The sequence below is a fragment of the Pinus tabuliformis genome, chromosome 1_2 (genome assembly GCF_031772625.1).
Source record: "Pinus tabuliformis cultivar Carrire ecotype Pingquan chromosome 1_2, CPIR1, whole genome shotgun sequence".
Lineage (NCBI taxonomy): Eukaryota > Viridiplantae > Streptophyta > Pinopsida > Pinales > Pinaceae > Pinus > Pinus tabuliformis.
Genome location: NC_142298.1, coordinates 603,981,728 through 604,053,816, shown reverse-complemented (window position 1 = coordinate 604,053,816; position 72,089 = coordinate 603,981,728).

The window sequence follows — 72,089 nt, the reverse complement described above, 5'->3', positions numbered from 1 at the left end:
TTTGGAAATTTACAGGTTTTGGCTCCTCAACGGGTCTCACCCCCGATGAGACCCTTTGTCATCGTAGCTTCGTTTTGCAAAAACTCAAAATTTCTAGATTTTTCATGCAAAGTTACACATGCCTATGGATTGACTTGAGTTTTTATGGGGTTTTGGGCCTCCAGAAGGTCAAAATACAGGCAAAATTTGACTTTCTGCCCCTTTTTTGAGTTGCAGACGCAGTCTTGGGAGAATTGACTTTTGACTGGGCAAATGACCTCTAAATCCAAAAATTATAGTTGGGTTGGAAAGTAGACTTAGAGACCTTTCCAACGAGCTATCTTGCACCTCATTCTGACACCGGGAAGGCCTCCAAAAAGAGCTCCAAAGTGCGCGACCCGTTGAAGAAATTTTGCCAGATTTGACCAGTTCAGCCCAGAAAACGCAGTTTGGCTCCAGTTTGACTTTTTGAGGTTGATGGTGATCCTCTTGGATGTAATTGTGACAATTTTTGGATATTTTTACTCTTGTTTAACTCTTCTAGAAGATTCTTGCATGTAAAGGGTAAAAATTGAATGTATGAACTGGTTTCCAAGTTTATAGAGGCAAGTTGTTTTGACTGCCTATTTTCTAGTGCTTAGTTTAGAAGTGGCTCAAACAGCTCCTAGGATAGTGAGCTCGACCCATGGAGACAGGGAAAGAGGTTAGATCATCTATATTATGTACTTTCTTGCTCATTTTCATGGTTGAACTCTTGAGGGAGAAGCTATCATTGTATTATTTCACTGTATCTCTGCAATTTTTGGCTAAGGAAGACCAGGGTTTTGCAGTCATCTTTGGGATTCTTGTGGACTCATGTGTTGATGGTGTGTTTCTCCATGTTATTGTAAGATTTGTTATGTGATTCATTTAATTTCTATACTTCTGCATATTAAACAAATGAAGTGTTAAAGTATGAATTCATGCTAGCCATGCTCTGCTTTTAAATTTGTTTAATTTCAATGTTTTCTACTGTCTAAAGGGAATTCAAAGTCATTGTTTGCTCTCTTTAGCTCCTCATCTTTCATTCCCGATCATCCACCTCAGTTAAAGGCATCAACGTTGTCTCCTACCTCGCCCCAAGGAACCCCCTGCAGAAACTGTGTCATATCCCTGCACCCAAAATTGCAGCTCCTCAATTTGCCACCAAAAACCCCAAATCAACCTTTATAATCAGTTTACTAGCCTAATATCAGTGTTACCTTTGTTGGTAATCTCATCCCATTGAAGATCTACCGAGATTGACCGGAGAGAGCCTTCTCCTGCCCCGTAGGGCTAGCTACGAGGCTGAATGGTTTGATGTAGCCTTGAGGTTTACCTTTCTCAGCCTGAGGTGAAATTTCAAGCGCTAACATACTGGCGACCATACTGGGGAGAACAAATTGTTTGTTTTGATTGATGTATTTATTTCATAAGTCTTAGACGGAGCCTGAAGTTACTCCAGGTAGCCTTCGAAAACGCTCTTGTTTTACATCAGCGCAAGTAGATAAACGCTGCTTCAGTCAATCTCCGTGAGCTCGTGAATATAGCACTTCATTTGCATTTTACCCCAGTACATGTATCAAGTTCAGATCTGATTGTTGATAGTGGACAACGATCAGACACTTGAAAGGCTGAAATCATTCACTTGGCGACTCTAAATCATTTTCGAGATCAGATCCAAAGACTCCACTGGAGGATGATCCCGACCAGCAAAAACATGAAAGGACAACATGGACAGACCAGGTATTCAAGTTTGAATTTCATCCAAGACATTTTGTTCTTTGTCATAAATTATTTCATCTCTTTTCCCAAGAAAGTCAAGAAGGCTTTGCAAAGTATATTGTATTTGAGAAGAGATCCTCGGCCTGCAGTTGATTCTTTCCCTTTAAAGATTGTGAATACCAAAGATTTTCATGCCTTTGAGCTTGATCAAGATCCTTTTTCTGAATTTTGCGATGGCCATCTTCAAATTGATGAACCTCAAAAGACCAAGACTGATTCTATACCTGCTGTACATACCCCTACACCTTGTAAAATTCTAGATCGGTATAAACCTCTTTTTTTACCTTCTCTTCTCCATCCTTTCCCCAAAAACTATGATCTATACTTGCCGAGGTTTGATGGTGAATGTAAGAATGTCAATGCTGAGCAACATGTCCAGAATTTTGAGAATTTTCTAGATCTTTTTGAAGTTGATGAAGAAGATGTTAGTATAAGGCTTTTTGCTCTTTCTTTGCAAGCCAAAGTGAAGAGTTGGTTCAAAGCCCTGCCTGATGCGAGCATCTCAGATTTTCAGCAGTTCGTCAAAGTTTTTCTCGACAGGTGGATGATCGGGCAGAACCTTTTCTTGATTGTAGAAGAGTATAACCAGCTGAAAAGATTGCCAGGGGAGACAGTACAACAATTTTTGGCCAGATTTAATCAAGTTTATTATAAGATGCCAGTTGATATAAGGCCTACTACTAGATCTGCTCTCTTGCACTACCCGAGCGTCTTTGATCCGGAGATGGAGTTTCAGCTGAGAGAAAGGGATATTGCAACACTTCACGAGATGCAGAACAGTGCAGTAAATGTAGAGGCTCATCTGTTGATTCGAAGGGCAAGGTTGAAGGAAGAAGAGATGAAAAACATAGATCCGGCCGAATCAACATCTTTAGAGGTGAAACTTGACATTTTGGTAAGTGCAGTGGAAAAGATGATGGACAAGATCAACGCAAGGAATGATTATGATGTTCAAACTCATGGCTCGCTGATTGAAGAAGAACAAGTTGCTAACCCAAAACATTTTGTTTCTGATCCCAGTTGTCATAGTGATTGTTTTATAGATCATTGTGAAGAAGAAAGAACTGTTGATATGACCTGCATGCTTGATGATGTGTTTTATAGTGATGATTTGCCTCATTTTGATCAGTATGATGATGATTATGTTCTCCAAACAGAAGCTAATCTTGCAATCAAACAAGCAGCTAGTTTGTGGGAGGAAGAATTTCATTTTCAGCAGCTTGAATACAATGTTCAGCCATCACATATTAGCTATGACAGTGACGAGGAAAGTGCAGCAAATTTTGAAGTAAGTGAAGGATCTTTGCCTTTTTGTTTTGATTCATGTCAGTTCATCAGAGACAACTTCCATGTAATCAGAAATCAGCTGCCAATAAGTCTTGATCTAGACCATCTTGAGGGCAATGAAAATTTTGTTCAAGACTTCTCATATTCAGATTTGCAACCCCCGAAAGCCATTGATTGTCAAGTTGCAGCTGAATACTTGGAAGTGGACACACATGACTTAATGATTCAAGGTGACTCTGTACCATTTTGTTTTGAATCAATTCAGTTTTTGAAGGGTAGATTGCATAGTAAATCATTTAATGTTGAGGATGAGACAGATAACAAAATTCTTGAGCAGCCTGTAGCATCAGATTTGCAGCCACCAAATGAAATTGAAGGGCAGATTATAGATGAAGGTGTGGCAGCCGAAATACCTGATTTGATGATGCAGGAAGATTCTATACCCTTTTGTTTCGAAGCATTTCAGTTTATAAGGCAGAATTCTCGTAAAATCTCTCAAGAACAAGATGAGCAGCATGTAGGCAATCATGTAATCATAATGGAACCAATAGAAATGGGATTGCAACAGTCTTTTCAAGTGTTTCATGATCCAATAGCTGATGTTTTGGATGAGGTTTGCAGTCAAAGTCTTTCTCCATTGATTACATGTGAGCTTGAAACATGTGTTGATATGAATTTGATCGGGCAGCCGTTTTCTTTGTCATTTTCAGCAGAGGTCTCGTCACAAGGCTCAGATCAAAGGTTGCATTCATGGTATGATGAGAAGAGAAGTAATCCATTGGATGAGCTAAGTTCCAGTGTGCTTGAATTTCAAGATCCTTATGCAGTGTTTTTGGAGGTGGATAGAGAATTCATATCATTCTACGGATCTGTTTCTAAGTCGTCATGGGAGTTGCATTTTATTAGTTCTCTCTTGTTGGTCATAAGTGAGAACTTGTGGAGAATTCGAACAGAAGATCAGATACTTGCTTGGTTACATTGGTTGTTTCATTTCACTTGACCAGGTGATGAATGAAACTGTTAGAGTAGGTTTTGATGAATAAGCTCCACTTTGAGCATCATTTTCAGTTTGTCGGTTGTGTTTAAGTATTGAGTCAGTTTTTAGTTGAGTCATGAGTCCTTTATGAGTCAATTTTTAGTCTTGTTGTTAAGTTAGTTTGTGTCAGTTTTCAGTCATGCATTTCAGCTTGAGTTTATGACTCCATTGCCCAATGATTGAAAGGCACTGCTCTGCTCTCCCAGAGGACTAAGGTTCTTGGCACCTCCAAGGAGCTACCATCCCCATTGGAGCCAATGTTAGTGTCAGTCTTTCCAGCCTTCCTACAGTGATCAAATATGCTCTTACAAAGTGGTCTCAGAGTGTCAAGGTCAAATTTTGTCATTTCAGTGAGTCTTCAAGCAAAATTTGGTCACTAGGCATTAGGCCTAGGGTTTGCCCAAATGTCAGTCCATGTCATCATTCAGCTGAGCCTATCATCATTCAGAGGGTTTTCATTATCATGTCAGTGTCGAATGAGTCATTTTACACCTTATTCATGCTTCAGTTGTGCCTAGGCAAGCTCATTTCCCTCTCCTAGGGTTTTGGAGGTAATTTCTCTTGGGCGGTCAAATCATTAGCAAAACTTGTTTCCTGATGTTCATACACCTTCCCCTATCCTTAATGTACCTTATCAAGCACTTCCCAACACTCAGATCCCCCAAAATCCTCATTTTTGCACAAACCCTAGTTTCTAGCTACAACCTGGCAATTTTCTAGGTTCGGCCTGTGTTTTGCCCTTTTGGACCCCTTCCCCTCACTAAATCTCTGAGGTTCCACTTTCCCCTACTTCCTAACATCCCTACCTACTTCCAAAAATTTCCCCAAGAATTTAGAAGCCCCCTATCCCCTTCATTTCGCTCCATTCCGACAAAATTCCTTGTTTCACACATCGGGATAAGTTTCACTCAAAAGCTGTTTCTGAGCAATAAAAGATAAATTTTGGAAAACTGAGAGAGGTTATTATCCACAACATGCCAAGGAAGAAAAAGGTCCTTCACTTTTTACACAGGTTTCAAAGTTTGAGAGAAATGTCAAGAATTCCGTTGCCTCAGGAGAATCAAAGACACCTCTGAAGTGACCTTGGGAAAATCAAGTTTTCTCCTAGCTGAGTTAGCCAAATGATTTTCTTGATGGGTAAAATAATAACTAGACACAAAGATATTTCCAATGAGCTATCCTGAGCTCAATTTGGGGTTGAGGAAGGCATTCAAACGTTGACTGCAACAGTACTCTTCTTTCAGGCAGCCTCATTTGGCACTTTTTTACCAGTCTTGGGAGATTTGATTTTTGACAGGTTAAATCAACTCCAAATTGAAAAATTCCACTTGGGTTGGAAAGTAGACTCAAGGACCTTTCCAATGAGATATCCTACACTCAATTCCGACACCGAGAAGGCCTCCAAAAGCCTCCTACAAAAGCGCGACCCGTTGAGAGCTCTTCCACAGTTCAGAAAAGCAACGTGCGCGACCCGTTGGGAGGGGCGCGACCCGTTGGGGATTTCTCCACAAAAATTTGCCAGTAAGCTGCCAAATGACCCAAAATATATTCAAGGTTGCAGGTAGGCCTCTGATCATCAAAGTATTTTTCTTGATAGAGAAAAATGAGCATGGGAAATGTGTTTTAATGCCATCAAGTTGAAATGAGAAGTTCATGTATATTTGCTTTAAAAAATGTCAAAATGCAAGTAGAGATAGGGTTTTGTTTTGCTGCTCTCAAGGTTATCCCCTTCACCCCCTGAGGTTGTTCATGAGGAGGGAAGGCCATCACAGTCGCATGATATTCTTGAGACCAGACATGTCAGCTCCACTCCTTTGGTCACTTATCAGAAAGGCCCAAGGGCCTTATTTGCAGCAGCTAGGCGAGTACTATCTCCACAGCAGGTGGAAGGGGTCTCGCCTTCATCATCAACTCAGCGAGTGTTATCTCCACATCAGGTGGAAGGGGCCTCGCTTTCTTCACCAGCACAGGTACTGCAGAGGGGAAAAGAGCCCATGGTTCATGAGGATCCGGTGATTGATCTTGAGGCCAGTTCTCCTAGCCAAGAGGCGAAGGAGGTCATTCAGCATCTCAGGGCTGAAAATGATGTTTTGCAGAGGAGACTTGAGGGTGCCCAATGGACTATTACTTACCTGGAGCAGCGGAACAAACAGTTAGAGGAGGAGAAAACACTTGATGAGCTATGGGGGATTCGTAGCGACCGAGTCTTGAACCGTAGAAGACCCGGTGATCCATTGCCTGTTGACCGAGAGTCAATGCTCATTCAGGAGAATGCCCACTTGGAAAGGCTGTTGGCTAAGGCCAACCAAGAGAAAAAGCTGCTGAGAAACATGAAGAATCACTATTGGGCAAGAATGCATGTATGCAAGGCCAAAATGAAAATGTTCCAAAGGAGGTTGTCCGAGGCTCTTAGGCGGAGGAAGAAGACCAATCCACTCCGTATCTTGGCTGAGGCATCCCTCAAAGATCATGGCACTCACTAGCATTAGCTACAGCACAAATCCCAAAAATTTTTGAGAATTTTGGGTAATTTTGGCATTTTTTGGAAATTTACAGGTTTTGGCTCCTCAACGGGTCTCACCCCCGGTGAGACCCTTTGTCATCGTAGCTCCGTTTTGCAAAAACTCAACATTTCTAGATTTTTCATGCAAAGTTACACATGCCTATGGATGGACTTGAGTTTTTATGGGGTTTTGGGCCTCTAGAAGGTCAAAATACAGGCAAAAATTGACTTTCTGCCCCTTTTTTGAGTTGCAGAAGCAGTCTTGGGAGAATTGACTTTTGACTGGGCAAATGACCTCCAAATCCAAAAGTTATAGTTGGGTTAGAAGGTAGACTCAGAGACCTTTCCAACGAGCTATCCTGCACCTCATTCTGACACCGGGAATGCCTCCAAAAGAGCTCCAAAGTGCGCGACCCGTTGAGGAAATTTTGCCAGATTTGACCAGTTCAGCCCAGAAAACGCAGTTTGGCTCCAGTTTGACTTTTTGAGGTTGATGGTGATCCTCTTGGATGTAATTGTGACACTTTTTGGATATTTTTACTCTTGTTTAACTCTTCTAGAATATTCTTGCATGTAAAGGGTAAAAATTGAATGTATGAACTGGTTTCCAAGTTTATAGAGGCAAGTTGTTTTGACTGCCTATTTTCTAGTGCTTAGTTTAGAAGTGGTTCAAACAGCTCCTATGATAGTGAGCTCGACCCATGGAGACAGGGAAAGAGGTTAGACCATCTATATTATGTACTTTCTTGCTCATTTTCATGGTTGGACTCTTGAGGGAGAAGCTATCATTGTATTATTTCACCGTATCTCTGCAATTTTTGGCTAAGGAAGACCGGGGTTTTGCAGTCATCTTTGGGATTCTTGTGGACTCATGTGTTGATGGTGTGTTTCTCCATGTTATTGTAAGCTTTGTTATGTGATTCATTTCCTTTCTATACTTCTGCATATTAAACAAATGAAGTGTTAAAGTATGAATTCGTGCTAGCCATGCTCTGCTTTTAAATTTGTTTAATTTCAATGTTTTCTACTGTCTAAAGAGAATTCAAAGTCATTGTTTTCTCTCTTTAGCTCCTCATCTTTCATTCCCGATCATCCACCTCAGTTAAAGGCATCAACGCTGTCTCCTACCTCGCCCCAAGGAACCCCCTGCAGAAACTGTGTCAAATCCCTGCACCCAAAATTGCAGCTCCTCAATTTGCTACCAAAAACCCCAAATCAACCTTTATAATCAGTTTACTAGCCTAATATCAGTGTTACCTTTGTTGGTCATCTCATCCCATTGAAGATCTACCAAGATTGACCGGAGAGAGCCTTCTCCTGCCCCGTAGGGCTAGCTACGAGGCTGAATGGTTTGATGTAGCCTTGAGGTTTACCTTTCTCAGCCTGAGGTGAAATTTCAAGCGCTAACATACTGGCGACCATACTGGGGAGAACAAATTGTTTGTTTTGATTGATGTGTTTATTTCATAAGTCTTAGACGGAGCCTGAAGTTATGCCAGGTAGCCTTCGAAAATGCTCTTGTTTTACATCAGCGCAAGTAGATAAACGCTGCTTCAGTCAATCTCTGTGAGCTTGTGAATACAGCACTTCATTTGCATTTTACCCCAGTACATGTATCAAGTTCAGATCTGATTGTTGATAGTGGACAACGATCTGACACTTGAAACGCTGAAATCATTCACTTGGCGACTCTAAATCATTTTCGAGATCAGATCCAAAGACTCCACTGGAGGATGATCCCGACCAGCGAAAACATGAAAGGACAACATGGACAGACCAGGTATTCAAGTTGGAATTTCATCCAAGACATTTTGTTCTTTGTCATAAATTATTTCTTCTCTTTTCCCAAGAAAGTCAAGAAGGCTTTGCAAAGTATATTGTATTTGAGAAGAGATCCTCGGCCTGCAGTTGATTCTTTCCCTTTGAAGATTGTGAATACCAAAGATTTTCATGCCTTTGAGCTTGATCAAGATCCTTTTTCTGAATTTTGCGATGGCCATCTTCAAATTGATGAACCTCAAAAGACCAAGACTGATTCTATACCTGCTGGACATACCCCCTACACCTTGTAAAATTCCAGATCGGTATAAACCTCTTGTTTCACCTTCTCTTCTCCATCCTTTCCCCAAAAACTATGATCTATACTTGCCGAGGTTTGATGGTGAATGTAAGAATGTCAACGCTGAGCAACATGTCCAGAATTTTGAGAATTTTCTAGATCTTTTTGAAGTTGATGAAGAAGATGTTAGTATAAGGCTTTTTGCTCTTTCTTTGCAAGCCAAAGTGAAGAGTTGGTTCAAAGCCCTGCCTGATGCGAGCATCTCAGATTTTCAGCAGTTCGTCAAAGTTTTTCTCGACAGGTGGATGATCGGGCAGAACCTTTTCTTGATTGTAGAAGAGTATAACCAGCTGAAAAGATTGCCAGGGGAGACAGTACAACAATTTTCGGCCAGATTTAATCAAGTTTATTATTCGATGCCAGTTGATATAAGGCCTACTACTAGATCTGCTCTCTTGCACTACCCGGGCGCCTTTGATCCGGAGATGGAGTTTCAGCTGAGAGAAAGGGATATTGCAACACTTCACGAGATGTAGAACAGTGCAGTAAATGTAGAGGCTCATCTGCTGATCCGAAGGGCAAGGTTGAAGGAAGAAGAGATGAAAAACATAGATCCGGCCGAATCAACATCTTTAGAGGTGAAACTTGACATTTTGGTAAGTGCAGTGGAAAAGATTATGGACAAGATCAACGCAAGGAATGATTATGATGTTCAAACTCATGGCTCGTTGATTGAAGAAGAACAAGTTGCTAACCCAAAACATTTTGTTTCTGATCCCAGTTGTCATAGTGATTGTTTTATAGATCATTGTGAAGAAGAAAGAACTATTGATATGACCTGCATGCTTGATGATGTGTTTTATAGTGATGATTTGCCTCATTTTGATCAGTATGATGATGATTATGTTCTCCAAACAGAAGCTAATCTTGCAATCAAACAAGCAGCTAGTTTGTGGGAGGAAGAATTTCATTTTCAGCAGCTTGAATACAATGTTCAGCCATCACATATCAGCTATGACAGTGACGAGGAAAGTGCAACAAATTTTGAAGTAAGTGAAGGATCTTTGCCTTTTTGTTTTGATTCATGTCAGTTCATCAGAGACAACTTCCATGTAATCAGAAATCAGCTCTCAATAAATCTTGATCTAGACCATCTTAAGGGCAATGAAAATTTTGTTCAAGACTTCTCATATTCAGATTTGCAACCCCCGAAAGCCATTGATTGTCAAGTTGCAGCTGAAGACTTGGAAGTGGACACACATGATTTAATGATTCAAGGTGACTCTGTACCATTTTGTTTTGAATCAATTCAGTTTTTGAAGGGTAGATTGCATAGTAAATCATTTAATGTTGAGGATGAGACAGATAACAAAATTCTTGAGCAACCTGTAGCATCAGATTTGCAGCCACCAAATGAAATTGAAGGGCAGATTATAGATGAAGGTGTGGCAGCCGAAATACCTGATTTGATGATGCAGGAAGATTCTATACCCTTTTGTTTCGAAGCATTTCAGTTTATAAGGCAGAATTCTCGTAAAATCTCTCAAGAACAAGATGAGCAGCATGTAGGCAATCATGTAATCACAATGGAACCAATAGAAATGGGATTGCAACAGTCTTTTCAAGTGTTTCATGATCCAATAGCTGATGTTTTGGATGAGGTTTGCAGTCAAAGTCTTTCTCCATTGATTACATGTGAGCTTGAAACATGTGTTGATATGAATTTGATCCGGCAGCCGGTTTCTTTGTCATTTTCAGCAGAGGTCTCGTCACAAGGCTCAGATCAAAGGTTGCATTCATGGTATGATGAGAAGAGAAGTAATCCATTGGATGAGCTAAGTTCCAGTGTGCTTGAATTTCAAGATCCTTATGCAGTGTTTTTGGAGGTGGATATAGAATTCATATCATTCTACGGATCTGTTTCTAAGTCGTCATGGGAGTTGCATTTTATTAGTTCTCTCTTGTTGGTCATAAGTGAGAACTTGTGGAGAATTCAAACAGCAGATCAGATACTTGCTTGGTTACATTGGTTGTTTCATTTCACTTGACCAGGTGATGAATGAAACTGTTAGAGTAGGTTTTGATGAATAAGCTCCACTTTGAGCATCATTTTCAGTTTGTCGGTTTTGTTTAAGTATTGAGTCAGTTTTTAGTTGAGTCATGAGTCCTTTATGAGTCAATTTTTAGTCTTGTTGTTAAGTTAGTTTGTGTCGGTTTTCAGTCATGCATTTCAGCTTGAGTTTATGACTCCATTGCCCAATGATTGAAAGGCACTGGTCTACTCTCCCAGAGGTCTAAGGTTCTTGGCACCTCCAAGGAGCTACCATCCCCATTGGAGCCAATGTTAGTGTCAGTCTTTCCAGCCTTCCTACAGTGATCAAATATGCTCTTACAAAGTGGTCTCAGAGTGTCAAGGTCAAATTTTGTCATTTCAGTGAGTCTTCAAGCAAAATTTGGTCACTAGGCATTAGGCCTAGGGTTTGCCCAAATGTCAGTCCATGTCATCATTCAGCTGAGCCTATCATCATTCAGAGGGTTTTCATTATCATGTCAGTGTCGAATGAGTCATTTTACACCTTATTCATGCTTCAGTTGTGCCTAGGCAAGCTCATTTCCCTCTCCTAGGGTTTTGGAGGTAATTTCTCTTGGGCGGTCAAATCATTAGAAAAACTTGTTTCCTGATGTTCATACACCTTCCCCTATCCTTAATGTACCTTATCAAGCATTTCCCAACACTCAGATCCCCCAAAATCCTCATTTTTGCACAAACCCTAGTTTCTAGCTACAACCTGGCAATTTTCTAGGTTTGGCCTGTGTTTTGCCCTTTTGGACCCCTTCCCCTCACTCAATCTCTAAGATTCCACTTTCCCCTACTTCCTAACATCCCTCTCTACTTCCAAAAATTTTCCCAAGAATTTAGAAGCTCCCTATCCCCTTCATTTCGCTCCATTTCAACAAAATTCCTTGTTTCACACATCGGGATAAGTTTCACTCAAAAGCTGTTTCTGAGCAATAAAAGATAAATTTTGGAAAACTGAAAGAGGTTATTATCCAAAACATGCCAAGGAAGAAAAACCTCCTTCACTTTTTACACAGGTTTCAAGGTTTGAGATAAATGTCAAGAATTCCGTTGCCTCGGGAGAATCAAAGACACCTCTGAAGTGACCTTGGGAAAATCAAGTTTTCTCCTAGCTGAGTTGGCCAAATGATTTTCTTGATGGGTAAAATGATAACTAGACACAAAGATATTTCCAATTAGCTATCCTGAGCTCAATTTGGGGTTGAGGAAGGCATTCAAAAGTTGACTACAATAGTACTCTTCTTTCAGGCAACCTCATTTGGAACTTTTTTACCAGTCTTTGCAGATTTGATTTTTGACAGGTCAAATCAACTCCAAATTGAAACATTCCACTTCGGTTGGAAAGTAGACTCAAGGAAATTTCCAACGAGCTATCCTGCGCTCAATTCCGACACTGGGAAGGCCTCTAAAATCCTCCTACAAAAGCGCGACCCGTTGAGAGCTCTTCCACAGTTCAGAAAAGCAATGTGCGCGACCCGTTGGGAGGGGCGCGACCCATTGGGGATTTCTCCACAGAAATTTGCCAGTAAGCTGCCAAATGACCCCAAATATCTTCAAGGTTGCAGGTAGGCCTCTGATCATCAAATTATTTTGCTTGATAGAGAAAAATGAGCATGGGAAATGTGTTTTAATGCCATCAAGTTGAAATGAGAAGTTCATGTATATTTGCTTTAAAAAATGTCAAAATGCAAGTAGAGATAGGGTTTTGTTTTGCTACTCTCAAGGTTATCCCCTTCGCCCCCTGAGGTTGTTCATGAGGAGGGAAGGCCATCACAGTAGCATGATATTCTTGAGACCAGACATGTCAGCTCCACTCCTTTGGTCACTTATCAGAAAGGCCCAAGGGCCTTATTTGCAGCAGCTAGGCGAGTACTATCTCCACAGCAGGTGGAAGGGGTCTCGCCTTCATCATCAGCTCAGCGAGTGTTATCTCCACATCAGGTGGAAGGGGCCTCGCTTTCTTCACCAGCACAGGTATTGCAGAGGGGCAAAGAGCCCATGGTTCATGAGGATCCGGTGATTGATCTTGAGGCCAGTTCTCCTAGCCAAGAGGCGAAGGAGGTCATTCAGCATCTCAGGGCTGAAAATGATGTTTTGCAGAGGAGACTTGAGGGTGCCCAATGGACTATTACTTACCTGGAGCAGCGGAACAAATAGTTAGAGGAGGAGAAAGCACTTGATGAGCTATGGGGGATTCGTAGCGACCGAGTCTTGAACCGTAGAAGACCCGGTGATCCATTGCCTGTTGACCGAGAGTTAATGCTCATTCAGGAGAATGCCCACTTGGAAAGGCTGTTGGCTAAGGCCAACCAAGAGAAAAAGCTGCTGAGAAACATGAAGAATCACTATTGGGCAAGAATGCATGTATGCAAGGCCAAAATGAAAATGTTCCAAAGGAGGTTGTCCGAGGCTCTTAGGCGGAGGAAGAAGACCAATCCACTCCGTATCTTGGCTGAGGCATCCCTCAAAGATCATGGCACTCACTACCATCAGCTACAACACAAATCCCAAAAATTTTTGAGAATTTTGGGTAATTTTGGCATTTTTTGGAAATTTACAGGTTTTGGCTCCTCAACGGGTCTCACCCTCGGTGAGACCCTTTGTCATCGTAGCTCTGTTTTGCAAAAACTCAACATTTCTAGATTTTTCATGCAAAGTTACACATGCCTATGGACGAACTTGAGTTTTTATGGGGTTTTGGGCCTCCAGAAGGTCAAAATACAGGCAAAATTTGACTTTCTGCCCCTTTTTTGAGTTGCAGAAGCAGTCTTGGGAGAATTGACTTTTTACTAGGCAAATGACCTCCAAATCCAAAAATTCTAGTTGTTTTGGAAATTAGACTCAGGGACCTTTCCAACGAGCTATCCTGCACTTCATTCTGACACCGGGAAGGCCTCCATACAGAGCTCCAAAGTGCGCGACCTGTTGAGGAAATGTGCGCGACCCGTTGAGGAAATTTTGCCAGATTTGACCAGTTCAGCCCAGAAAACGCAGTTTGGCTCCAGTTTGACTTTTTGAGGTTGATGGTGATCCTCTTGGATGTAATTGTGACACTTTTTGGATATTTTTACTCTTGTTTAACTCTTCTAGAAGATTCTTGCATGTAAAGGGTAAAAATTGAATGTATGAACTGGTTTCCAAGTTTATAGAGGCAAGTTGATTTGACTGCCTATTTTCTAGTGCTTAGTTTAGAAGTGGTTCAAACAGCTCCTAGGATAGTGAGCTCGACCCATGGAGATAGGGAAAGAGGTTAGATCATCTATATTATGTACTTTCTTGCTCATTTTCATGGTTGGACTCTTGAGGGAGAAGCTATCATTGTATTATTTCACTGTATCTCTGCAATTTTTGGCTAAGGAAGACCAGGGTTTTGCAGTCATCTTTGGGATTCTTGTGGACTCATGTGTTGATGGTGTGTTTCTCCATGTTATTGTAAGCTTTGTTATGTGATTCATTTCCTTTCTATACTTCTGCATATTAAACAAATGAAGTGTTAAAGTATGAATTCATGCTAGCCATGCTCTGCTTTTAAATTTGTTTAATTTCAATGTTTTCTACAGTCTAAAGGGAATTAAAAGTCATTGTTTGCTCTCTTTAGCTCCTCATCTTTCATTCCCGATCATCCACCTCAGTTAAAGGCATCAACGATGTCTCCTACCTCGCCCCAGGGAACCCCCTGCAGAAACTGTGTGAAATCCCTGCACCCAAAATTGCAGCTCCTCAATTTGCCACCAAAAACCCCAAATCAACCTTTATAATCAGTTTACTAGCCTAATATCAGTGTTACCTTTGTTGGTCATCTCATCCCATTGAAGATCTACCGAGATTGATCGGAGAGAGGCTTCTCCTGCCCCGTAGGGCTAGCTACGAGGCTGAATGGTTTGATGTAGCCTTGAGGTTTACCTTTCTCAGCCTGAGGTGAAATTTCAAGCACTAACAGACCTAATGCTTGGAAAATTTGGGATATATTCCACAGTTTCTATAAAATCTGAAAATGATTTTTATACCCAAAATATACTTTGCCACTTGTTAATTAGAATCCATATTCTTCAGTTCAAATCTTTGACTTCTAGGTTCCCTTTGAACATTTCAATTCTTTTCTTGATGGTTGTATATGCTATCTCCACTCAACACCATAAAAAAAAATTACTACTAGCATACCCTATCTTAAACTTGTAACTATCACTATCACTTTTCATGAACAAATAAGGAGGGTGCGTGAAACACTGAAGTCCAAAATGAGATTCAACAAGAGAACAATGCTTTTTATAGCATACTTCATGAAAATATTCGCAACCATGTCCTTTTATTTTGTATTACCATACTTCTCTTGACTGATCTTGTATGTGATCTCGTCATTTTTTCTAGTAATATCTTCACTGAAAACTATAATCTTGAAGAGCAATAACTCTCTAGTGGAAAGATACTAATTATTTCTTTAGGATAATATGCAGGCTCATATGGTAGCTTGGAAACAATCAATTTCCTTACAGCCTCTATATCATCCACATAATCTCTCACAACTAATAACTTGTCAAGTGTATTATTAATTTTGACAAAGTAGGTTTCTAAAAGCATCTCTAGTTCCTCCCCATAAAGAACCCTCTTCACTACCAAATACTTATCTTTAGGATACATAAAAACATTTGTGTGCTAAATCTAATCATGGTTACATTATATGTTTCAATATGATAGATAACCTCATCAATTGCATCTATACCTTCCTGTACAATGAAGTCAAATTCACAGTGAAAATTACCTAGGTAGTTTTATACGTCTTTTATGGCCTTCAAATATGGAGAACCTTACTGATTGATGCAAAAGGTATCGAGACTGGGTCCCCATTTTCTAGCAACTTCAATGCCTGCCAAATAGCAGGAAGCCACAATAGAAAAGAATGAAGAGTCTATACCACCTAACAATAGTACGCCAAAAGGAACATTTGTTGTAAGTCTTTTTAGAACTCCTACTCAAATTCATTTCACAAGACAAAGGGATAATATGGATTTCATAAAATATCCTCTAAGTACTGAGGTGGGTTGTATTCCCTTCCTTAACTTTTTGCAGATGCAAGAAAAAAATATAGTAAGTTCAGTTTCTGTGCATACTCCTCAAGTAGATTTTTATAAAGTCTTGATTGTCAAAATGCTCGATTTTCTCCCTTATTATGTAAGGGTGAATCCTTCATCATGACAACTTGAGATACCTTTAAAAAATAATGAAGTGCAATGATAGAGAAGTAGACATGAATGCTCAATGAAAAAAACAATGTCATAATTTTTTTTAGGGATATCAACAACATAATAGGAAAATGCACAAATATATCGAACAAAGTAAAAATACCATTGAAGTCACTGGAAGGTGGATTAGTAAAATAAGCTTGGAACTCCAACATTAAGCCTCTACCATTAGAATGATGACCATTCCTATAAATATTTGTGAGTGTTTTGACAATCAAAATCAACATCTGATACAAATCTACATTTTGACCTCCACTACCATACGTAGACCTTGCAACATAAACATAAATCAATAGCCATGATGGAGACCCTTGGTTTAATTTCTACATGAGTTCAACCAATGTCTATGCACAACATGTGGAAAATCACATGTGTAGCCACATATATCACAACTAAAATAGGTGCAACCCCCATTCTTGAAAGGTTTGAGAACTAACTTGTGCTCCTATTGAGATTTATCTCAATGAATAAGCATTGTAGGAAACCCATTTGACGATAGCCACTATCCCAATGCTTTAGCTCCCCTCTTCACTTATATATTCTTTAAAAATATGAAGCCTTGAAGATCAATGGTAATAGAAAAGTTCATTGTAACATTGATTGGTGAAAACCACAAGTGTAATTGAAGTGGCGGGGGGGTTGGTCCGTGGTGGTTTTAGAAATCACTTGGGGGGGGTTGCTTTTTATCCCTTTCCACCACATATGTAAAGAATTTTATGAAAAGACAATGAATAGTGGACCACCCTACCTTAATAAAATTTGAATGAGTGAGGCTAGATTTGTGTTTGAATCTAAATTGTGATAATTTGGATGGCACCAATAATGAAAAGAAACCTACATGTTCTTATAGTTACATGCTTCTAATTTATGGAGTTGCATCCATTTCCAATTTATGGAGTCGTATCCATAAGTATTGATGCAACCATCATTTTCTTTTTCATTCGTTATAGCTATAATTCCTGGAGAGATTCTTTAGTAGCTTCGTATCTATAAGTATTGATGAAACAATCATTTTCCTTTTCCTTCACTGTAGCTACAAATCCTAGAGACATTCTTTAGCATCTTCGATAGTTCAAGCTTAAACGCTTTTAATGGGAAGAGGTACACCCATACACGTGCACCATTTTATAGACATTGGAATAGTTTATTTTCTCACTTGTTCACTAAAGAAATTTTCAGATATTGATTTCAGAAGAGCCTTTATACAACGTTCCACGATATTGGTAGTAGAATAGGAAGGGAACCCACCATATTCTTGATAGAATGTAGAGATTTGGATCATTTTAACATGTTTCCATTGTAGTGTTGGTATTGATGTCAACAGGATAAAGATGTTGTTGGTCATATGCATGTTTGATGAGTGCTTCGTGATCGATGATTGGTGATGGTCTTGTTAATTGGAAATGATGTCAACATACCTATGACTAGACCTAGTGGAGATGATGTTGTGGTTGTTGAGAAGATGTTGTTGTTGTAGGAGGATTGGATTGCTACTATGGGTGTTTATATTGTTTTGTAGCTTGGAGATGTTGCTGATGTAGGTGGATGTGGTGTTGCTCTAGATGTTTCATATGTATCTACATGTCTTAGAGACATTTCATATGCTGCTACATGTGTGGTATGGGGTTTCTTGTGTTGGAGGTGCTTCTACCACTGATGGAGAAAGGTGTATGCTTTGGTTCTACTACTGTAGGTGATGTAGATGATACTATAGGTGATGGAGATGCTACTACAAGTATTGGAGGTGTCGGAGATGTTGAGGTTCCTACTTGAGGAGTTGGAGGTATTGGTCTTAGTGCTAAAGTTGGCATAATAGGTCTAGCATGTCACTAACTTGTTATTGGCATAATTCATCAGTTGCAGACCTATTGTAGAGGATTGGAGGATTTTTTTAGAGCTGAGGATGATAGTCCAATAGGTGGCAGAGGTTATGGACTAAAAGATGGACGATTTCATTGAGCCTAAGCCCAAATCACATGCTTGCTGAGTCAAGTGAGTGGTTGGAAATATCCAGTGGTATCGAGGTAGGCCCAAGGGAGTGGTTATAGATCCAGTTGCTTTAAGGAGAGTGCTAAGTGAGTGACTAAGGTGTTTTCACTAAAATTGCTCTGCATTCCTCACGTTGTTGAGTTATTTTTTGATTTATGGCGACATCCTTGATCAAAACGTTTTGGTTTATGGTCAGAAAAATTCATGGGACCTCCAGAAGTTGATTAAAGTTGAAAATATAAAACATTCTAATGGATTTAGTGGTTGATTGAGTTAATGAGATGAATCTAGATCTAATCAAGCACATGAGCATGATTTTTGAGCTCAATAGCTCTGAGTAATTATTGAGTTGAGAACTTGAGTTTATATTCATATTGGAGAAATATCAATGCTAGTATGGTTGATTGTTGATAGGTTTGAGTGAGAGTGGTCTTGGTGAAGAGATTGCAAACTATGTGAGCCTCAGTATGTAGATTTTCTGAATTAGTTTGCAATGGTAGCAACAATGAGCTGAAGTTTGTTTCAGCCATATGTTTATGCAGTGTGGGAGGTGTTGATGTGTGTATTGAAGAAGTGATTGAGGAGTTTATTGCTACATGTGTAGTATTTGGAGTTTGGTGATTGATTTGATTATGTAATTCGATGATATGTTGCTGCAATTCTCATGTTGAGAAAGTTTTGGGAGTTCAGTTTAAAAATAGATGAAACGAGGCTCACGTGGAGGAAGTGAAGGCATGGAGGTTTTGAGTAGATAGTGACTTGGAGGATTCAGTAGAAGGAAGAGATTTTTCAATCCAATGGTGGTTGGGTGAGGATTGAATGATCATGGGAGCCTTCAATAGATGGTAATCCGTAAATCCAAGAGAGAAACAATTTCTTGTCTGATAGTGCCAACATACTATGAAAGAAGTCAAGTCTTCCGACTCATGGGAGTGAGTTGATCCATATAATTTGTTTGAGAAATTAATAAAGAGCAGCATAGCAGTAGCTAGGTGATTTTTTCCCGGGGAAGGGTTTTCCACCAGACATCTTATTTCCATTGTGTGATTTATTTTTATGGTTGCATGTTTATTTGTGCTGCTCTAATCTCTGATTATGTGTTTCATTTTATGCATGTTTGAAGATTAAATAATTGGAGAAAAAAGTATAAAAGTGCCACAAAACTGATTCACCCCCGTTTCTTAGTAGTGATATAGTTTTCATATATTGGTAGGAGAGAGGGGATCTCATGTGCAACTTGATCGATGGAGAGTGGCTCTTGGATATTTTCACAAAAAAATAAACATTTTTTTTTCAAAATGAGTTTTCCAAAGAAATTGGTTCTTACTACTGCAAATTTCAAAGCATGGAAAGAAAATGTGAAAATAAATTATTGCTTTGTGGTTCTAACATTTGGAGTTTGGTTTGTGAAGGAAATGATGGAGATTTTCCTGCATCTAAAATATGGAAGAAAAATGCTCAAGCAAGGAAAATTATTTTCGAAAATCTCCATAGTGCAGATTTAGAGAAAATTGGAGATTTAAAATATGCAAAGGAAATTTGGGATAGATTGCATATCCGATAATCCGGTGGCAGCAGTAATAGTGATGGAGAAATTGAGAAGAGCAACAAAAAGAAGAAGGAAGCTCCACATGAACCAACTATGAATAAGAACAACAAATTTGAAGGTATAAGCTGTAATGATATTCTTTTGAGTTATATTTCGGATAACTATCGTTGGGTAGCGGAATTCCCACGCAACGGTCATGGGGCACGAAGCCCACAATTTTGGGTAAAAACAAGGTAAAGACTTCGTGGGATGCACGGAGTGCGATTTGTAATAAGTTGAAGTCAAAGGGTAGTCTGCCCGGAAATAATGTAATGAAATGTAAATTGAGTTGGACCGCCCATGGATCGCAGTCAACGGGAAGGTATAAATAGAGCGAGGCTCTATGGGTAGAGGAGAAGAGTTCCGTGAGATGATCTTGGATCTGATATGTGATGGGTTTTTGAGAGAAGCAGTTTGAAAGCATCTGTGAGTCCGAGTCGAGGGTTTGGGTAGAGGATAGAGGCTCTGCAGCTATGTGCGCAGAGGCCTGGAAGAGTCCGCAGCTGTGTGCACGGACCCCTGCAACTGAGTGCACAGGGCGGATCTGGATGTACTGGTGTGAAGTGGAAATAAAGATAAGTTTGTTCTGAAATGTATTTGTGATCTCTGAATTATCGTGAATCTGGCAATTTGTATGGTAAATAAAGCTGGTTTGGGTCTATGTGCATTGATTATTGAATACTTGTGAATCTAGTTTTAATCTTAATACGTGAATTGAATAAAAGTGATAAATTTTTTCTTAAAGAACATTTTAAAAGTAGATTTGAGTTTCAATACTTCATCCTCTAGAGTAAATCTGTAGAACTGCGCGAGGTATTCAACATCCGCGCGAATACAATACAGCACGAAGCTACAGAGCGGAGCGCGAAACCTCCAAACCACATCTAGACATCCCAAGGGTGTGGAAACCTAGTTCCAGCACCCTCCACTACTACCTTGGGTGAGACCTCAGGCTGCGCTTCTCGGGCTATTGCCGAAACAGCCGGTAGCTGCTGGATTTTCTTGGCTAAATAATTCTTCCGAACCTCGGTCAAGCCCATATAAGCCAACAAATGGTTCCGTTGCTAGGACCGGGATCTACCTAAGGGGTGTCTGACGTTGGGACATTCGAACCCTACAAAGAAAGAGATTGAAGAGTGGTGGGATCTAAAACTCTGCGAGCTTGCCACCCAAGAAAACAGAAACCTACGAGTATCAGAAGGAGATTGGCTGGACCGGTATATATTCACAGACATTCATGAAATCTTCTTTGCGACATTTCCGGTAGAGTTGTATGAGTGGATCGTGAGGTTAGATGACAACGTGGGATGGTGCAGATTGGACCAGCCTGTCGTGTGGACCCTGGAACTGGTGCACAAGCTAGAAGTCACCGAGGATAAAATCACGCACGTAGTAGATCATTGGCTGGATCGGGTAATAGGAGGATTTATCACTGAGTTCACAATAGATACAATTGTGAGCTATAGTGAAGTAGAAAGGCGATTTATTCAAGCGCTTCAGGGTAGGTATATCAAGTCATTAAATACTTGGATTAATATGTTGTTGTGTGAAAAACAAATTATGCACATGTATTGATGTTTGGAGTAATGCGGAGCAGAAGAGGTTATCGTAGAGCGGGAGGGATAGGAAACAGTCCCTTGGTGTCTATTTCACGGGAAAGCAAGGAGGAGCTAACAACGTTCTCACCAAGAAGTGCAGTTTGGTTGATTAGAGAGTGCTTCCCACTGATACCACCTCCATCCACACCACCCCCCTCTTCACCTATATCAAATCCATCCACTCAAACACCAACCCCACCTCCAACCCCACCACCATCAAGAATCGGGATGGCGAGCGTAGTCCAGCTGCCAACATTTAAAGGTGTAGGAAATTAGGAACCGAGCCAGTTCTAGTTTGTGATCAAGTCTGTATGGGACCCTCAGGGAATCACAGATGATAACATCAAGAAGGCTACCTTAGTGAGCGCGTTGTAGGACCGTGCATTGACCTGGTACATGAAATATTCAAGTGACCATCCAAATGAAGGATTGGTAGCAATCAAGGAGGCACTAAATAAGGAATTTGGGTGACCCAAGTCAGAAGCACAGTCAGTTATTTGGTTCAAGGAAATTGTAATGATGCCTGATGAAACCCCATGGGATTTAGATCAAAGGTTGAAAAGTCCCATCCGCGAGGCCAACATGACCTTGATAAATGAGAAGCACTGCGCTTGGTTTGTCACATCATTAACGCCATATCTGAGATCGGATCTATCGTAGCAAAAGATCTCAACCCAATCTGAACCATTGGAGGTAGCAATGCAACTACACGAAACCCCAATACATGACCTAGGGTTGGGAGTACAACAAATCCAAGTGCAATACAAAACCTATGCCTAGAGATGCGAAGCTTGAAACACAGACAGGCACCTAAGACCAAAGTACGGGAAGAAGTTTGGTGTATCAAATGCAAGGGACCAGGCCACGACAACGACCATTGTCCAATCTTTGCGAACCATGTGATAGGAGGGGGGCCAATAACGTTGTGACCAGAGGTACAGGCTAGGCCAAGCATGGTGCCCGCACTCTGGTGCACAATCTATGAAGTAGGAGGAAAGCATGCCACGAACAATTGTCACCTCTTGCCAAGCTTACGAAAACCCCCTCCTGAACATTTATTTTGTAACTTCTGCAAAACGATAGGCCACGAGGAAAGAAATTATCGTAGTTACCAAATGTTGATGGATCGAACACCTGCTTATAGGATGCAAATGGAGGTGCGGGCACAGAATCCCACTACACCATTCATACGAGAAGGGTACCAGGGGTGCAGACGGGGCGGAGGAGGCATGGGACCCAGATGGGGATGAGGACAATTAATTTTCTACAATTGTCGAGGGTCGAGGCACTACGCACGGGATTGCATGAACCCAACCAAAGCTTGTTGTCCTTACTGCTACCAATTTGACCACGAAGTAGTCGATTGCCCCATGCTGATCAATCAGATGCGAGAAAACGGGGTGCTTCCGACCAACCCCACTGTCCAGATGATGAAGGTTGAACCCCGTGTGGAGGAGCCGAATGTAAATATGATGCTCTGGAGTGGCGCGACCACCAGAGAAGATAAGGGGAAACAGCTAGAGACGGATACATGGGTTTGTAAGGCCCCCACAAAACAACCAGATTTTGATTTGGAGCATGTGAAGGAAACCTTTATGGAAGCCAAGAAGAGCTTTATGGAAGCTTCTACGTCAGGGAGTAAGGATTAATTAGGATCAGAAAATGATACATATGTGCTAACCACCTTCTTGGAAACCTACATGAACTTACTGAGGGATGCTAAAGTGGTAAAAGGGCTGCAGGAATTGCTAGCTCAGTTCGCGGGAGCGAATGAACCGCGAATGATCCAAAAATTAGGAAAACATGCTTTGCGCACTGGGCGGGAAATGCGACTAACAGTCCAGATCGGAGACTATGAGATGGATCAGGTTGTTTTAGATTTGGGTTCCGACACAAATTTCTTACCAAAACAGACTTGGGAACACCTGGGAAGGCCTCCACTACAATGGTCGCCAATTCAACTAAGGATGGCTAACTAGTAAAAGATTCTGCCTATGGGATGCCTAAACGGAGTTACAGTAGACATCAATGGCGCTAGCACCCAAACTGACTTTGAGGTTATCGAAATTGTGGATGATAGTAACCCATATCCTGCACTATTAGGGATAGATTGGGCAACAGATATGAATGGAGTCATCAATCTCAAGAAATGAAAAATGATCTTCGAAAAGAAATCTCTCCGCATGGTGGTCCTGTTGGACCCAGCAGAAGGGGTGCAATATACTAAGCCCGTGCGCGACGAAGATAGAGACGACGAGTTGGACTATAACTACAAGATTATAGCGCAATATCAGGACAAAGTAAATCCAACAGCGGATGGTAGACTCCCTTGGGACTGTGATAGTTCTTGCACGTCGGACTCCAATGAAGAAATTGAATGATGGCAGAACTGACCACATGAAGTAATCACACTCAATTGCAATAAGATGGTGACAATAGGGGCCAAGGAACAATTGGAGATATTTACGCACGCATCCCATGCAATCACTGCTTCAGGAAAGGGTGTAGCTCCAAAGGTGCGAAGGAAAGGGCGTACATGTTGAAGGCAGGTGTGCCCATGGACAGGAGAGCGAAACGAAGTAAGCCTTCACCGCCAACACAGGTGATAGGTATCTGTGGTGTGAGCCTCCAATCAGCTTAGAAGTAACAGTCCAAAGCCACCCCAACTAACTAGTGCACCAATGGCCAGCGTCAAGGTTAGCAGGGGCTCAAGGAATTTGTAGGTACCACGGGTTCGCTAGGCCTGTAATAGATGACAGAAGGTAGCTCAGAAAAGCCAGAGTAGCCGCAATCCCCACAACATCAATACACTGAGGTTACAGCCAAGGAAGACACATGTGCTATGAAGGGATGGATTCAACAAAATAGACCAGGAATGAGCTGCAACCCTACTATCATGGCTGTGCCCACACTCATGGAAGAAAATTACCCCCTGATCGGCTACCAATATGCTTGAGAGGTGCTTGTAGCCTGGGCTAGCAGGGAAGGTCCGTGCTCGCACCAAAGATGCGAACACCTGACTAGCAGGGAAAACTACAGTCTCAGTGCCTCGAGCAGTTGAGAGAAGGTGTGGGACTATAAACTATTCTACGGAAAAAGGGTGTGGCAAAAGGATTTTGTACTAAGTCAGTAAATTCACAAGATCACAGCTGCGCCCCAAGGACAACACTACTGTGAGGAAAAGTCAAAAGATAACCGTTAGCCACATGGGCCCTGACAGGTTAGTCAGATCACGTCAGACAGGAGCAGGCGGCGGGACATTAAGGTGAAAGTTCTGGATGAGATACGCAGAGATTTGCCAACATGAATTGCAAACAAGTGGAAGAGATTTTTTCAAATCTCATAATGTGTGGCCGGTGCCGGATTTTTGGCACTTTGAACTAGAAAAAAATAGCAAGTACATGGCTACCAGGAACTTCATGAGCACTATGGCAAGAACCCGAGCACGAGTCGCCAAAGAAATGCAGTTGAGTCACAAAGAGCCCTCTCAAGTTCCGGAAGTTCCTAAATCCCAACACATCCCATGACCCAGGAAGAACAAGCAGAATATGGGTCCAGTCTGGGCCTCCCCAAGATTCAACAAATGCTCGGTAGTTGACAAAGGTAAGGCAATGACCACTGAACCCACTGAGGAGGATGACGACCTGCAAGACTTGATCGATCAAATTGACGCACAGGCGGAGGAAGAAGAAATTGCGTTCTAGTTTCCTTCGTTACCCCTGTATGTTTCTCCATGGATTGGGACGACCAAGATAGAAAAAGACATAGACACTACAAAAACTACACTCCAGAGCCCACTTCTTTCAGACGACATAAGGTTTGAAGGGTTACTAATGGGGCATGTTCGAAGCACCAAATTCGAAGATTGGGACCTTGCAGATAGTGAAAAGTTCCCCAAACTAGCCGAAGACACATTATTGCCGCAGAAGTGGTTACTAGGCATGGATAGGGCCAGACTATTGAATCTCAGGTGGATACCTCACTATCACCGCACCACCATCACCATATTTGTGATCCGACAGCTGCTAGGTCTCATCCATGATGGATATCTCTGGTTGGAAGAATCGATCCCGATCACAGTCGACCTATTCCATCGGATTACGCACCTACTGTATAAAGGGAATAACCCCACAGACATAGCTAGGACTAGTAGCGAGGGAGGCCTCGCCAAAATAGTGAAGGCCAAGTACCATCTAGATAAAGGCAAGCGAGGGTATGTCATAGAAAGTATCAGCGACTGCGCAGTACGAGTTGCCACTCAACTCCTAGCCGGTAAACTTATGAGAAAGTGTCGCACCGATGAGGTGCCCTCCCCTGTCATCGCATTGGCAGGGCAGTGTGCCGAGGGGGTTCAGTTCAATTGGGCATAGTTTTTATGCGACGCATTTCTGACCAATTTTCAAGAAGCACAGGACAAAGGTAAGACCTTTCATTATGCATGGTTGCTCTTATCAATCCTTCTTGTTACAAGTGACTTGCCATAGGAGAGCTAGTTTCCCAGCATTGAGGATAGTCTACTTGAAGTAGTACGGTATGTTTCACTCTGGGCTACAAAGGATCTGACAAGGGTTTCCACGATGTGGGCATTTTGGGCTTCTACGAAAGGAACGATACGAACACGGATTTCTCGAAGACCATGCATGTCCCCCACAATTTACAATACTTTTCAAAGCACGACCGAGTTCAAAGCAGACATGCATCACGTATACATCCATGTGCGAAAGGATCCAGAGTGATCTTGGGTCCCACTCTTGTTCCTTGCAACAGATGATGCCATTTACGCAGTATTAGCAGCATGGCCTTTGGAATGGCGTGCTTCGGACAAGACCATTCTTGACCAATTTTCCGTACAACAGTAGAAGAAGGAACGCCAGCAGCGGCTCACTCAACTGGTAGAAAAAGCACGTCAGGAGCAACAAGTCGCTTTGCAGTAGGGGGCTACTACGAGCTCGTTAACAAGGGGGAACCAGGTAGATCAGGGAATGAATTTGGAATGAGACCCCCAACAAGAAACAGAGACTCAGGACCACCCCACGTAGTCATGCACCAAGGAATCACTGATCGCCCAGGAAACGTCTAAAACAGTGAAAGCCCTGGACCAAGAATTCTTGGACAGTAGCCAGCCCGCAAGCAATGTTACCACCAGTGCATTGCCCACACTAATAACTGCATAAACAATTGTGTTGGGGGAGATCAAAGCGCAGTTACAAGTCTTAAAGGAGAGACCCCCGGGTTGGGTCACTTGTGAGCACACAGAAGACACAGTCGCTGCTGAGTAGATGGTCAGTACGCCCATGCCACACATCCTCTCATTGCTAGCAGGTGTTGTCCAAGTTGCAGCCACCGAAGATGAAGGTAGTTGGGAATTAAATCTAGCCGCCCTGTCTAGAGATGTCCTATACCTACTACAAGAGGGAGTAACTTAGGAATTTCGAGCCAGGGAAGGCCGCATGTTCCACATCGTGACAGAATAGAAGGCAAAGATAGAACAGATCACTCTCTAGAATGATGAGCTGGCTCTACAATACCAGGAGGTCGAACAAGCTATGATGGAGGCATGTGGTACAGTCCTCGAGCTAGCCATCCTTGGGGACCTCCCACCAACTATCAAGATTTAGCACATGGCAGCCAACTTTTGCACAGCCCAAGTAGAGGTTTCAAGGAACCAGGAGGAACTAACATTACAGGTTACAGAGCTCCATCTCAAGGTCCAACTGCCCACACCTCCAGTTGAACAGGAACACCGTCGTGGTGAAGTTGTAGCTAGACTAGAAACAATGAATAGAATTGTTCACGAATTCTCGGGACTACTCAGTTAGTTGCTCGGGATACTCACTTCCCTCTAGGAGAACCCAACCATACAGCAAGTAGAAATCGAGGCATGGGAGTTACAACAGGCCTATGACACTGCCCAGGGCATTGCATAGACAGTCGCTATCACACAGCGGTTGGCCAAAATGAAGGAGGCCCAGGCACTCAAAGCCCATGTTGACGCACTACGACAATAGGAGACAGTCCTTAAAGACTGTATTCAGCCCTAGCTCAATGAAGCATTTAGCGTATCTACAACCATTGAAGGCAAGGTCACACAGATGTAGGTTGTATGTGTGATGAAGCAAGCAGCAGCAAGTTAGACGGATACTTCTGCGGCTCACTTGGAAAAGGTACAAAGGCTCATAGTCAAATTTGTTGAAGAGACAAGCAAGATGCAGAAGTTGCTGACTGACCTCTGCGCAAAGATTCCCGCACCAAGCGAGTGACTTGGGACGAGTCACAATGACTGTGTTGGGGGATTTTTGGGTAGTGGATGCCTTACGCAACAGTCATGTGTCACGAAGCTCGCAATTTTGAGTAAAAACAGGGTAAAGACTCTGCAGGATGCGCGGAGCATGATTTGTAATAAGTTGAAGTCAAAGGGTAGTCCACCTGGAAATAATGTAATGAAATGTAAATTGAGTCGGCCCGCCCATGGATCGCGGTCCATGGGAAGGTATAAATAGAGCGAGGCTCTATGGGTAGAGGAGAAGAGTTCTGTGAGATGATCTTGGATCTGATATGTGATGGGTTTTTTAGAGAAGCAGTCTGAAAGCATCTATGAGTCCGAGTCGAGGGTTTGGGTAGAGGATAGAGGCTCTGTAGCTGTGTGCGTAGAGGCTTGGAAGAGTCCACAACTGTGTTTGAGAACCCCTGCAGCTGAGTGCGCAAGGTGGATTAGGATGTACTGGTGTGAAGTGGAAATAAAGATAAGTTTGTTCTAAAATGTATTTGTGATCTCTGAATTATCATGAATCTGGCAATTTCTATCGTAAATAAAGATGGTTTGGGTCTATGTGCATTGATTATTGAATACTTGTGAATCTGGTTTTAATCTTAATACTCAAACTGAATAAAGGTGATAAATGTTTTCTTAAAGACCATTTTGAAATTAGATCTGAGTTTTAATACTTCACCCTCTAGAGTAAATCTGTAGAACTGTGCTAGGCATTAAGCGTCCACGCGAATACAATATAGCGCGACGCTACAAAGCGGAGCGCAAAACCTCCAAACCACATCCAGACATCCCAAGGGTGCGGAAACCTGGTTCCAGCACCCTGCCCTGCTACCTCGGGTGAGACCTTAGGCCGCGCTTTGGTGGCTATTGTCAAAAGGGCCGGTAGCTGCGAGATTTTCTTGGCTAAATAATTCTTCCGAACCTGGGTCAAGCCCATATAAGCCAACAACAATAATGATAGTGATTCAGATTTGTTTAGTGATAGAGATGATGATAAAAATTATATGGTTCTTAAGGCTCAATCTGAATTTTCCATGGCTTTTATTAAATAGTTTCTAGTGAAATTGGTAGACTAACAAATGTATGCAAGGAGCAAAAGAAAAGATTTCAGGATTATGATCAAAAGGAGAAAAAGCTCAATGAAGAAATTAATACCTTTAGAACATAGCTAGAAGAATAAAAAATATTAGAAGAAGTCAACTGCAGCAAACAAAAAGATAGAAAATATTATGTTAAAGCACTTTAAGGTGTGAATGACAAATTGAGAAAAGAACGAGAAGTTGGAGAAAGTGAAGAGCAGCATATCAGTGAGAAAAATTGGCAGCAATCCTCCAAAGGGTGAGACAAGTTTGGGTTTAGAAAAGAATGACAAAGTATAACCAAAGAAGGCTGCAACAAAGAATGTGATGCACAAGCAACAACAAAGCAGAAAACCAAAAGGAGCTGTCACATCTACAATATCATTTTCTCCTATGGTTGGAGGTAGCATTTTTAAAAGGAGAAGTAAAAACTCCTTTGACCCCTTGATTGACGAGATTGAGTGCTTCAATTATCACAATTTTTCTCATATTGAAGATGATTGTAGGAGGAGAATTCACTCATCCATGCAATAGTATGATTAGCCAAAAGAAGGACCTAAATTCAGGTATAAAAAATCTTTCAATGTTTTTTTTTTTTCTTGTAACATGTTTGGGTATAAAGCCATTGATTTTAGATCTAGCATAAGAATATGGAGGTCCAATACGAGAAGAAAAAGATTAGATCCTTTGGCTACATATCTTGGTCACATAGAGTGTTATGTGTGCCATAATTTTGGGAACATTTCCAAGCATTGTAAAATGCCTAAACCATTGGGTCCATTTTTTCAAAATCAATAGTTAAGGGAAAATGTGCAACCAAGGAACACATGGAAGAAGGAGAAGAAGCTAGGAAGATGTGGCATTGCACTTTGTTCTTGTGATGAGGATGACATGTGGTATATAGATAGAATATGCTCACACCATATGTCAGGGGATAGGCAAAATTTTCATTATCTTAATAAAACCAAGGATGGTCATGTTGTGTTTGAAGGTGTTACTGGGAAAAGTGTCTATTTAGAACTGCTCTATCCCACTAAGGTGTGACAGTTGCCTTAGAAACATACATAGAAAACTACTTTTTCATTTCCTTTATGAGCTATAGATAGAGAGGAATAAAAAGAACCGACCTGTGTCTTGCGCTAATCCTTTGATCCAATTCCTCTCTTCTTTGACAGCTTCCAGCTACCTGCTCCCTTACTTGCCCAACTTCACCAAGTACCTGTAAGATCACAGAAGAAGAACACTATACAAAGACATGGATCTATATTCATAAATAACTTAGGATCAGATTTAAGTTAACCATACAAATGTAACAAGCATCAATGATACAAAAGCATGGAGGAAAAACTCAAATAGTTTTTATTGATAAACAAGAAGATCCAGGAGGAGTTACAACCGATGGTTCCTGACCCAGTATCAACCTCCCAACAAAGAAGCCCCTCTTCACCTCCAACAAAGCATAAATCACCCAATACTCTGATGTTTGTCTCAAAACCAACAACAATTCCTTACAATGTGCAACATTCCAGCCTCTGGATCTCTGGGATGAGGGATCCATATATAGATGTATGTAAGGAGGATGAGTCAGCTTGTGATTTGATTAGTGTCTTCTCTCTGTCAGTTCTTGCTTCCACTTGGAGACTGAAGGCCTCTTACTCATCCTTGGTCAAATTCAGTGAGGCAAGTGTCATAGGAGAAGATTCTAGAAGCTTCCATTGTCTCTCCACCTCGCGGAATGACACTGCCATTTGTCATTTCTCACCCAACGCACCCTCATAGTGCATTTAGGTGCGTTGCAACGCACCTAGCCAGTGTATTCAGGTGCTATGGAACGCACCTAGCCAGTGGAGCAGCTGAAATGATCCTGTTTTGACTTATTCTGAGCAGTTTCTGGTGGAGAACTTCTGGGAGAAGCTGTAATTTGTTGACCTTGTTCCTTTAGGGGTTAGAACAACACTTTTAGGGACTTAGGAGCCCTTGGTTTGTGGACATTTCATGCTTGGAGTTGTAAGGCACAAAAATGTCTATAACAGTTTCCCCCTAAAGTATGAGGCCGTTAATCGGGTGAAATGCTTTATTATGAGGATCCGAAGTTCTTTCAATGCTGGGAGGAGACCTGTAATAAGATACAATACAATACATTATCTTCATACTTTTTTTCATGATCTAGCTGAGGCGGGCATTCCCATGCTCAGCTTTATAAATTCATTTTCATGTACATAGGACAGACAATCGTCTGATTGTAGACTGATGATTCTGGTAGAGCCATCATCCTTTTGGTAGGATGATTATCTGTGCTGCAATGCTGTACATTTTAATGTCTTTATTTACCTGAATATATATCGTAGCCTGGATGGATGAAACTAGATCCGGGGTCTTCAATCTCGTCCGATCTTCACTCGAATTACAAGTCGATCCATGTGAGAAATGTTCTGAAGTCGAACATGGAAAGACATCGCTTGATTACCAGTCAATGATGTAAACTGTTAACAAGCACGAGAGGAATCATCGATAATGATAATGATCCTCAAGGTACTGCAGTACAATTCACATGGTGTGAATAAAGGACTTGGCATCGAACACCACGCAAAATCATTCGGTCGAAGATCATTGATGTAAACCTGTCGCCGGAAGTGAGAAACTTGCCATTGAGGCATGCAAGCTTCAAAGTACTGAATGGGGTGTTCCTAGACCAACTTCTTGGATGATGAGCTGATGTCGACAAGAAGTGATTCGTCACAGGAGGGCCTTAATGAATCCCACATCAATGACACAGAACGGAGCAAATGATTTTGATGGAGGTGAAAACGATCTGATGATATAAGGTTCAGGGTGGCAGTCATGAAAGAATGGAGTATAATGTATGGTAGTGGGTGGGACACAGGTGGTTCTCTGGATGACTTCTCTTGAACATGTCGGTGACACTGATGTGATGGATTGGTAGCATTAACCTCAAATGTGGATGGTATGGTGTGACCATGGCGATGTGACCGGTGAATGAAACAACCCAACCCGACTCGGACACGGAGTGGAAGTGTCATGTTCAAGAGCGACTTGCTACCAATAAAGATTCTTTGAGTTTTCTTCCCAATTTTTCCCAGTCATTGCTGACCAGTACCTCTTTATTTTTTTCAAGCTTGAGGAGGATAACATATGCTTGTTCTATAATTTTCCCTTCGGGCAAACCCATCGCTATGTTTTAACGAGCCTAGCGATAGTGAAACTCGTTCTCGTCTAAAGACAAGTTTGTCTCTATTAATATTTTTAACGAGTTTAACGACAAAGATAACTCGGTCCTTTTCATTTTTAGAGAGTCTGAAAAGGTATGTAAAGGTAACTCAAAAATTCCTTTTTCGTCATCTAATCCCTTAAGTCCGAAAAAGTATAAAACAATACAGAAGGGATGAATTTTTGATAGTTTTAACGAGCCGAACAAAACAAGCACTCGATCTTTTTGTTCAATAATCCCTCAGGTCCAAAAAGATTAAAATATAGATGAGGGATAGCACTTCCTGTCCCTTTAACGAGCTGGAGAGGCCAATGGCTCGGCAATCTTTTCATATTTTACGAGTCGGTTGAAAAGAGCTTAAAGAAGACTCGTCTTTTGAGGAAGGAGTGATAAAATGTGTAGCAGTTGATTCCAGGTAAGGTTTGGAATTTTCCAATCACGGAAGTGTCACAAGGATGGCTAGTGAAATCACTCTTCGCCGTTGTTCCTCAAAATGGGTAAACAATCAAATGGAGGTGAACTATCGGCCAATGAAAAAGTGGAGGTGACGGTGCAAACACGACCAAGGCTTTAATGACTGAAGTACTTCATTCACGGTGGTTATTTACCGGGGAATAGTTCATTTTTTAACGAGCTTAAATGCGGGTGGAAACATTTGCTTGGTGCGGGTTTATTTTTTAACGAGCTTGAACCTTGCGGTAACACTACTCGATTAGATGGTCTTGTTTTGATTTTTACCATAAATAGCTTTGTCCTTTCAAAGATTGTACTGTATTTTCAACTGCTTCATCAAACTAGTCAGAAATGAACAATATTTGCTTGAAAACGAGTTTAAAGCACTAATATTTTACTTTGAACTACGTAAAAGTAATGAAAAAAGTGTTTTTTACCTCTCATTTTACCATTTCATTTGAACTTGGTTTGTTGGAGCTTTGGAGGTGCTTTTCCCCCTCGATTTTCATCGGTTGATTTCGGGATATTCTGTGGATGATTCTTGGCACCGTCTGGACCAGGTAGGAGCTAAACCTGAGCTCTTTCATTTCATGGTTTCCATTTTGCATTTTGAGCTTGATTCCTAGCTTTTCTAAGCCCCTGGGGTTTAAGGAACTCGTTCTGCCATCAACGCACCCTCAGTGTATTGAAACCTGCGTTGAATGTTGGCCTGTCTAAAGGCTATCTGACATTCAATGCACCTAGAACACTGCTGCAGGTGCCTTGGGCGCAAAAAGGGAATTTGATGCACAATTTTTGATGGAATTTTTCCTGTTTCTCACCAAAATCAGGACCTAACTCCTCTCTTGTTTGTTTTTCAGAGATCTTTGGAGTAAGATGACCATTACATGGCGAGAACGTGAGCATGAAGAAGAGGACATGCTTGCCCTACATGATCCAGTTACAGTGAACGCGCTGCGGAATTGTGGCTTGCTGAAGTTCTTGCGCATTTCTAGCATGAGACAGCAGATTAACTTACTGCAGTATTTGCTCGATGCTTGGGATCCTACCAATCAGGTTTTCCAGATCAGGGGAAAATCTATCCCCTTGACTACAGTAGACATCTAGTTCTTGACAGGCTTGTCGAGGCGGGGTTCCCCCATCTCTTTGTCAGGTTCGGCCCGAGGAGGCGATTTTGTGAGAGATTATGTCTGCCGGTACTGCAGAGAAGGATCTCAGCCGAGTAAAGATGGTAAGATCATCATCCGTGATGTCACTGACAGATCCCTTAGGACTATTCTATTTAATTTTGGTACGATGGCCGGTAGTGCGTCTCTTCATGTAGCCAATCGATCTTATATGCAACATGCCTTGGAATGCCTCCAACCGAAGGTGTTCAACTGGTGCGACGTAGTACTTCTTGTGATGAAAGAACAGTTGACCAAGATAAAGAACGGGAGGTTGAATAACTTTGGGTATGGTTCTATTTTGACCGCCTTTGCCTTGGACAAGATACCACTGATGCAGCCGCAGTACATTGCACTCGATTTACCTTCTCCTACTGAACCACGTATGCAGAGATGGGTTGACCATATGTCTAGGCATGCTGGCCAGTCTCATATCTCATTTTCTGATACCTTCTTCAGGTTGTTTGATCGTAAGGAGATGGTTTATTCTGAGTATCCATACGCTGGCATGGACTTCCGGGGTGACCCAGATTTAGTACTGCTGGATGGCGAGCAGTTGGGCGCCATTGGTAAAATCTTTGACCATATTGTTGTTTATCATTTTTTGTTTATAATGTCCTTGTGCTTTGTTCTATCAAGACTTTAATCAAACTCATGTGTACATGCAGATGTTGGTCCCGTTCATCAAGTAGTTCGCCTGAGAGTACCAGTTGTTGCCCCAGCAGGAGAGGCCATCGGAAGGGCTATTCTTCGTGACCTCGATGTGGCTAAGACTCTCACAGTGTTGCAGGAGTAGGTTGAGGGCCTCACTCTCGGTATTCCAGATGTGAGGACCGACGAGCTACCTTTGCGGTTACAGCGGCATACTACTGGTGTGCCCACACGATGGACTCGTCTCCTACGGATGATCGCACAGGCTGTGACTTGCTATCACGAGCATCATTAGACTAGGGTGCCCCCTAGCATTTTGAGTTTTTGGGTCGTTTGACCGATTTTGTCTTTGTTACAGAACATTATGTGTAAACCATAAACAATTATATATATTTTTGATTTTCGGAGTTTTATTTTGGTTGAGCTTCATGATCCATATGCAAAACATTGATGATGTGTTTCTTTTTATAAATGTTGCAAATGTCTATCTAACACATAGTTTGCTAATGAGTCAGTTAATGTGTTTAAGTTTCTGGAAATATGTTGATATTGAATAAGATCAAATTGTCTTTCCAAAATCTTAACCCTTAGGAACATGCGATAAATAGCTAGGTTTCGGATGGAATATATACCGTTGAGCTGTAGTATTACGAGTTGTGAGTCTAGCCTGACAATTAGTCAGCGTATACCATGAGTGATGGCATCAGAGAGAAGCTCTATCAACGCGCTATACTCAGCGATGTTATTCGTTGATCGACCAATACATACACCTCTGGAACTTACTAACTCGCCGCTTGGATAAAAAATGACCCAGGCTGTGGAGGACAGGTTCCGCGAACTACGACTCGCTCCGTCGGCATATCCAACACATGGCTCCAATAGGTTTGACATCTGCAATAAATGTGAAAAGTGGATTACTCAACCAAAACAAACACTTTTAGCGAAAACAAAAACATAACAAAAGCATACTGGTTACCATTATGCATAGTAACGCTTGACGTACAACCCATTACGAGGTTGCGCCAGTGGAATTCCGTCATAATCCATTAACTCGTAGGCTCCTTTTGCTAACACTCATTTAACAATATAGGGACCCATTCATAAAGACTTAAATTTACCTGCTCCCAATTTATCGGATTCTTGGTCGTAAAGCAAGACCAAGTCACCTTCTGAGAAGACACGGGGTTTGACATTTTTGTCGAACTGCACCTTGACTCGTTTCTTATGGGCTTCGTTAGCCAAAGCGGCGTCATGACGGGTTTCATCCAATTGGATTAATTCCAAGAAATGAGCCTCTTCTTCTGAAGTTCCGGGGAGGAGATCAATTGCGAGTTTGAGAGATGAGATTTCACACTGGATTGGTAAAATTTCTTCCAGGCCATATACCAGTTGGAAGGGTGTGAACCCGGTTGCATTCCTTACCGATGTTCGGTAAGCCCACAAAGATGAGTACAGGATTAGGTGCCATCTCCTTTTGTGAACTCCGATCATCCTTTGCAGCATGTGTTTCAGGACCTTGTTGATCGCTTCAACTTGTCCGTTGGCTTGCGGATAATATGGAGTAGAGCTGTCGTGAGACAACCCTAGTTTGGCAGCTAATTCAACCATCATGTGATTCCGAAAATGCGATCCATGATCTATGACTATAGCCTATGGTATGCCGAATCTGGCGACTACATGATTGAAAAAGAAGAGGGCAGCTGTTTCACCAGTATTATCTAATGTAGGCATCGCCTCGGCCCATTTGGTAAAACAGTCAACTGCGACTATGATATACCCATGCCCCCGGGTCGAGGTGGGGTTACATGTCATGAAATCGATGCCCCATTTGGCGAATGGCCCAACAACAACTATTGGCTGTAGAGGTGTGGGTGGTCTTCTGATTTTGCTATCAAAAATTTGACAAGCATGGCAACTTCTGACTGCGGTTATGCAATGTTTGAACATTGTTGGCCAGAAGTATCCTGCTCGTAAAAAATTTTGTGTTGTAGCATATCCAGATTGATGCCCCCCACATGCGCCTGAATGACACTCATTCAGGACTTTTTCAGCGTCCTCATGGGTGAGGCACCTTCTCATAACTGTATCGATACCACGACGGTAAAGTGTATCACCGACGATCATGTAGTCTTTTGCTTGGTATCGAATACGTTTTTGTTTAGAGTGGGAGGTGTTTGGCCTAAATTTTTGGGTTTGGAGATAAATGATTATATCCCCATACCACTCATTGCTTGTAGATATCAGAAACAAAATTTCATCCACGATTGATTCTTCGGATGTTTCATCGTTGGATGACGATGGGAGATCGCACAATAATTCTGCGAAAACTAGAGCTTTCTTTGACTTCGATTTTACAAATTCCATATCAAACTATTGTAGGATTGCTATCCATTTTGAGTATTTTCCCCCCAGTAACTGTCGCGACAATATATAAGTCATGGGGTTGCAATCTGACAGAATGGTAGTTTTCCGAAAGAGGACAGAGTGTTGAAATCTTTGTACCGCTTGAACAGCTGCAAGCGCTAGCTTTTCAACGTAAGAATATTTGCTTTCTGTATCATTTAAGTTTTTACTTAAATAATATATAGGATGTTCAATTCCATCGACTTCTTGAACTAAAACCATTGTGATGGTCGTATCTGCTGCAGCCAGATACAGGTTAAAATCTCTTTGATAATCAGGGGCGTACATTAATGATGTTTTCATTAGGGAATATTTTAAAGCATCAAAGGAAGCTTGCGCAACCTGATCCTAGACAAAGGGTACCTCCTTTTTCAAAAGACGTGTATAACCTTTAGCAAGTTCGGCGTAATTTGGAATGAACCTCCTCAGAAAGTTTGCTTTCCCTTGGAGTTTTTGAATCTGAAGCAAATTCGAAGGTGGAGGAAAATTTATGATTGCCTGGACCTTACATGGGTCGAGACGAATCCCATCCTTGGAGACTACAAAGCCAAGTAGACGACCAGAACTGACGCAAAATACACATTTGTGCGGATTGAGTCGTATCTTGTAGTGTCAGCAACGTAGAAATATCGCTCTTAAATGCTGCGGATGATCAGTCCGCTTGCACGAATGAGCCGGAAGGTCGTCGAGGTATGGTTGAACGATGTTTTTGATGTAATGGAAGGCATAATTCATTGCCCTCTGAAACGTCGCCCCTGCGTTCTTTAAACCAAAGGGTAATTTTCGATATGTGAATGTGCCCCACGGACAAATAAATGCAGTCTTTGACTGGTCCTGTGGGCGGATATTTATTTGATTATACCCGGAGAATCCATCCATGAATGAAAAGATTTCGCATCCGGCGCATTCATCAATTATCTGGTCAATGAAGGGTGTAGGGTAGTTGTCTTTTGGAGAAGCTTGATTTACATCCCTATAATTGACGCACACTCTAATTGTCCCCTGTTTTTTCATAACAGGGACAATATTCGATACCCAATCGGTTAGAGGAACCGGGTAGATGAAACCAGCATGGAGAAGTTTTTCAACTTCTGCCTTAATGGCAGCGGCTTTCTTGGGGTGCACCTGCCTTAACCGTTGTCGTACTGGTTTGACATCTGGATACATCTTAATTTCGTGTTCAACGATACTCGAGTCAATGCTTGGCATTTCACTGTATGACCAACCAAAGACATCTCTGAATTCGCGAAAAAGAGCGTTATATATTTCCAGTTCTGATGGAGAACAACATTTGCCAACATAAATATTCTCTACAACATCTGTTTTGGTCGAGATTTTTATGGCTATAGTCTCTTCAATGTTGGACAAGTTTCGCTCGGAATCCACCGTATTTATAGTATTTGATAGAAAATCAAAGACTGAAGGATGATAAAGGTCATTTTGAGTATATTCTCCACAATCTGGAAGAAGAGAACGATGGTGGGAATCATTCCATGGTGCTCCTTCGGTTACCATAGATTGGACAATTCCTTCGTCGGTGACATGCACTCGCAACCAAGGATCTGTAGGAGTACCATATTCTCTAGACCTATCTATCCAAATGCTTGATGAGTGTTGATTTGGGTTTGCCTCCCATGCTAGGAACATTGATTGCTATAATATTTCTGTTGGGCTTGGGGGAAAAACCACTGCATGATCCATGTCGATATCGTTTTCTGAGATCTTTGTAGAAGATATCATGTTGTAGGTTCCTATCGATGCTACTTCCGCCAGATTGATTGGAGGTGGAAGAGCGAAAGTTCCCATTAGTATAGGATCTTTTAGTAGGCCTACTCCGATATTCTGAAGTGAATGGCGGCTTCCATGGATCATGGGAATGCTTCCAGTAACTTGAGAACCATTGGGGAGGAAGTTTTGCTGATCGACGATTGTAATCCCTCCTTGAAAGGGAAATGCAATTTTTCTAAAATAGGTCGACACAACAGCTACCATGGCATATATCCACGGTCTTCCTAGTAGGATGTTGTAATCAAGATTCCCATCGATGACTTCAACATCTATTCCTATCATTTTCCCTCCTAGTTCAACTTTCAAGTTATTTAGGATACCATATGGGTATATGTCCTTCCGTCGAATGCTTTTAATGTCTGCGAAGATCGCGACAAGGTTGGAGATCCTAAAGTTTTCCAGCAACTCATCGACATAATGCATGTAGATGCCCCCTCATTAATAATTGTTCGATGAACAGTTTTGTTGAGGGCTTTCACTTGAACAAGGAAAGCTAGTTGAGCTGGTAACTGAGGATCGTATCCTTTATGATCGAAGGATACAAGATTGGAATCCTTTGGGTCAATCCCACCAATGGCTGATAATAAAGCCTGCCTTTAGGATGGGCAATTTTGTAGTACTTCAAGAGTCGACATAGCGGATGGCGATTGGGCCAAATCTTCCACTATGTTATAATGTTGTGCCGCTCTAGCGCAGGGGTTAAATGTCGACTTGTGTACTACTCCCTTTGGTGGTTTTATCGTCAACTCGGGAATGGTGGGTGGCACAACTTCTGTCGAAGTTGTTGTCGAACTACTTGGTTGATCTTTATCCTTGTTGTTCGACAGCTGTGGATTCCCATAATCCTTGTTCCTTGTCGATATCAAAGCATCATTTTGTTGTTTTGAAACCGACAACATTAGCACTTGAGACGGGGAAGCATTTCCACTTTCAACCAGATTTGTTCCTGGATTTGGAAACGGATCAGTTAACACTGCGGAGGTTTTTGAATTCTTGAAGAATTTTTTAACCTCAGCTCTATGTGGACAATCTGCGGTCCGATGATCCTCATCGCATATAAAGCATGGAAATTTTGGTTTCCTATTTCCAGGAGGGTTTGAAGAAGATTTTTCAGGTGATGATTCCTCCTGTTTCTTCTTCTTCCCTTTGCCTTTGTTCTTGCTTCCTGGTTGTTTGGTTTCTTTGCCTTTTTCTGTCGACACGAAATTTACTTCCGAAGCAAGAAGCTCATCTTTTTCATTTTGACCTAAAATCTTACGGGCCTTTTTGGATGTAGCCTTTGTCGATTTCGTGTCTGTCATGCCAATCACGCCATCGCTGGCATGAGAGTCATTGTTTGATTTAGGAGGAGGAGGAATTGAGAATTCCGGTCTAGGGGCGTCAGGTATTTTGTCGTAGAGCGTGCTAGACTGAGTGTAGATCAAGTCCAGATATTGTGCATGAGCGATAACTTGCTCTTCTGTTACGACTCCCCCCTTTGCCACATCTTCCGTGATGGAAGGTAGTAATGACTTGATAAACCATTCAGCTAAGAGCTGATCGGGGACGTACGTTTTTACCATCCTACGATGACGTCGCCACTCATGTATATGATTAGATATGTGAGTGGCCGTTGTCTGTTTGAGGTTGGTAAGAAGTTCTGTTCTCGTTTCGTACCTTATTTGTAATTGAAAATGGGTTAAAAAGGTTGTGGCTAAGGTACTGAAGTTGTCGAATGAAGCTCTAGGCAATTCAATGTACCATTTTGCCGCTGGACCCGTTAACGTCCTCTGAAAGAGGTGAAGTCTTATCGAATCATCATTTAGGGTGTTTTATGAACACCATAGATGAAATGTCATCACGTGATTCGATGGATCTTCACTCGCATTTCCATTAAATTTAGTAATATCTTATGGAAGTTTATGCGGAATTGCTGGCCACCAAGGGGCGTAAGCAATTGGATCGTTTGTTAACCGATTTAAATCAGGTAACTCTAAGGTTGCCACAAAGGGTAACTGTTGATTCAGGTTAGGTGAAGCATACCCAGGATAAGATGGAATTGCCTGAGCAGTTGGTCTTTGCATACCGGCATAATGCATTTGATGCTGGTATGTTTGGTAAGGTTGGTGGACATGACCATTGTAAAATGGTTGATTTTGACCATTTTGAATGTACGGCTATCCATTGTTCGCAAAGATTTGCTGCTCAGAACCTTGGTATACTTGTTGGAATTGCGGTTGTTGGTATTGCACTAGCCATGGTTGTGAAGCCATGTGCTGTTGAACGATACTAACCGTTTGACCAAGGTGAGGGGTAATTGTACCCGTCTGGACCTGTGTCGCTCCACTAGTCGGCGATTGTGGTTGAGTCGCAGGGTCAAGGGGCTGTTGCATTACAACCTGAGAAACCTGAGGTTGGCATACAACAGGCAGCGTTTAAACTTGCGACACCGTCACAATAGCTGGCATAGTCGGGATATTCGACATAGGTACGCATTGTTGCATCGAATACACAACTTTTGGTTGTTGAGGTAGTATAGGTACCCAACCACTTGAGGTAATTCCAGTATAACCTGAATATTGTTGTGAACTCCCGTATGGATATCCTCCCGGAGGGGATAATGAAAGGGTATACTGCCCTCCATACGGTGGTAATCCGGAACTGAAGGGAATTGTTTGCCCTTGGGGACCGGACTGCCCAAATTGACCTCCAAACGGATCAATTTGTTGAGACTCAACATAAGAGTTTCTGGATATTATTCTGGATGAACAAACTGGAATGGACCATACTGTCGTAATAGCCCCTCAGTGGGCTGCTTCTAGCGGTTGAGAGCTAGTCGGGACAGATGGTATACTGGCGAACATTGTCGGAGCGATAGCAGGGAGTTCTGTCGTTGCTGTGTTAGACGACATAGTCCTAGATGTTGACGGTTGTTCAGAAATTTGTAGTCTATCCAAAAGATTACCTAGTGATTCTACAGGAGTTTCTGCTGGTCGTAGACTAACTTCTGATGAAGAAGGATATAGAGTGATCCCGACTCCAAAGTGCGTTGGAGTACTTGTTTGAGGATCTTCTACAATTTCTTCTATTGCAATCAGACCAGGTGGAAGGGGGAGACCGTCAGGTCCGTAAAATATTTATGGTGCCGAAGAAGGTGTGAAATCGATAGCGACATATGTTTGAAGAGTAAGACTCTCCGAACCGGTTGTAGATGGAACTGGTTCGGTAACACAAGTGTTTATTCTCAAACTAAGATCAGTATCACTGTCCTTCTGTGGCCGTTGAACTTCTTCTGTAGAGACAGGGATTCCAGAAATGTTTGGAGTAACCGGAGTCTCTGATGTCGTTGGAACACTTGTTCTAACTTTGATAGGAGATTTGGAACTGGTTAAACGAGTTCGCTTTGTCCGTACTGGTTTCGATTCCGGAGACGAAGACGGTTGACTCGTAAGCCTCCGTGAATGACGAGGTTTCAATTGACTTTCTTCCACGATTGCGGATTACTCGATCAACTAAAATAAAGGGAAGGTATGTTTCCGAATTAAATGAATTTTAGACGCTTTGACACAACTTGTTTTTTCAGTTTTTAAGAGTCGAGAAAAAACAAAAGATGACTCTAGTCTCCTTCGATTTTTAATGAGCCTGAAGTGACAAGTGCTCAGATGGACCTTTTCCGTTAAGGAGTCTGAAAAGGAATGAAAGGGACTGCTCTGGAGGTCTAGGTAGAGGGAGTACCAAACCAATCGCAAAACTGCAGAATACTTTTTACGGTACGGCAGTCAATCTTCCCGAATGATGTGTTCAGTGCATTGCGATCGATAGGGCGGCAGACACGGCTTCCTATGGATAAAGGATTTAAGCCTATAGGGGTCTCCCAAAATATAGTTGACGGTACGTGGGAGCACAAGTCCGTACTGGCACTTATCGTCTCAAAGTGGAGGAATCACCCAACCATCAGTGAGGACAACAGTTACCAGGCTTTACGACGCCGGAATACGTCTCTAGCCTAGACCTCTAAATGTTGTGCGTTAAGTTCCAAAGCGTTGTTAGATTCATTGAATTTATTTTAAGTTGATATTTCTTATGAAGTTTGCCTTTTGGGTTCACCACGAGATGTAGATGTAATTCCTAAAATGCAATCTAAAGATGATAAACAAACTTTTATCTCTTTTGTGCAATGAAAATCCTAGCTACTAAAGGAAAAGAAAGACACAATCTTTTCAAAAAGAGCAAAGAGCACACTGTAAATGCACTTTCCTAAATCAAGCCAAACAGACTGTCTATATGCAAATGCACATGCATGTATTTTTTTTCGACTTTCTTAGTATTGATGCTAAAAATAAAGTTGATGTACAAATCTGAATTTGCTTTCAAGCGATAAACACAAACAAGCTTCTTTTCGAAATCAAAAGATAGAGATGATTACGACACCTTGCGATTTTGAAATGGATACTCGTTTTTGACACTAGAAAATCACAAATTCAGACCAAAGGCAATAGTAAAAGTATAATCGACCATCAACAGCAATCGAACTTTCTCCTACAATCGAAATCGACACTTGCAACAGATCTAAATCAAAGGACGACAGTACGACTATTCGACTTTTGCAATGTAAAACTGTAAACGACTCAACAAACACACAAAAACATTTACAGTTCTTTTGTACAAAGGAGGTGGAATAACAGCAAGGAAAATGGGTTTTAAACAGACATATACTAATCACAGGCTGCAAAATTCAGAGACAGAACTGGAAAGAATGAAGCACAAGAACCACAGCTGCACAGGGCTAGTCTGATCAGCACACCTGTAACACAGAGAAACTGGATTGCAGCGCAGGTTGCCCTTTCGGGAAGTGCGCTGAAATGCAGGAACTCTTAACAGTACCTGCGCTGGGCCAGAAACGAGAATCTGTCTGGGTTCTGGGTCACGGTTTGCAGTTCAGTCTTTGGTTTTTGGCCGAGTAAAAACAATCAGTAATGCACAATCAGGGGTAGATCTAAGGAGGGTCTAAGAGCTATCACAAGGGCAATCAGATAGTTTGTGAATCAGCTGTTCAAATCATAAACAAATACAGTGAATGGATTGAAGCAACAAATGTCTACTTTGCATTTGTTATGGCAAATGCAGTTTGAATGCTACTTATGAGTTTATGAAACAAACAACAAAGAGATACACAAACAAACTAATTAGAAAATCGTCCCCAGCGGAGTCGCCATTTTGTTACCGGGAATAGTGTCTATTTAGAACTGCTCTATCCCACTAAGGTGTGACAGCTGCCTTAGAAACAAACAGAGAAAACTACTTTTGCATTTCCTTTATGAACTATAGATAGAGAGCAATAGAAAGAACCGACCTGTGTCTTGCGCTAATCCTTTGATCCAATTTCTCTCTTCTTTGACAGCTTCCAGCTACCTGCTCCCTTACTTGCCCAACTTCACCAAGTACCTGTAAGATCACAAAAGAAGAACACTATACAAAGACATGGATCTATATTCATAAATAACTTAGGATCAAATTTAAGTTAACTATACAAATGTAACAAGCATCAATGATACAAAAGCATGGAGGAAAAACTAAAATAGTTTTTATTGATAAACAAGAAGATCCAGGAGTTACAACCGATGGTTCTTGACCTAGCATCAACCTCCTAGCAAATACGCCCCTCTTCACCTCCAACAAAGCATAAATCACCCAATACTCTGATGTTTGTCTCAAAACCAACAGCAATTCCTTACAATGTGCAACATTCCAGCCTCTGGATCTCTAGGATGAGGGATCCATATATAGATGTATGTAAGGAGGATGAGTCAGCTTGTGATTTGATTAGTGTCTTCTCTCTGTCAGTTCTTGCTTCCACTTGGAGACTGAAGGCCTCTTACTCATCCTTGGTCGAATTCAGTGAGGCAAGTGTCATAGGAGAAGATTCTGGAAGCTTCCATTGTCTCTCCACCTCGCGGAATGACACTTCCATTTGTCATTTCTCACCCAACGCACCCTCATAGTGCATTTAGGTGCATTGCCATGCACCTAGCCAGTGTATTCAGGTGCTATGCAACGCACCTAGCCAGTGGAGAAGCTGAAATGATCCTGTTTTGACTTATTCTTAGCAGTTTCTGGTGGAGAACTTCTGGGAGAAGCTGTAATTTGTTGACCTTGTTCCTTTAGGGGTTAGAACAACACTCTTAGGGACTTAGGAGCCCTTGGTTTATGGACATTTCATGCTTGGAGTTGTAAGGCACAAAAATGTCTATAATAGAAGGTAGTGAAACTGTTAAAGTATTGGGAAGCGGTAAATCCAATCTTGTTGAGAGGAGGACTAAAATGAAAAATATGTTTGGATCATTGAAGGTCCAAAGCATAATATATTGAGTGTGAGTCATATGGTTGATGGAGGAAATTAAGTGATCTTCAACTCCAAAGGTTGCATCATCCAAAAGGAAGGATTAAAGAGAGTGATTGCTATAGGAGTCAAGACATTGGACAATGTGTATGTGTTGAAGGGAAGAGAGAAGAGTAAGAAGAGACCAAGAGAGTACTCTTCCTCATAAGATTCAGATTAGATGAGATCAATCCCTACTACAGTCCATTCTTACATGTTATATCTACTTGACTACAACAGTATGCATGAGACTTGCATGGTCTCAGGGTGAGTGTTGGTAGCTTGATCTAGTTCCTTCATGGACCCTCATATCAGCCATGTAACTTCATATGGGGTATATCACACTCAAGGGAGTTAGTTCTAAAGGATTGATTCCTTATGTTTTATTTATTTTCACTCATTATTTTTTCAGCTAATGTATTTATTGTATATGAGTGGAAAAAATATGTATATTAGCCTTGTTGCAACATTCATTGTTTATATTTTAGCTATATTGTTACTGATGGTTTTTGGAGCAGCTGCATGTTGAGTTTCTTGTGATAGTATTGGAGGTATGATATCCATACAGTTGTCTCATGCATATGGTCAAGGTGTGATGGAGGATCACACATTCAGGGGGAGAATATGTGCTTCCTAATGGAGTTGCAGAATCTTGACATTGTTTATGCAAGATGATATTTATAGCTGTTGTGACATTTTGCTAGATGCATCATCTAGAATTTATGTACTTCATTTCTTATGTTTCTACTTCTAGATGAATCATATATGTTGCTGATATATTTTAGATGGCTGAATTATATGTTGCAATTACATGGAGAGAGAGAGCATGATGCTTCTTGGTTTTTCTCTCATGAGGAGAGAGAATGTGATGATGTGGATATCATTGTTGTTTCCTATGATATATTACTATGTTTCTACTATTAGTTGAACTTCTATTTGATGCAGATGTGTAGTATGATGGTGATGGCCAAGGAGTTGAGTGGCCATGTACTAGCACATGATATTTCTAGTTCTTTTATTTGTTGCTACTACACATGGAGATTATATTGTTGCTCATGGAGGGAAAGTATCTTGATGCACTTTCCATATATCGTATTGCTGCTTTCATATAGAGCATATATTGATGCTCACTGTTGCGATGTACTCATGTTATTTCATATTTTGGGCATGTATTTATGAGACCACCTTTGTGTGCGTAAGTAAAATCCATGTACTATCATTGTTTCATATTTTGGGCACATTTCTTATGGAGTGACCCATGGTGTCTAGCATGTATTTTCATTTACTATGTATGGATCAATGGAGTCAAGGTCATGTATTATGATGTATATCTTTGATGTATCCCCACTTCATTGGGTGCATGATATAAACTTGGGTCCATAGAGTCATGGTTGGTGATAGGTGATAGAGGATTTATATGTCATTTCTATGTACTTTTCATGACTATGTATCTACTCCATGAAGCATATATGCATTGTACATCTTGTCCATAGTTAAGTTGGAGTCATGGTCATGAGTAGTGGTCTCTTGCACTTGGCAAGGAGGCTTCTTGTAGCAGGAAAAAGTGTTCCTTTAGTAGGCAGAATATGATTGCAACTCCATTACATGTTTATGGGGAGCATGTTCAGTCTTTAGAGTTGGTATGGTTTTGGCTAGTGGTGCTAGCAGTTGAGGTTTCTATTTTTGGTGTACATCATATTAGAATGGTGTTTATTATGAAGGGGGGACTCTTCTCTCATTGAACACATTATTGGCATTTTACTTCAGTGTTCATATGACCATTTTCAATTGATGTCAAAGGGGGAGAGATTTGGATGTTTTGAGTTCAGCCTCTCATGTTGTATTGAGGTTGACATCAATTCCAAAGTGTGATTCTGTTGGATTTTTAGTGTTGGCATTGATGTCAACATGATAGAGATGCTACTAGTCATATGCATGTGTGATGAGTGATTGGTGATTGATGATTGGTGATGGTCTTGTTACTTGGCATTTATGTCAACATACTTATGACTAGACCTTGTGGAGATGATGTTGTGGTTGCTGAGGAGATCTTGCTGCTGCAAGAGGATTGGATTGCTGCTATCGGTGTTGATGTTGTGTTATAGCTAGGAGATGCTACTATTGTAGGTGGTTGGAGTGCTACTCTAGATGTTGCATATGTCACTACATGTCTTCGAGACATTTCATATGCTGCTACATGTGTGAAATTTGGTTTCTTATGTTGGAGGTACTTCTACCAGTGATGAAGGCAGTTGTATGCTTTAACGTTGCTGCTACAGGTGATGGAGATGTTTCTACAGGTGATGGAGATGCTGCTACATGCACTAGAGGTATCAGAGATGTTGAGGTTCCTTCTTGAGGAGCTGGAGGTGTTGGTCATGGTGCTAAAGTTGGAATATTAGGTTTAGCATGTCACCGACTTGTTTTTGGCCTACTTTGTGAGTTGCAGACCTATTGCAGAGGATTGGAGGAGTGTTTAGGAGCTGAGGATGATAGTCCAACATGTGGCAAAGGTTCTAGATTGAAGGATGATTTCATTGATCCTAAGCCCCAATCACATGCTTTCTGAGTCAAGGGAGTGGTTGGAAAGCTCTAGTCACATGAAGGCAAGCCCAAGGGAGAGGTTATAGCTCTAGTTGCTTACAGGACAGTGCTAAGGGAGTGACTAGGGTGTTTTCACTAAAATTTCTTTACATTCCTCACGCTGTTGAGCTAATTTTTAGTTTATGGAGACATCCTTGATTGGAACTTTTCATTTTATGGTCGGAAAGGTTTGTGGAACCTCTAGAGGTTTATTAAAGTTGAAAAGATAAAAAAGGCCAGTGGAGTTAGTAGTTGATTGAGCCAATGAGTTAAATTTGGATCTAATCAAGCATATGAATAAGATTGTTGAGCTCAGTAGTTATGTGTAATTATTGACTTGAGCACTTGAGTTCATCTTCATACTGGATAAAGGTCACTGCTAATATGGTTGATTGTTGAGAGGTTTGAGTGAGAGTAAGATTGGTGAAGAGTTTGAAAACTATGTGAGCCTTAGTATGCAAATTTTCTGAATCAAATTGCAGTGGTAGCAGTAATCAGATGATGTTTGTTTCAACCATATGTTTATGCAGTGTGTGATCTGTTGATGTGTCGATTGAAGAAGTGATTGAGGAGTGTATTGTTGCATGCATAGTATTTGGAGTTTGGTGATTGATTTGATTTTGTGATTTGATACTATGTTGCTACAATGCTCATCTTGAGCGAGTTTTAGGGGTCTAGTTTGAAAATAGATGAAATGAGGCTCACATGGAGGAAGTGAAGGCATGGGGGTTTTGAGTAGATAGTGACTTGGTAGATTCAATAGAAGGAAGATATTTCTAAATCCAATGGTGGTTGGGCAAGGATCAACTAATCATGGGAGCCTTCAGTGGATGGTAGTCCGCAGATCTGAGAGAGAAAACCAATTTCCTATATGATAGTGCCAACATACTATGAAATAATTCGATTCTTTTGGCTGATGGGAGTGAGATGATCCATGTATAATTTGTTTGACAAATTAATAAAAGAATTGAGCAGCGTAGCAATAGCAGGGTGGTTTTTTTCCTAGGAAAAGGTTTCCCACTAGACAAGTTGTGTCCATTGTGTGATTTCCTTTTATGGTTGCATGCTTATTTGTGGTGGTCTATTCTCTGATTATGTGTTTCAGTTTATGAATGTTTGAAGATTAAATAGTTAGAGAAAAGGTATAAAAGTGTCACACTACTGATTCACCCCCCTACTAGTGATTTAGTTTTCATCATAATGAGTAGAAAATTTTCAATCATTTTTGTAGAACCATTTCCTATGTTAAAATCCTCCTCGACCTATGATTTTTTTTAAGAGAATGCAAATGGGTTGGTCAACCTTTTTATGGCTTTTTTTGCAATAAGGAAATGAGTGCCTTGAAATTTTATCGATGGGATTCTCCATCTCTCATCGTTGTCTTCATCAAAATCTCTAACAGATGCTTTAATATGGTTAGAGCTTGGCTTAAAGAGTTCAAGCCATCATTTTCAGGAAGTAAAAATATTTTTAGTGGGGTCATTTTGAGCTACAACATATATGCCAACCTTGGAAATGAGTTTTCTTTCTGATTTCTTTTGCAGGTATTGATTGGGCCCAAATTTAGTGAGATCCACCTGGGTCCTCCTAGTGAATTTTCTTGTTTATACTTAATGTATTTCAGCCATCAAATCCTTTTCTCACCTCATAAATTAGGGGGCATCAATTACAACATATTTTGCCTCATTTGTTATCAAATGTTTGTATTTTCCTAGGTAGTATCCCCTTCCCCATGCATACCTAACATATTTAAAAAAACATTTTTAAAATTCCATATGCAACCTTCCCAAAGGAAATGTGTGCATGCATGTGGTTCTCCTTAAATTTTTCCACATATTTTTTATTTTTTTTTGGAAAAATATATAATTCAACTATTTTTTGGGTGGTATTTATAAGTTAGACTGAAATCCCACTTACACAAGCCTGTAGAATAACCAACCCAACCAATTTTGGGTGGTATAAATACACACCTTGGGTTTCCCTCTTATGGATCCTTATACTTGGCATCCATATTCTACCAAAATTTTCCCAAATTAGACTTGTTGTTCTCATGCTTTTAAGCACTCCCTTGTCTCTAGGAAACCCTAGGTTCTTTTCAATGGTGTTGAGAATCCCTACTAACATCCACTTTGTTACTATTATAAAGTAGAGAATTAGGTCAACGGAGTGTTACTATTATATAGGATATAGCCAAGGGATCGATTAATTTCAGAGTATCTCATTAAGTGGAAGAACTTACCCATTGAAGATTCCACATGGGAGGATGATAATTTTATACAAAAGCATCCAAAACTACTCAAGCATTGATGACAACACTTTTTTGAAGGAGAGGGGCATGTTAGGCCCCTATAATACTAGTGTATTCCACTTATGTTATTTTTAGTGTAGCCCCCTATTTTTATTGTTATGCCCATGTATCCCCCATGTCGTTATTGTTATGCCCCATAGAATCCCGCTATTGTTATTGTTGTGCCCTTACATTATTATTTTTATGTAGGCTCTGATTATATTGTGACCCCTTAGACTCTTATATATGCCAAGGAGGTATTATCATTTTTATCATCCAAGAATTCTTCATTTATGTAATGTAAAGTAGGTTTCCACCTCGAAGAGGCTAATTTTTAATTTGTTGATCTATCTTTTCTTCTATTTTGTAAGCTGGTTTCATAACACCACTTCTTATTCTCTACTATAGAAATAATGTAAGTACAAAAGACAAGACTCTCTCTATTTAGTTAATTGAGGTCTATTTCTAGTATGGTTTCTATGACCCCATATGTTTTTCTCTATATCTATTCACTCCTAGTTACTCTACTCAAACGTGGAACAAAATGCCATCAAATAGAATGGAAACCCTTCTCATCCTAATGACTTGTCCCAATATTTAACTAGCCGTTCAATTTGAGTTAGTACAAACTTGAACTATAGTTGTAGGTTTGAACTTCTTAGAGTCCTCCTCATAATATATAAGTGGTTATCCCCATATTACTCTTGGAAATATGCTTAGGAACTTCCCCTATTGAGAACTAGGTGTAGTTGTAGGGGCTTGTGATGTAACAATCAATTGCACCAATTAAGTAGCTAACTAGGTCATAGCATCAGTGGAGATATAACTAATAACACTGTATCATGTGGTATCAATTTTGAACATGGTGGATTGATCGATGGTCAAGGATCATTAGGAACAAAATCATACAAAGTTCCTAACTATAAATATATTAAGTCAAGATGTTGGGAACACAACATATCCTACTCCAGGGAAAATTTTAAGAACCCCCCCTAAATTTATAAATATAATAAATGGGCGAATCTCCATGGTATATAGGAAAAATGGAAGGCAATTTTATCAATAATATAATATGTATATATAATTTTTTGGCGAATCTCTCACCAGGCATGGCGAATATTTACCTTAATTATAAAATCTTGTAAGATCTTGGCGAGTCTTTCACTAAATAATAAAACTTTGTAAAGTCCTAGTGAATCTTAGCATAGGCTACATGTTGGTTTAATTCCCCCATTTAAATAGGCTACATTCCAGGTGAATACCATGGGTCAATACCATGTGCCATTTTTATTTTTATTAATTCTAATATTAGGGTTAATAATGGTTTTTTGCATGGTATTAATAAAAATCTAGTCCATGGTATTTGTCCCATAGTATTTTGGCCATAGGTTTCACCTAAATATAACCCATTTTTTGAGTGTTCCTAAATATAAGGTGACTTATGGAGTAAATATAAAAAAATGTTTTATTTGTTTACCATACCTCTCGTTTATTTATATTTTTATTAATTTACCATACCTCTTTTACAAATATGGTATTTGGCCCATAGGATTCACTTAAATAAAACCTCTTTCTTGAGCCTTCATAAATAGAACGAGGGTTATGGACTAAATAGAAAAAGAGGTTTTATTTATTTACAATACGTCTAGTTTATTTATATTTTTATTTATTTACCATACCTTTTGAGTAAGTATAAAAAGGTGTTTTATTTATTTACCATACCTCCACTTTACTTATATTTTTATTTGTTTACACCCTTACATGTATATAAGGTGAGTTATGGAGTAAATATAAAAAATGTTTTATTTATTTACCATACCTCTCATTTATTTATATTTTTATTAATTTACCATACCTCTTTTATAAATATGGTATTTGGCCCATAGGATTCACTTAAATAAAACCTATTCTTGAAAATGGGCGAATGGATTCACTTAAATAAAACCTATTCTTGAAAATGGGTGAACGGAAGGTTGTAAGTCCTAATTTCAAGGGCTAAATTTACCTTTTTTACCCTCTCCCTTAAAATAAGGTGGGCTATTTGAGGTGATTTGTTAAAATGTACTATGATACAAAATATTCGCCCACTAAAAATTTAAAACCCCTTAATTTCGCCAAAGGGCGAACATTCGCCCCTAAAATTATCCTTATCCTACTCTTTAGTAGCCACCCAGTCATTGCTACATCCTTGGAAATTTGAAGTAACAAGGACTAGGTAAACCAATGTTTTAGTAGTCAATCAGGAATCTTGGTCCTAACCAACCACCTACATCACCTCCACTTTTGAATATGATTAGAAATGTGAGAGGAAGTGCCCTTCCAAAAGGTAGGCAAGAGGTCATAATGATCTCTTGTTTCAAAGGTTACTATTATAGAGGAGAGCATTAGGCAAAAAACCACCCTTTTTTTGTTGCTTTGATCTGGATATTCTATTACATAAATGACTTTTTTTAGATCGTTTTGTTGACTCCCATTAGCATGGAGACTTGACCTCATACACAATCATGACCCCCATCATCAAGGAGACTCGATTCTACTGATCATCTTGAAAGACTATGTTCTCAAACAAATCTACAAACTACCATATGCTAAAATCCACCACGATCAATGATCCTCACCCAACTCCAATTGGATGGAGAAACTATTCATTTTGCTAAAGCTTCGTAATCATTGCTCCACTATCATATTGAATTCACTACTCCTCTACTATATGCGGAGCTTGTTTCATATATTTTCACACTGGATCCCAAGAAACTTTGCTCAAAATTGATTCATCTCTACAATAAGATCTTCAACAACAAGACACCATAAACACAAATAAAAACTCCACAAACATATGCTCTCCATAAAAAAAAGTTAGTGGCCACAATGCATGCATAAAATATGAATAACATAATCACCAACAGCTAAAATAAATCTCACACTCATCCATAACATCAAACCGTCACTCCAAAATACAATTACTACATAATACAATCAACAACAGAAAACAAAATAGTTGTGTGCTAAATGCATTAGCAGCACCTGCAAAACAAATGTGAGAGTCATAATCTTCGAGTTATATCAAGCTCTCCATCTGTACCAACAACTCTACTACGACTCTCTACATCTCTTATCTGTAATCTAAAACTCTACATCAATAGTATACTTCAACAAATAGATCTGCTCATTTTGCTCCCATTAACGCTCATGCACAAGCTATATTTGTTTTCTAAAGCATTCTACTTCTCTACAATCTTCTCATTCGAGCACTAACTTCATCAACCTCACTGAGCTCCAAAATGAAATATATAAAACATGCTGGGTGAAATTCACCTTTAGCCTGGGATCAAGAGTGCACAAATTTGACAAAATAAATCACCAACCATCACTACTTGCGCACTAAATGCATTCACATCTATTGGAATATTTTTTAAACAAATTTCGGCCTTTCTCAATTAATCTAGAAGCATCCCAATATTTCCAAGTTGAATAAATCTGGATGTGCATGACGAATATGGAGGAATTTTTGTGTTAAGCCATAACTGAAACCACAAGACTAGTAATTCTCAGTTATAACCACATGCACAAAAACTATCTTCTAGCAATTGGAGCCCTTCAACCACATGCACAAGCCTGCATCCATGCAGTTGGGACAGAGCATAAAAAACATAAAAAACTCTAATCGAAACCTCTTCCGCCTGTTAGGTAACCTTTTCCAGCATTTGTACATGCCTCCAAACCTCTATTAAGGCTTCTGACACCATTGCAAATAGGAAAAACATGTCTCCCAATTTTCATTTCCAAGTTGACCTAGGCACCACCAAACAATAGTTGACATGACTACCAAAAAGTCCTCTACTCTCCTTTGACACTGACAAAAGTTGCAACACCTCTGAAAAATCCTGTAACACCTCTACAACACCATCAATATCCTAACACTATCTTAAAAGTTTGTGTGGAGAGCATATGTTTGTGGAGTTTTTATTTTGGTTGATGGTGTCTTGTTGTTGAAGATCGTATTGCAGAGTTGAATTAATGTTAAGCAAAGTTTCTTGGAATCTAATGTGAAAATATATGAAACAAGGTCCACATAGAGTAGAGGAGTAGTAACATCAATATGAGACTGAAGTATCGATTTTGAGGATTTAGAAAAAGGAATAGTTTCTTCATCCAATTGGAGTTGGGTGAGGATCATTGATCATGGTGGCTTTTAACATATGGTAGTTCTTAGATCCATGTGAAAACATAGTCTTCCAAGATGATCAGTAGAATTGAGTCTCCTAGATGATGGGGCTCAACTGATTATGTATGAGGTCAAGTCTCCATGTTGATGGGAGTCAGCAAAATGATGTAAAAAACATAATTTGCATAATAGAAGATTTAGAGCAGTGCAACAAAAACAAGGGTGCTTTTTTGCCTAATAAAGGGTTTTCCACCAGATATATTGTGTCTCTTTTGTGATGGTTTTTGTGGTTTTGTTTAACGGTTTTGTTGTGTATTGATGCTCTCATGGTTGTTTGATTTAGTTGTTTACATTTTTTGTATTCATGTGATGATATAATGTGTTGCTGGTAAATATATGTGATTCAGTAGAGAATTTTAAATTTGTGAAAATTTTTATAAGACACACTACTGATTCATCCCCCCCTGTCAGTAGTGCTCAAAGGTTTCCAACATAAACTTCTCAATTATTTCTTATATCTAGCACTAGAATTTTGAGTAATGATTGCAGATGGATGTACCATAAATTATTCAAGGAATTTCCATAGTATTAAGATCAATATGGGGGAGTATTTATTAGATAGTCCCATGATTAAATAAAAATGGGTGATGTTGATGTTGTATAAGGAGTCTAATGGTTACAATCATTAGGAATAGCAACATTCAATTTTCAGGGTATCCTCATAATATTTACCTCAGATTTCAAGTAAATTGAGCTTAATGATATCTAAGGAAAACCCTATAAAGTGATAATCTCTAATGGAATGGTTGGACTACTCAAAAAGTGGTACTAGGTTGTAATTGAATAATTGTGTTCACTAAATGTTCATGCATCAATATCATCTATGTTAGGGAATCTCCATAATTTTTTAACAATCATTCCAAGCTATTTGGAATAATGCCTAAGAGTATTTCACCTCCTCAAGATCACGACTACGCTACAAATTTGCAACCAAGAAATTTACCATAGATAAATGAAGAAGGAAAAATCATACTAGAGGAAGAAACATGCATTGAAATAAGGATTGAACAAATGTATAATCTAGAAATTATGGAGACCTCATCAAATAAAAGAACCTACCAGTGGAAGAGATGACATAAGAAGATCAATTACTCATGCGAATTCACTAGAAATTAGTTAATGTTGAGGAAAACACTTGTTTGAAGTGAAAGGGTTTTTTAAGCCCTGTATCAGAACCGTTTTAGCCCTAGAACCCTTTATTATGCCCTAGATATTGAGTGATTACATTTATATTGTTATATTGTTATGTAGGATAGAACCTTTCATGGTCCCATTTTATTATAATTGTAACCTTTGTTTCATGTATATTATATACGCAGGATACCTAGTCTTAAGATAATTAAATCTTGTGTTGTGCATTATAATCATTATAAAAAGAGGTTTCCATCTTGAACAAGATTGTGACTGTAGTTTTATTATCATTTTTAAGGTTTAAAGTTAATAACAAGTAGGATTTCTAGATAAAACTTGCAAAAAGTTAATTTGTTGAAACATCACAAGTAGGGTGTTAATTTCTTAAGATAAGGCATGCATTTCTTAAGATAGGGTCGACATTTCTTGAGATAGGGTGTGTGTTTCCTAGGATAGGACATGCATTTATTGAGATAAGGCATGCATTTCCTGAGGCATGGCATGCATTTCTTTAGATAAGCTATGCATTTCCTATAACATGATGTGCATCTCGAAAGATTGTGCATGAATTTCCTAGGCCAAAAGAAATGGTTAAACACACATGGGCAGCAAGAGAAATATGAAAGATAAATCATGAGAGTACAATTTTTATTAACAAATTATTTACATTTATAGTACAATATGTGACCATTGGGTTCCACATCCCAAGGTCTCTTGTACTCCTTTTGTTCATTCGGCTTCCACACTAACCCATTGAGGATTAGGTGTCCAACATTCCCCCCCTTAATTTGAAGGGTTATGTATGAGTCCAAGAAGAGAGCTGTAATACAAAATGTGCAAAAATGCATGGCAGCACTAGGCTGAATGTGCTCTCTGAAATGTTGGTATAAAGGGCGGTGGTTTAAGGATGACCACCAACACTGGAACGCTTAGTGCAGTTCCTAGAACTCTTCCAAAACTGACAGGAAACTGAAGTCTTCTACTAGAGGAAGTGCTCCTATTGTTTTGAAGAGGGAAACCTTCAACCAATAAAGGGAGGTCTCACCTCGCATAAAAGGGAGAACTTCAACCTGAAAAGGGAAGTCTCAACCTGTGATGGTTTAAGGATGACCAACAACTCTGGAATGCTTAATGCGGTTCCTGGAACTCTTCCAAAACTGGCGAGAAGATGAAGTCTTCTGCTAGAGGAAGTGTTCTCAATTTTGTTCCTGGAATTCTTCCGAAGATGGCAAGAAGCTGAATTCTTCTGCTAGAGAAAGTGTCCCAGATTACCAACTGAAGGCATGCTCAAGGGCATGTTTGTTTCTGGCTACAACTCTGAATCTGGTGTGGCAGGTTGTGGCTCAGGCTCACTTGATGTGACTTTGAAGCTTGTAGATGACCATCATTTCCCCCCCTGTCAGATAGAAGGTGAGATGATGGAGAAAACTCAACTGAAAGACTGTTCAATACTCTGGAACAAGTTCTGACATGTGATTGGAGTATTTTCTTGGCTGTTGATGCCCATTTCCAAGAAGCGATCCATCAAAGATGAATCTTTGTTCTTGCAGGACGTTTATTTCTGAAGCATCTGTGTGAAGAATGACTCTTTTTATGACAATGCTTACATGGATGAAGATCAGAACAATGATCTTTGAAATGGCCAACTCGGTCACAGTGTTGGCATTTCACAATTTGTTGTTGTTGTTGTGGAAGAGGGGCAGAGTCTAGAACAGCTGGAGGTGAATTGTCATGAGGAGTAGGTGAACTGTCATGAATGAATCCAACACTCTGAAACTAAATGGGCTTTGAGTAGTCTGGAATATGAAAGGAAAAGTCCTTCTCATATCCAAGACCGGTTCTGTGCTTGTTGTGGACAAGCTATTCCCAAGGTTTGATGATGGGCTTGGGAAGTGCAGACTGAACTTCTGCATCTGCATGTAACCTTGCTGCTTTATGGGGGTCTGTTTCAATCTTCTGAACAGAAACAGGTTCAGAATGATGATTCCTCTATTTTAGTTCTTCTTGCTATAGCTGAGATTTTAGCTGCAAAAAATCAATTTTCTCTTGTGCATTTTGTAGACAGACCTGAATGTTTGTGAGACAAACTTTGCTAACTTTTAATGTATCATGAGTAGTAGACAATATGAGAGTTTTGAGGAACTCTAATACTTCATTGATTATGGCCATTTTTTCTTCAATGTCAGATTTACACCTTAAAACTGGTCACAACTACTACTCAATGCAGAAAAGTAATACTCACTCACAATACACAACAATATCCTTTATAAATGTGCAGAAAATGATCAGTGTGCAACCAGCAAGCACCGATTACAATCCATTACATGAAAATAAGAGTTTACTCATGACCAGCATTATGTTTTGACAATACAACTGACAATGCTTTTCTCCATAAAAGATTACAATCAGCCCACCAAACTCTTTATGCAGCAGTCGAATCAAGGAATCAATGTACTATAATGAGTTTTAAATACAATGCCACACTGGGACAACAACTGTAAACTTGCTTCGATCCTTCAAATACTCCTTCACTTTCTCGGCCAGTGGAAAAGAATAGTCAAGTTCAATAGCCACTACTAATAAATTCTTGTAACCATTGATGATAGCATGTGGAACAGCTGTAATTGTGGGATTACGGATCGCCAGAGAAAGAGTTGTACATAATCTCATAAACTGCAATTTTATTTTTTTTGTTGTGGTGTGCCAAAGATGGTCTTCCAGAACTATTTAGACACACGCATATGCCCAGTAATTAATTCATGCATCATATTATACTCAGTCTTCAAAATACAAATGCCAAATATAGCCCTTCAAAAATTTCAACTCAACATACTAGGAGTTATGCATGGACTTGGCTCCATTTCAACACATTGCCTTTTTAAAATAATCTATTCAACACATGCCATCTACAACCCAAAAAATTTCAACGCATGTTTGATCTACAACTATTCAAAACTTTAATGCATGTATGAACAGAGGAGCATCGTTTTTTTTTAAGGGAAATCAATGCACAGTTAATGGAATCATACCAAAACAACCAATGCACAATATATCAATTCACATGGGTTGTCCCAATATAAAGATATTGGATCCAAATGTAGCTATTTCGTGTGCAATAAAGGTAACAGAACATTCAGATCATCATCCGAATGATTGTGTTCATCAAAAAACTTCCAATCAATGCAAATCCAAACTCTTTATTTTATGTGGACGATGTAGGCCATACATCCCTGCTGTCTTCTGGAGGTCCGTTTTCTAAAATTCCATGTGGGCTTCACAAAAATTCTCTGTGGCCACGAAGTTCACATCTTTCAACTCTATATAGAAGACACAATTCACCAATAAACGTAGCAGCCACTGAACAGGGAATCGAGTTTATCTTCATATCCATCGCCATCTCTAATCTCAGTAGAGGATGGCAGGAGGTTGTCTAGAGGTAGTGGGAGAGTCAAATGAAAGATCACAGTAATACAGGGAGGAGTGACTATTATAGTCTCAACATTTAGCACACAAAGATAAACTATTACTCCTTTAATGCCTTTACATTGATACAATCATAAAAACTGTGGTGAAAATTACATAAATATGGCCAAAACAAATCATGTATCCCGTCCATACCCATGCATAGCCATGTTGTCTCCCCACCTGTTGCCAACCAACAAATCACAGCGTATTCCACTGAATTAATATTATTCAACGAAAAGGGCACAGAGGATTATTGATAGGCGCAACTCTCAACATTGCATAAAAATATGAACCGATTTTTTTTTTGTTTAGGAGTTCAACGCAAATGCTTCTACTCTCATTATCAGAAACAGACAGAAAGTAGGTTAAGTGGAGATTCAAACAATCCAACACTTCAACGCAGCCGAGCACGGAAGAAAAATTACGGAACTGGAACAACCCAAGTACATTGCAAAGAAGTAAAATCTAATCTTGCGGGAGCTAGACCTTCTCAACAAAGCTAAGCTGTTGTATTTATGCTGTTAGACACGGGGGTTCATGTTTGCGGCGTTCAGTCCGAGATCGAACGCGTACAACATGAGAGTGAATGGCACAGGACACGCAGTACTGCATTTTGCGTTAAGCTTTGGAAGCATGTATCCATCGTTAACACACGCCTCCTGAACATCACGCACGGCAGCTTGTTCGACTATGTTTTGAACTAGAAACCTCTTCACGGCTTTGTCTTTAGGAGTGCAACTGCCGCAATTGGAGCAGCGAATGAACTTGAAATGGCCACGCCCATGCTTGTACCATTCATGGCACGCTCGCAGGATGTTTCATGTTATGGAAAAAACAATATGTTGACAGTCCAGAGAGCGCAGGCTAGGGCTGTAAATATGGAATATGGCAGATAGAGGTCAGGTAATGCAGAAGAGAGTCTTAAAATAGCCAGAGTCAAGTGCGGCGTATATAGTGCCAGAGGTCAGGTAGAAGAGGTAGCAGATTTCTGGCAGACAATGAATTAATGGAGCATTTCATGTAATGGGCAGAACTGACATATATATAGAGACCACAAAACAAGTGACTCAAATTGGAGCAGGACCAGCAATCGCCTGTTTTGATACCATGTTAAACACACATGGGCAGCAAGAGAAATATGAAAGATAAATCATGAGAGTGCAATTTTTATTAACAAATGATTTACATTTATAGTACAATATGTGACCGTTGGGTTCCACATCCCAAGGTCTCTTGGACTCCTTTTGTCGATTCGGCTTCCACACTAACCCATTGAGGATTAGGTGTCCAACAAAAATTAACACTTGGTTTTATTAATCTGTATGGATATATGTATACTATAGGCCCAACATTTACAGCAAATTCAATCTACATAAAAACTAGCAACAACGAAATAATTGTTCAAAGTTCACATGTGATTGAATGAGTGAAAATTGTAGCCAAATAACACCCTTCAATCATACGTCACAAAGACCATATATGAGTTTGTTCCATACACAATTTTAGAGTTGCATGACTAAAAATTCCTTCCTAATTTTATTAATACCCACTTCTTTGAATTTTTTTTAACGCAATTCAATCTATCAAACATCAATTGCATCAACCCATATCACTCTCCCTCAACAATTTAGCATCAAAATTTGATGTATATAATATCATAAAATATTTTAACATTCATAGATCAACATGGAAATTTAATGGATATAATATCATAGACATATTTTTAAATTCATACATCTGCATAGAACATAAACTCACAAGTAGAATAAACAATAACTCTTAATATTATAGTTTCAATTAATTGGAAAGTTAAATTTTATATTACATGCTTAGGATAATTTATCTGCAATGTGTGCTGGGAATGTTTCTCCAGTGGTTCTTCTTAACAACCCCGTTTTCCTCCTCAACATGATATATTTTCTCCCTTATTAATGCACCAAACATTTCTCCTAACATTCATTGGGCCAAAATATTTTACTCCCCCCTCTTTCATGCTTTTTCTTCTCTCCATAATTTTGGTCCACACAAGTTTTCTTGACCTTCCTTTCTCTTGACTACTCTATTTCTCTATCACTTCCTATCATAAGGGGTGACTTTTGTATTCTTCATAGCATAAATTTTCATTCCCTCCTATGGTTGGTTGATCATCTCCGTCTTCTATGTAACCCCCTGTTGCGCTAATTTATTAACACAAATTAACACAAGTATTTCATTATCAATCCAGGTTTGTAAAACTTGGAGGCATGTCCAAAATGTATGGATACCAGAGGTAGTAAAGGTTAGAAGATAAAATATGATTAAATAAGGAAATACATATTATAAATATAAATCTAATTAAGTAATATCTAATTGACTTATGAAATATATGTGAGATGAAGTGGCTCCTTACTTAGGAGAACCAGTTGTGTCCTTCCTCTACAATATTACTTGATGAATAGAAATCAAAAACCATTAATTCACAACAGCTTAAGATGCACAAATCAATAATGAAAGAGGCTCCTAACTTAGGAGATCCTTGCTATTCCCTATCACAAATTCATTCATCATAATACTATTGTTAGAAAACTGAAATTTCATAAAATTACTTGAAACCAAGAAGGATGAACTTTAGTTTTTATTCATTAATCTAATAGAAGGAGGGTTCAAATTGAAAACTTGGTTGTCCCTTCATATAAAGATGATAAATAAATCAAGATTAATCAGCAAACATAAATCATCATACATTAAACCAAGTAAACAAATCTGAAGCAAAACGAGTAAACAAATCTGAAGCAACTAGTTTATGAAAATCAAGCTAGATTAACTGGGATGTGTACTTAGCTTAGAGTGGGGGCCCTCCACCCTTGCCTTGCACACTTGAAGATATTATTAGCTACTGAAAATTCATTCAATTATCCACACCATTGAATAACCAAATGAAGGTAGAACATGTTTCTCAAATTAAATCAAAGTATTCGGATGTCTCAACATAAAATTATACAAATTCTACATCCCATAAGCCTTCAAAGTTTTGGCTTAAATAGAAGATTATAAAACAAACTGATCTAAATTATCTCTAACAACTATATCTATCCATATCCACCTATCTAAGTCGAACTCATCCAACCTATCACTAAAAATATGGAAAATCCCATGAAATCATAAAACTACCCTATTTCCTAGGGATTTTCTGAATGACTGGTCTTGTTTGACCAGCTTTGACTGGGCCTGGTTAAGCTTGGTTTGACCAAACCAATAGGAGTTAGTTTAGTCCTAGTTCCCAACATTTCCATAAACGTACCAGCTCATGCCCAATTTTCATGAAAATATGGCATCCATATAGCCATTACGGGAATTTCTGATTCTGTCCAAAAATGCACTTGAATTTCAATTTTCATAAAAACTTCTAAAAATTGAAAAATTAAATTTATATACCTGAATATGCATAAATACATCAAAATGAGGTGGATTTGATGGCAAATGGATGGAAAATATAGAAATTAAGTATGTTTTCTTAAGCAAAACTAGACCAAAAACGAGGGCCAACATCTCCCCCTTGCTAATTCACAAGCATGTCCTCATGCTCGTTTCTTCCTCTTGGATCTTCTGACCTCTACTGTGAATCCTATGCCTAACCTTGATGCTTCCTGTTGTTTTGCCTCTAGAAGATAATCTATCCCCTTGCATTGTTCTTCCTTGTAAATAGTGTCTTTGACCTTCTATTTCTCATACTTGTTTTTCCACATGTTTTTATCTTTAATTCACTTGAAATCCTATTTGCAAAGTATATCATTCTTTATTTTCAGTTTGCCTACCTTCTCATTTAGTTTTTCATTCTCCCTCACTAACTTTGCATTATTTTTCTTGTATGATTTATTTTCTTTCTTCAAGTGCTTCTCTAAGATCTTGTTTATTTCTAACTGATCTGTCAATTCTTTTATCTTACTCAAGTGCAACTCTTTTTCTAATTCCTATGTATCTTTTTCAAATGATGTTGCTTCTACATTATCAAAGTATGAGTCTTTTCTTAAAGCTTCCTTCTCCAATCTTTCAATTATGTCTTCTACTTGCTTTTTTGTAGAAAGTGTGTCTATAATCTGTACTTCGGGGCCTTTGCTACTTGTTTCTTTTGGGCTCTTTCTCCTATGCCTCTTAGGATTGGATATGAAGGGTGCTTCCTTCTCAATTATGACATTATTTTTTTGCTTCTTATATTTGGTTCTTGGATAGACTGATGAATTCATGATGCCTCTCATTTCGTGATCTATTTTGTATTGCTCCTCTATGACCTATTCTTCATGCTGGTTTTGGACTAAAAACTCTTTCCAGATTATACCCTGAGTTTTTACTTGATGCTCTACAAGAATTTTTATAAGTCCCTGATGATAAAATTGAGCTTCTTTTGGTTTAGCTTCATTTTTTAGTGATTCTATCATCTTGATCAGATTCTGGGATAAGAAATATGGGAAGTTTATTTTTACTTCTCCTTTAATGTGTTGGAGCAGCCTGACATGGTAAAGGTGTGCCACACTATGGCCTATATCACATGTGAAAAAAATTTGAATGTTAAAAACTAACTCTCCCTATGGATCATTGAACCATTCCCTGGGTATGCCTTTAGTTCTATCAAAGGCTCCCTTCCTGTTCTTGTCTAAGAAGAAAGTCCATGCTTTCTCTTTAAAGTGTAGACCTTTATGATAGTTTTCTCCTGTCAATGGAAGATCTAATGCTTGGGAGATGTATTCTGGAGTCAATGGAATGATTAAGTTTCCTACCATAGTTTGATCCTGGGCATAGTTGTTTACAAACTCCCTGGTTATACTCTCACTATGCCCATTAAACCTCTAAATAAAACCTATAAGCCCAACTTGATATAATTTCTCTACTATTTCCTTCTTCCATTGCTCAATCTGGAATTTTGGTTTTATTCTTGTGGTCATTTTTTCTGAAAACCAATTGATATATCCCTCTACTGTCATTAATCTCATTTTTGAAAATGAAAATAAAAATCATTCATGCATAGAGATATTTTTGATCCAGTTATACATTGTAATAGTTGGGATTACCTTTTTCCTGATACTCTTTAGTAACAAGGAATTTAAGCTTGTTTAATCTCTGTCTTGCTGCAATAATAAGTCATTGTTCTTTTCAAAACATTACTCTTTGTAGATGAAAAACAAAAACAAACATCCTGCTTATTCTCTGATGAAAAAAAAACCACTCTCCATCCTATTCTCTTTCACCCAGAATTCTGCTCTATCCATATAAATGAAATGTTCTTCTTATGCATATCATTCATTATATTCACTTTTTATAAGAAAAGAAATTGAAAATCGAAACTCTGTTTTGATCTTGAAAGTTTATATATATATATATATATAAAAATCATGCCATAGCTTCTCCTTTTGATTTCATTTCTATAACTCTTACCTATTGATCTAAAATCACTCATGAATGATCTCAGTTAATTAATGAAGGTATTATAGACTCAAGTGCTAGGGTGTGCCTATGTTATCTTATGCAATGGATCGATAAGATTGCGAAATACACAGACACTGAAACAATAAGAGAACACAATAAGAAAACACATAAACACAACAAATTTAATAATGAGTTCACCCAATCCTCCTGGGCTACGTCTCTTGGTCTAGCCTTTAGTGGTGGCCTTTCTATTGTGTCTTAAAAAGTAGAGTTTTACAATAGTGAGCTCAAATTGAGTCTCACTTAACAGATAATGATCAGTAGGACTATACTTGGATTCCCTAAGTCTCAAGACTACATAGACTCCCCTTACTGAATCCCTACCTCAACTGGTCTCAGTGGTATGAGTCCAATTTGGTACTCAGTACCTGACATGTATACATAGAGGAGTTGCTTGAACCTTTCAAGCCTTCTCTAGAGTTCACAGACTCTCGGACTCCCTCTGTCTCTGTCTACTCGATCCTGCCTTTGCTCTGCAGGTCAACTCGGCTTCTCTGTTCTCTGAAATTTTTGCTTCTCCCTCTCTTTACTCTCTTTTCCTGCTTCTTTCTCCTCTCTACTTTCTTTGTCTGTTCGTGGCTTAAAGCCAATCTGCTCCCTCACTGATGTTTCTACTTCCCGGCTCTCTAGATCTCCTACCTCTGCCCGCTCGAATTCCCTTGCTCTACGTCATCATCTCTGTAATTCTTCATAAAGAGGTGGCCACCTGTTTCCCTCGTGAACTGAGTGTCATTTCTCTTTGAATAGTCGTTATTTCTGTTTCTCAAAGATCGCCAACGAAACCGTTCCCTCTACCAACTCATCAGTCATGCCAGATCTCAAACCTTATCCGCCTCAACCTATTTCCCGGTCGAATCCGGTCATCCATCGGTTTGCTTCTCCGTCGTTGATCTAGGGCCTCCAGATCCTACGGTCTCTATCCATATTGCACGGGTAAGTAGCATGCCCTTTACCGGCACGATGAGAGAAGTTTTCTCTCTCATCTTCTAGACGTGTGTCACCCGTTGTATGGAATCACACACGACTAGGCCTGTTATAGACATTTTTGTGCCTTACAGCATGAAGCATGAAATGTCAATAATCTAAGGGATCCAAAGTCCCTAAACATGTTGTTCCTACCCCTAGAGGAACAAGGTCAGCAAACCACAGCATTGAATATCAGTTCTCCACCTGAAAACACTCAAAAACAAGCTAATTCTGGATCATGTCAACTGCTCCACTGAGCATCTGCGCTGAATGTCAAGTGCTCCACTGTGTACCTGCGCTGAATGTCAACTGAAAAGAAGGCTACCTGCGCTGGGCGAGTTTGGCGAAGTGGCACAGTCATTCCTCAAGGTGTCTATGCCCAGAAAGCTTCCAAAATGACACTTGGATCAAGGAATTCGACTGGTGATGAGTAAGAGGGTCTAGATCTCCAAGTGGAAGAAAGAACCTCCAAGTGGACTCAAGAACTGAAGAATAACTGAAGTGGGAGAGGACACTAGTCAGCTTCATGCCAGCCTCAAGCTGACTCATCCTTTCTCCAAAACTCCTATATATAGAGCTCTCTCATGAGGTCTAGGGAGGCTGGAATCTTGTGAATGTAAGGAAGTGTTGTTGGTTTGAGTATAGAACTATTGGGTGATTTGCTTGAAGGAGGTGAAGAGGAGATTTCTTTCTGCTGGGAGGTGATGCTGGATTGGGCCTTTTATGGTTGTATCACTTCCTGAACTTTACTTCTTCCATTAATAAAGCATTTGAGGTTCTTCTATATGCATGTGTCTCAATGGTGTATTGTTATACTTGTGTATTTGATTTACTCTAATCCTTGAATCAATTATGAATGTATGCTTCTTGTAGTTTCCCTCTCTTGCCATTTTGCAGGATCTTGGTGTAGCTGGGCCAGTGAAAGAGCAAGGAGCTGGGAGCAAGCAGCAAGGAGAGAAGATTGGATCAACCATTAGAGAAAGACATCGGTTAGTGGATCTCTTTCTCCCGTATTTTACTTTCATAAAGAAGAAATCTTAGATAGCTTTGCTTCGATTGTTGCTGAGGTACTATCACCCTTAGAGTGGGATAGGGTCATTCCGTATTGGATACTTTTCCCAACAACAAGGCCGAATCCACTTACCGCTTGAGGGCCTTCTGATATCCTGTTAGTTTTAGCGCAGGGCCCGCCTTCTAATGGAATCAGTGATTTTCGTGCGGTTCTATGCTTTTCCCCGTGACCAAGTGCTAAGCGCTTTCCTTCACTGAGAGGGATGCCCTGCAATACGCGATTAATCGCAAATCAAAAACTGCCTCTGTTTCTAGATCTGACTTCCCATTTTGCCAATTTGTGCCAGCACGCGGTTACCATGGGCCAACGGTCTACGTGCTTTGACCGAGGGTCCTCGTTGCTCTGTGCTAACCACAAATCACCATTGTCCAGAGGTTATTTCTGATAAGCTCGACATCCATAGCACTTTGAAAATTTGGTATGAGTTTTACAGAGTTTAGGAAACTATAAGAGTGTTTAAGGATCCAATTCGAATCACGGTCTTCCCACTGAAAAATCTTTTGGACCACCAAAAGTTGGTTTTCAAGCATCAGCTAAGTGAGGGTATAGTTGTCTCACTTGTAGAATATCTAACCATTTTTCACTGCTTGGCTTTGAACCCTTGTGTCCAATCCTGAGGTACTCAACATCTCCACTGCGTGTCGTCCTCACCTTCCTATCTAGAACTGTATCTTCCTGCAATTCATTGAGATATTCAGGTAACAGATCATCAATAGAAGGCAATTGACTCTGCTCTTCGGGATCTTCAATTGATGAAGGTTCAAATAGTCTCAAGCTTTCTGCATTAACGACTGAGTAGATGTGCATGTAAGCTGGTAAATCAAGGCGAAAAGTATTCTCACCAATTTTCTTAAGTATCTTGATAGGTCCATACCTTATTGACTTTAGCTTTTTACCTTCACCTTGCATTCTTTCTTTGCTGATATACAACCATACTTGATCACGAACTTGGAAACTATGCTCCATCCGATGCTTGTCATGCCTTGCCTTGTATTTGGCTTGGCTCTTTTCCAGTTGTTCTTGTATTGCCTAGTGAATCTCTTGGATTTGTTGAATGAACTTTGTTGCCTTGTCCACATCATTGTGTCCATAAACTGCTATGTCTTTACCAAAGACAAAATCCAAGGGAGACCTTGGTTTCAAACCAAAGTAGGTCTCGAAAGGAGATCTCTATGTAGAATAATGTTTTTCTCGGTTGTAATCATGCTGCACATAACACAAATGTTCATCCCAAAGTTTGGGATGCTTTCTACAATAGCCTCTGAGTAACTGGATCACTGTCCTGTTGACCACTTCTGTCTGGCCATCTATTTGTGGATGAAAGGCTATGTTTTTCTTTAGTTTGGTGTCCATCAGCTCCCTCAGACCCGACCAAAACTTCCCAACAAATTGGGTGTCTTGATAAAATAGAATGTAAGTGGGTAATCTCAAATGAATCAATACATGCTAAAAGAACAACTTTGCAGTTTGTTCAGCGGCAATTTTTTTATTACAAGGTATCAAAATACACATTTTGCTGAACCTATCCAGAACAACATATAAATAGTCATGACCTTTCCTAGATTTAGGCAGTCCTCCAACAAAGTCCATGGAAACACTTTCCCAAGGATGAGAAGGAACTGGAAATGGAGTGTACAAGCCTAGTTTTCTATTGTTGGGCTTGCTTTTAGCACACATGGTACACCCTCTTACATATCTAGAAACAGTCTCATTCATTTTTGACCAATAACAAAATCTTTGCAGCTGTGCAACCATTTTACTTACACCAAAGTGACCTGATATCAGAGAAGTGTGTGCTTCCCGAATTATCTTTATTCTTTCAATTTGTGGAATGCATAGATTCCCACAATGATGCAAGAGTTGGTCCTTAATGTGATAATCCAATTCTTCTACTCATTTTCCTTGACTTAAAGTTACATATACATCTCTAAAATCTATATCTTGAGCATATTGTTCAATGTAGCTCTCATGCAATACTGAATTATGCTTATGTATAGTGGATGCATTTATAATAGGTCTAGATAACATATCTGCAACTTTATTGTGTATGCCCTTTTTATATCTGATGACTAAATGAAACTGTCGTAGAAAACCCATCCATCTATAGTGTCTTGATTACTGCAACTTAGTTTGGGAGTGTAGATATTGAAGTGGTTGTATGAGCAATATGTATAACTGTCTCTTTGTCCATTAAGTAATGTTTCCACTTTTTCACACTCTGTACTAATGCATACAATTCTTTATCATATGTGGGATAGTTAACTACTACAGAATTAAATGTCTCAGAATGATAACATATGGGTTTATCGTGCTATATCAACACTGCTCCCATGGCATAGTCACTGGCATCCATTTGGATCTCAAATGGTCTTTGAAGATCAGGCAGTGCTAGTACTAATGTCGTACTAATCTTTTCTTTCAAGGTGTCGAAGGCTTTCTGCTATTTGCCTCCCTACTGAAACACCTTGTTCAATCTTGTTAAAGCATGTAAGGGAGTTGCAATTGAGGAAAAGTTAGAAATGAACTTTCTCCAATATTGTGTTGCTCCTAAGAAGCTTCTAACTTCTGTAGCAGATTTAGGTTTAGGCCAGTTTACAATGACTGCCACCTTAGAGGGATATATCTTCAATTCACCTCCCCCTACTATATGTCCCAAATAATTCAAAGATGTTTTTCCGAATTCACGTTTTGAGAGTTTAACATAAAGTTTTTCTCTTTTCAAAACATCTAGTGTCTGCTTAACATGCTTTAAATGTTCTTCCCACATTTTTCTAAATATAAGAATGTCATCTAGATATACAATAACAAAATCATCAAGAAAAGGTCTGAGTACATCATTCATTATTCTCATGAAAGTAGCAGGAGCATTAGTTAAGCCAAAAGGCATAACCAGCCACTCATACAATCCCTGCTTTGTTTTGAAAGCAGTCTTCCATGCATCTTGTTCTGCAACTCTGACCTGATGATATCCACTATGCAAGTCTAACTTGGAAAAATAAACAGCTTCCTTTAACTGATCTAATAGATCATCTATGCGAGGAAGGGGATGTTACAGGGAAAAGTGTCTATGTAGAACTGCTAATCCCACTAACGCTGGTAGCTACCTTAGAAACAAACAAAGTAAAACTACTTTTGTTTTCCTTTATGAAAGATAGATGAGAGAAGAATAAAGGAGACCAACCTCTGTCTTGCGCTTGGTTCCTTGCTCGATTCCCCTCTCTTCTGATAGTCCTTTACTACTTGCTTTCTTGTATACCCAGCTTCATAGTGTACCTACAGAATCAAAGCAGCATAACGCTATATGAGAACATGGATCTATTATGATAAACAATCTAGGATCAGATGTAAATTGACCATACAAATGCATAAAACATAAATCACACAAGAGTATGGAGGAAAACTTGAATAGCTTTATTGATAATCAAGAAAGAGCCAAGAGAGTTACAACCAGTTGTTCTGACCCAGCATCATCCTCTCAGCAAGTAAGCCCTTCTTCACCTCATGAAAAGCTTAGATCACCCAACACTATGATGTTGCCTCAAGAAACCAACAACAATTCCTTACAAGATGAAAAGTTCCAGCCTCTGGATCTCTGGGATGAGGGATCCATATATAGATGTCTGCAAGGGAGATGAGTCAGCTTGTGATTTGATTAGTGTCTTCCCTCTGATAGCTCTTGCTTCCCCTTGGAGATTGATGATCTCTTACTCATCCCTGGTCGAATTCAGAGAGGCAAGTGTCACAGGAGAAGTTTCTGGAAGATTCCATGCTTCTCCACCTCGCGGATTGACACTGCCATTTGTCTCTTCTCACCCATCGCACCCCATATAAGGGGTTTTTGAAATGCAACGCACCTACTGTGTGTATTTAGGTGAGATGCAACACACTTTACCTATGGAGCGGGTCAAATGATCCAATTTTGACCAGTTCTGAGTAGTTTTTCATGGAGAACTTCTGGGAGAAGCTGTAATCAGTTGACCTTGTTCATTTAGGAGTTGGAAAAACACTTTTAGGGACTTAGAAGCCCTTGGTTTATGGACATTTATGCTTGGGGTTGCAGTGCCCAAAAATGTCTATAACAGGGGATAACAATTTTTTATTGTTATCTTATTCAGTGCTCGATAATCAATGCACATTCTCCACGAGCCATCTTTCTTCTTCACTAAAACGATTGGAGACCCACATGGTGATGTGCTAGGTCTGATGAACCCCTTCTCGAGAAACGCCTGCACCTGCTTCTTGATTTCTACATTATCTAAAGCGGACAACCTGTACATTCTAATGATAGGCAATGGAGCATCTTGCTGCAAATTAATATCATGCACTATTTCCGTTTTGGGTGACAGACCTTTAGGTTCTTGAAACAAGATATCATATGCTGAAACAAATTTTTCTAAATCAGCTTGCTGTTTAGCATCATAGCGCTCAAATACATTGGTTTTATCAGGTTTCTTTTCCTTTACAACCATAAGTAAAAATTGTTTGCATGAATTTACAATTTGTTTCATCTACCCTGAGTTTATGAGAGTGTAATTATAATTGAGCTTATGAGCTCTTACAATATATTTGATTCCACCTTTAATAAGTAGATGCTTGTTCTCAACTCTATAGAAAATAGCTTTCCTATCATACAAGTAGGGACTTCCTAAAACAATTCCACATATATCCGAAGGAACTATATCTAAATCAACCTCATCTACAAATGCTGGCCCAAAAGAAAACTTAATTTTACATTGTCTAGTCACTTGTAGTTGTGCTTTATCACTTAACCAACCTAATGGGTATGGTTTCTTGTCAGGTGTAGTCAGTAATCCCAACTGCTTTACAATTGCTTTAGAAATTAAATTTGCTTGTGAGCCATTATCAAACAAGGTATCAATCTTTTGATGCTTGGAAATAACTCGAATATGGAAAATCTCATGTCTTTTTCTCTCATTTTCTTCATTATTAGTGGATTTTGTAGAATTACTAGTAGATGCTTCAAAATTTTTACCTTTTATACCTATGGCTGCAATGGTTGTTTCATCTCCTAAGTCTGACCCTAAATCTTTCTGAATAGCTGCAGCAATCTTCTTATTCTTTCTCTAGATCTTCTTAGGTCTCAACTCCGGATGCAGAATCCAATAGTGCTCATCATCATGCCCATCCTTCTTACAGTGAGTGCATGAAGACTTGGTTTTCTATGCAGTGTTGGCCTTCCTCTCTTTCCATTTCTATTTTCTTTTCTCCTTATTCTTGCTTGCAATGGGCTTGGATGATCCTCCAACTTCTGGGTTCCCATTCTTTCCTCTAGCTTCTAGATGCGTAGCTTGAACAAAAACCTCATCTATACTAGTGGGATTAAACATGAGGATAGTGTGCCTCATGTAGTTGTGTAGAGCACCTATGTACTTCAATAGTCTCAAGTGAGTCTAATGAAATTCCTATAATCAAAGCTCTTTAACTAAATTCTTGGGTGTAACCTTGTACACTTTGCCCTTTCAATTGGCGAAGAGTTTGCTAGCTCATCATGGCTCACTGCATGTAAGCTAGTGGATAGAACTACTTTTTGATTGCAGAAACAAATTCACTCCAGACAGAAAGAATCTTACCATGTTTCTTCATGTCATCTTGTGTCCTGCCTTCCCGCCATATCAAGTCAGTGCCTCCAAGGCATAGGCTGGCCAGCTGAATCTTACTCTTATTAGAGTTGATACTCTGCACTCTGCAATAAACATCAATTTGTCTGATCCAATTATCCAGCTTCTCTGCATTCAACTCTCCATCATATATTGGTAAATCAAATTTAACATCTAATTTAATCAAAGATGTATTCTTTTTATGTTCAGGGCTATTAGGAGGTGTGAGAAAGTTTTCTTCTTTCCCTTTACCTTTTGAGTGGTCATGGAGGAGAGATTCTTCTTCTCCTTTTTATTTGGAGCATGATGAATCTTCATCTTTACCTTTCTTAAACTCCCTGTACATTTCCTCTACCATGGACCTCATGGCCAGGAAACTATCTATGAATTAGGGATCTGGTCCCAAGGGACTTTCTTCTGAAATTTTCTTCTTAGGATAGACTCTTCCAATTTCTGGGTTAGTTTCGACCAACTCGCCTTCTCCTAATTTAAGCTTTGATCTAGTTAGCATTCAACAACAAAATCCAGCACAATCTTGTCTAACCTTAACAACCTAGGAGCTCTGATACCACTTGATCTGAAATCACTCATGAATGATCTCAGTTAATTAATGAAGGTATTACAGACTCAAGTGCTGGGGTGTGCCTATGTTATCTTATGCAACTGATAGATAAGATTGAAAAATACATAGACACTGAAACAGTAAGAGAACACAGTAAGAA